Below are 69,914 nucleotides of genomic sequence, written 5' to 3'. Positions count from 1 at the left end.
GGCGGACGCTGGGTTGGCTCTACTCTCCGGCCGTCGCGCACGATGCAGCTTTGCGAGCATCCGCACGCAAGGCCCTGTGTGGACACCTTCCGTTTCTCTCGGGCCGTGGGGGAGAGTCGCTGGGCCATAAGCGACTCTGTGGTCAGCCCTTTCAGGAGCAGCGAGCCTGTGCCCCAGAGCGGCGGCACCACCTTCCGCTCCCATCAACAACGCAGCGAGGCTCTGATTTCTATACACCCTCGCCCGTCTGTCTTGTGTAGCATTGCCGTCCCCGCGGTGGGTCCCGCTGCGGCTGTCACTCTTGCCTGGATGTGCAGGCTGCAACGCCCCACCTTGGGGAGCAGGAGCGGCCGTCCCCCTTCCTTCCAGGATCCCGAGCCATCCCCGAGGTCAGGCCTGAGTGCTCCCCTGCAGCCCCCACGCTGGGCTGGGGCCACCTGGCTGCCCGGCCGCCGGCCGCAGCCAGTGTCTCCCTCATTTCCACCGTGCGGGGGTCTTCAGGGCTGAGGCCCCCCTGGGGCAGGTCTCTGAAACCTCTACTTCCAAACAGGACTGAGAAACCTGGCACCCACCGCGCACCCAGCCACGTTCTAGAATCTGGAGATTCAAGGTGAACAGAGGGGCGAGGGCCCTGGCTTCTGGGGCTCCCTGTGGGGCAGGTGAATAAATACATGAGTTCACTTGAAGGCATCAGGGGGTGGCGTCTGGGGCTAGGAGGGCCCGTGGGCGGGTGTGGGGGCTGGGTCCGCCAGGCTGGGCTGGAAGGGCAAGCCTGGTGCCCCCGGAGAGGCTCCATGGCGTGGGTGGGGGCTACGGGCGTGGATTTGGCGGCAAACGCAGCCTGTCAGTGCCACCAGGCCTGTGACCCGCAGGCTGCGTGTTCCTGCACCCGGCGCTCCAAGCTGTGTGTCAGAGTGGGGCGGGGTGGCTGGTGGAGCCTTTAATCAGGCCGGAATAGCTGCGGCCGCTCCAGGGGCACCCGAGGAGCCACGAGGCTGGCACAGCCATTAATTCTGGTTCGAGCCAGTTTAATAAATAGCTAAATAAAGAAACTGAGAACAGCGTCACAATTAAGCCGGATTCCTCTCTAAGTGGTAGGTGGCTTCCCGTCTTCCTAAAATAAGTTCTTGCCGTTGCCTGGTGGCAGTGCCGCCGGAGCCCGCTGCAGGACGAGAGCCCCTCCTGGCCGCGGGGACGCAGTTGCGGTGGACGTAAAAGGTCCCTGCAGTTGGAGCGAAATAACTGAGCCGGGCTGGGAGCCCTTTGTAGTTACTGAGCAAACAGAACCAAACACACACAAAGGCCCCATCCTGGCATCTCCGGGCACACGGAGACCCGCGTGCACCTGGGCCTGGGCCTGGGCCTGGGACCAGCTTCCCCAGGAGCAGGGCGGGGCACGCTGACACCCCCACTGGTCCCCGCCTCAGAGTGGACCAGAAGGAGGGAGGGCTGGAACGGGGAGGGCTTATCTGGGGAGGGGGCTCAGCACCCCCACCTCCCTGTCTTGGGTGTTTCCCAGATGCCAATTAAGCCAGTTAATATTTAGTATCTCGCCTGCTTGGTGGCGTTCCGGGGTCTGCCTGTTGTCCTGGGCCCCCCGTACCCGCACAGGACCCCAGTGAGGCCTGAATGAGCGTCCGCCCATTCTACAGACGCAGGTGCAGGGCCAGAGGGCCACCTGGGCCCGGTGGCAGCTGGGCCCGCCTAGGGCCAGACCCAGGGCTCAGGCACATGGCTCTTTCTTCTCGGCAGCGGCCCCCGTCCCCCACCCCACCCCACCCCGGGATGACGCCTTACAGGACCCCCGCAACCCCCCACCCCTACATTCACATCTCAGCTGCTCCCTGCCATCTTCACGGAGGGGCCAGGGCTGGGGGGGTGGGCTATTTTAGGAATTCGTTGATGTTACGGCCAAGTTGTTTGCCCCGAAAGATCACACGTTAGAGCTCTAACCACTAGTGCCTCCGGATGGGACTGTATTTGGAGATGGGCTTGGAAAAAGGTCACCAAGCGAAAACGAGGCCGGCAGTGCGGCCCTGATCCACGGGACCTGTCCTTATAGGAGAGGAGAGGAGGACACAGACACGCCCAGAGGGACGGCCATGGGGGACACCGGGAGGAGACAGCCGCCTACAAGCCAAGGAGAGAGGCCTCGGCGGGATGCGACCTGAGACACCTTCGTCTCAGACTTCCAGGCTCCGGGACTGCGAAGGAACAGATGCCTGCGTCTCAGCCGCGGGCTGGGTGCTTCGTTACGGCAGCCGAGCTGACTCACAGCCGGAACACCTCGGCCTCTTCCCATCTCGCTGAGGAGGCTCCGCTCCTTCCCCCAGCCAGGCAGGCACACGTGATGGCCGCACTCTCTCCTCTTTTACCCTGTCACCCAGGGACTACGTTAAGTCCAACTTTCAAAATCAGGCCTGAGCACAGAGAGGCTGAGTAGCTGGCCCGGCCTCACCCAGCGTCTGAGCTGTGCTTTTAACCTCTTGCCTCCCATCTCGGGGGTGGGCGCTGGATAGCGGGGCAGTGTGCGATGAAGGCCTGGAGCAGCTGGCCATTGTGGGACCGGAAGGTTCTGGAAGGTTCTGGAAGCTCACTCCAGCCACAGCTGCATTATCAGAAGCCCAAGTTGTTTGTCGGTAAGCTACTTGTGAATGGGGAGGGGCTGTGATAATCAATGCTGTGAAGTGGTAAGTGTAGAGGCGTGCAGGGAAGCTGAAAGTGAACTTGGCTGAGGATCAGAAAACCGGCAGCTGCAGATGGTCACCCTGACCGCCCACGGCCTCCAGGTCAGGCTGGGGCTGCTTCCAGGCTTGGCCTCTTTGCACTGCCTCTTTTTGGTTGGTTGGTTGGTTGGTTTTTAAATAATTAATAGGCTATTTTCAGCACAGTTCTAGATGTGTTATTGTATTATCATAGTAATATTTAGCAATATGAACATCTGATACTGGGATGGTATATCAACATTATTATTAACTGAAGCCCACGATTTGCACAGGGCTCATAGGCTTTGCCAAATGCACGATTTCAAATCCAGTGTCACACAGAACAGTTTCATTGCCCTACCCCCCCCCCCACCTTGCACCAGGCTCTGGTTGACAGCTGGGCCAGGTGGGCACACTTGAACACGTGTCCCTAACGGGCCTGACCATTCGGGGTCCAGGTAGATGTGCAGGGTCCAGGTAGGTGGGAATGGCATATAGTCTTCTATCCTTGTATGTTTAACCTCTCTGTCCTCGTATTTGAAATGAGTTAGCTGTAGACAGCATATGGTTGGGTCTTACGTTTTCATCCAGTCTGACTATTTCTGCCTATTATTTGGGATGTTTAAGCCACATCCATGTGATGACTACCGCGGTCGGGCCACATCCCCCCATCCCCCATCTCGCTGTTTGTTTCTAACTCTCTCCCTGCATTCCTGGGGATTAATCGGACATTTAGGATTCCATGTCATCTTCTCCCTTGGCTTATTAGCTTTGCCTCCTTCTTTTCTTTCTTTTGTTTGTTTGCTTAGCACTTGCTTCGAAGTCCATATGTCACAATTTCCCATTCGTTTGTCACAACTTTCCTCGGAAAGTTATACAACTGTGCACACGGTGGAGGGGTCCTCTCAGCTTCTGCGCTGTGGCAGCCACACATTTTCCTTCTACGTATTTTATGAACCCCAGAACATTCTGTTCTGACCTTTGCTTTAAACAGCCAATCGTATGTTAAGGACATGTTAAACATCATAGGAAAGTGTTGTCTAATTTATTTCGCTGCCTCTAATTAGCATGAGAGGGCCTGTTCCCTGATTCCTGCTAATCCTGGGCATCATGATTTTTCATAAAATATCTGATATTTGGGTAGGCAAAAAAAAATGTAGCCATTTCTTTGCGTCCTTTCACGATGTTTTGATACATGTACACGTCGTGAAATGACTGCCGCAGTCAGGCTGATTAACCTGCCCATCACTTTGCTGGCTATCGCTGGGGTGAGCATGGGGGAACATTGAGGATCTACTCGCTTAGCAATGGTCAACCCTACAGCACGCTGTGTTTCCCTCCAGGCACCGTGCCGTGCTGCGGCGCTCCAGAACTTACACACGTACTTGTCCCGTCTACGACTTCGTGCCCTTTGAAACAGTTGTGGTTTTAACAGGCATTCCTTTGATGACAGAGCACTCAATGTTTTTATATTTTATACAGTAATAATATTTTATTTTATTTTATTTATTTTGAGACAGAGTCTCATTCTCTTGCCCTGGCTAGAGTGCCGTGGCGTCAGCCTAGCTCACAGCAACCTCCAACTCCTGGGCTCAAGCAATCCTCCTGCCTCAGCCTCCCGAGTAGCTGGGACTACAGGCATGTGCCACCATGCCCGGCTAATTTTTTTCTATATATTTTTAGTTGTCCCCCTAATTTCTTTCTATTTTTAGTAGAGATGGGGGTCTCGCTCTTGCTCGGGCTGGTCTCCAACTCCTGAGCTCAATTGATCCTCCCTCCTCGGCCTCCCAGAGTGCCAGGATGACAGGCGTGAGCCACCACACCCAGCCAGACAACTCGTTTAAACATAGCCAAAGGACTTGAATAGCTATTTCTCCAAAGAAGAGATACGAATGGCCCATATGTACGTGAAAAGACGCTCGGCGCCCTTGTCATTAGGGAAATGCAAGCGAGAGCCACACAGAGATGCCACGTCACACCCGCTGGGGTGGCTGTCCTAGTAACAATAACAACGGATGGAAAATGGTCCGTGCGGGCGAGGACACGGAACGGGTGCCTTGCTGCGCTGCTGGCGGGCATGGCAAACGGTGGCCGCTGTGAGAAGCAGCGCGGGGTTCCTCAGCAAGCCAGCCGCAGAGTTGCCGTAGGACCCGGTGATCCCGCTCCTTGTCATGCCTGCCGGATCACTGAAAGCGGGCACTCAGGTGTAGGGGCTCGCACCCGATACCTGCGTTCACAGCAGCGCGAGTCACCGCAACCAACGGCGGGAACAGCCCCTCCGTCCGTCGGCGGGCGCCGGAGAAACCGTGGTCTCACGCGAGGTGCAATGTCGTTCGGCTGTCAAACGGCGCGAAGCAGTTACGTGCTAAGACGTGACGACTCTTGAGACATGATGCTCAGTGAAAGACCACGGAAGGCCACTTAGGGTTGTGCGATGTGTCATCCTGCAGGGCGGCTGGACCGTCGGGATCAGGGACGGGTGACTTTGGGGCCAGGCGCCGTGCACCTGGGGTGAAGCTACACCAAGTCCGGTGACAAAAGGAGCAACTTTTCTCTGGTTGGTTGTGAATTTCTAAACATCCAAAGGGCTGAGCGTCCAGGTGCCTTGGAAGAGCCGGATGGGGGTTGGGGATGTCCTGGGCTGCATGCCGGCAGCGGCTCCGGCTTTCCTCGTCCCCGCCGCCTTGGGCCAGGCCCTCCGCCTCTTTAAGCCTCGGTCACTTTGTCTGTAAAATGGGCGCAGCATCTGTGCTCCTCCTGTTCTGCCAGGCGGGGAGATGCCGGCGGGGGCATCTGGGGAGCAGGGGGTCTTCCTTTTCTCCAAACAAGCACAGGGTGAAATTGGGCAGATCTCATTTGGAGAAGAGAAAGTTGCTCTCCACCCCCCACCCCTGCCCCCGGGGAGAAAGGTCCAGGCTGGGCAGCGGTCAGCGCCTGGGGCGGGGCTGGAGGGCTGGAGGGCTGGAGGGCTGAGAGGTGGGTCCTCGGCCCACACCGAGCAGCAAGCGGAGGGCGCCGCACGCCCGGCACGGCTCTGCCGGAGCTGGCCCACTCCCCAGCCCAGCACCTGTGCCAGGGCCCGAGAGCGCCTCTGTGCTTGCCACGTCCCCTGGACTGGGGGGACCCGAGGCAGGAGGGGAACAAGAGAGTGAGGAGGAGGACGGGGGCCGGTGGGGTGGGCGCTGGCCCCCCTCGCCCCCGCCCGCCGCACACCGCCAGTTTTCTCTGCTTTATCCGTGGTTTCTCCATTTCATTAGCTCCGGATAAACACTTTGAAACAGCCACCTGCACCCCAGCCCCTATTTCAAAGAAGAAAAGAGCGAGGCTCGCGGGGCAGGGCGGGGCTGGTGCTGGTCTCATTAAGGTCTCCGGTGTGCCGAGGACTTGCTGCATGTGCAGGACAGCGCTGACACACTAGGGAGTGAGCCCACCTCGTCCAGGGCTCCCCGCTGCCCACTCAATCAGGCGAGGCCAGCGACAGGATGAATTAGCCTCTGCACTGACCGAAGCGCTGGCACAGAAAATGCTGCTCCTGCTGCGCTCAGCTCACGGCTCTCTCCCTGCTCCCTCCGGCTCCAGCGATGGGCATCATGCTGCTGCCACAGGACCTTTGCACATGCTGGGAGTGCTCAGTGGTGTGTCCCCAGTATTGATAAAGGGGCCAGACTTGCTGGGTGCCTATCACAGGTATGTAATAGGACACCAGGGGGGCTGGCCGAAGATGTCCAGTCTCCCCCCCACCAGTCAGGGACAGCAAAGAGCCCAAAGGGCTGAGGGCTTTGACAATTTGGGTGCACATGGGGACCAGGTCAGTGCAGCGCTGTGATGGCCTCTTTGAAGGTGCAAAGCTCACAGCATCTTTAAACCCAGCTGGTGTGGGGGTTGGGCGGGAGCTGGCACCCTGTCCCGAGGTGTGGCCCAGGGGAGAGGACCTCCCACCACTGCTCGGGGCTTTGTGCAGGCTGGGCTGTGTGGTGGCTCAGGAGGCCAGAGACAATGGGGGGCTGCGGCCAGGGCTGGCATAGAGGGCTGGCAGCGAAGCAGAACAAATCTGCAGAAACCTTCCTGCGCTGCCGCCTACACTGGTAACCCAGTCGGGGAGCCGGGCTGGGGCCCGAGCCCAGGCTTCGGGCTGCAGAGTGTGTTCACGGTCATTTGAGGGCTTCTACTGGGGGTTCTTGATCATTTGATGTAGCAATTAGCCAGCGGACTTTTGTCATCCGGAGAGACACAGCCGCCTACTTCAATCACCCTGTTTATGCCCCAGCAGAGGCCAGACGGCCCCAGCGGCAGATAACGGGTGGACTTCAAACGGCCCAGGTCGGTCACCCCTGGAACCGCCAGGCACCCTGCCCCCCCTTCATGCAGCTGGGACGTTACTTTTCCCACGAGAAGTTCCGGCCTTAGTGGCGTTGAGGACAAAGGCGGGCACTCGCCCACCCCGAGTCCTTTTCATGTGGGTACCTGGGTCTCGCGGTGGGCGGGGGAGCAGGCAAGTCATTTCCCACTGATGGAAAGGGCGGGGCGGGCCGGGGCCCCCTGGCTGCCCTCGAGGGGTCTCTGTCCCCGTGCACGAGGCCGCAGCTCAGGACCTGGGCTCTGCTCTACTGTGCGCCCGGAAGGAGCCCCTGCTTCTGAGGGGCGGGTTCCGCTTTGGGTCAGATGCACATTCCCTGGTGGACGGTGGTGGTGACGACGACGTTTGTGGGGACACCTGCCGGTGCCAGGCCCCGGGCCCAGCACATCCAATAAGCCTCTGCCCGGAGAGAGCCCCCAACCCTCCCCCCCCCCGCCCCGACACTCGCCTGTTTACAGGCCAGGCTGGGGACGGCTTCAGGACTTGCTCGAGGTCACACGTGCGGCCACGGGTGTGGCTGGGCCCGGGAGAGGAAGCCGGGGGGTCAGCTGGACCCCACGCCCTCCCTGGCCCGAGCGAGCTTAGCAAACGCTGAGGAAACGTCCCCTCCCGGCCTGGGTTCCCTCGCCTGAGATGGGGGTGGACATCAGGAGGGACAGCAGGTGCCCTGTGCCCCACACCTGCCCAGGGCTCAACCTGTGCTGCTCTGTTCTTCGCTCCCTGGGCCACACTCTAACATGCCCGGGACCTTGCAGGGCCACACCTGATGGTCTGACACCTGAGACCCTGAGTCCTCGTGGGCGGTGGCAGCAGGAACCAGCAGAGGGAAGAAAACATCTGTGCAGCACCACACCTGTCCCTTCCCAGCCAGGTGCTACCCGAGCGCTCACGAAATAGACGCACGCACGTGCTCATTGGAGGAATAAACCCTTCCATCGACGGACACGTTGAAAGTCCCCGTGTGGCACACGCGGTGGACAGGCTGGTGACAGGACAGTTCCATCCTGGTGGAACTTGCACTTGGTGCAATGGTGACACAGACATCAGGATCATCTCAGATTGTTGTGGGCGCCCCAAAGACGGTGAAGCCAGGCGACGGTGGGAGGGAAAGCAGAGGGGAGTGAGGGGGTCCACAGGGGCGTGAGCTGCGAGGGGCAGGGACACCTGGGGGGACCTCCGGGAGGATGGAGTTTATTGGCTCGGGAACAGAGAAAGCCCCAGTGTGGCTGGAGCAGGGAGGGGTCAGGAGGGGCCGGCACAGGTGCCGGGGGCCTGGTTGGGGCCGGCCCTGCATGCCAGCAAAAGGAGCTTGGTTTTAGCCTAATGCACAGGGGTAGCTAAGACGTTGCTCCGGTCTTGCAACGCCCCTACTCTAAAGCCCTCAGTGGCTCCCTATTGCCTCCCGAAGGACCTCTTTCTTGCACTGACATTCAAGGCCCTGCACACTTTGGACCTAGCAGCCTCATGATCAAGACTCCAGACACTCCCATATGCTGTGGCCCAGCTAGAGCCTCCTGGTGCCTAAGCGTCTTCCATGGTCCTGCATCTGCACTTTTGCTGCACCCCTGTCCGGAATGTCGTGGAGACCTAATGTCCTTCCACTAGAGAGAAACTGGACCATTCATCGAGACCCGGTGAAAATGTCGCCTTCCCCGGGCGGTGTCCCCTGCACCTTGCCTGGAGCCGTCTGACACCGTCCAGACTCAACTGGCCGCGTGGGTCTGCAGCAGCAGGTTGGCTGCGTCCGGCTGGGCGTTCTGGAAGGAGGCACAGCCAGAGCTTGTGTCTTGCAGACGTGCGGGACCCAGCTCCCGCTGGGCCGCTCTCAGAACGGGGTCCCTGGAGTCTTCCCTTCCACATTCGCACCCTTGCCGGGCAGCCTGATTCCTCCTCCACAGGGCCTGCTCTGCACCGAGCCCTCGAGGCTGCATCATGGTCTCAACCGGGTAGAGACGGAGGTGAGAACCCAGCTCTGGGACGGGACTCACTCGCTGTGTGACCTTGGGCAAGAAGCCGCCCTTCTCTGGGCTGGCAACATCTGAAGCCGAGAGCACAGACTGTGCCCGCCCTCCTTGTCAGAGTGAGGAGAGGGGGTGCTCGCCTGGGGCTCCCGGGCCTTCCCACCCCCGTGTGCCCGGCACCCACTCACGCCCACGCCCAGCAGCCTTGTCACATGTATCCCAGACGCCCTCCTGCCCCTGGCTGTCCCCGTCTGTGCCCTCTCTGGGGTGGGCCTGGCGGGGGCAGGCAGGAAGCCTCGGGGGCCCCTTGTGGGACTCGGAGCTGCGGGAGCTGCTCACGCACACGGGCCTCAAGCTGGAGCACTGCCTGGCTGGCGTGGCCCAGGGGTGAAGGGCTCCTGCCAAGGAAGGTCACGCAGCAGCGGGAATGGGTGACGCCTGGCTCCGCGTGGCAGCGTGGGCAGACCCCACCGAATGCCGAGGGTGGGGAGGGGCCACGAAGGACCCCATGCCGTGGGGTGCCACGTACGGAGGGCTGAAAACAACCAAACAAACCTGCTCAGGGGTGCTCACGGGTACTCATGCTACACAGAGAAGCCGGGGAGCGAGTCCCCAAGAGTCAGGGTTGAGCCACCTCTAGGGGAGGGAGTGGGCAGCAGAATGCTGGTCCCTTCTTGACCTGGGTAGTGGTTAGTTACGTGGGTGTCGTCTGAGAGAGAGGGTGCAGCTGCCTGGCTCTGGGGGTGTCTGACTCTCCCAGTTGTTTGGTGATGGGGTAGCTCACTCTACCTCACCCCTTCTTATCTGTGAAATGGGGAGACAGGACTACTCAGCTCATGGGTGGTCACAAGGACTCAACAAGACCAGGTGAGGAAGGCTCTGTCATGAGAGGATGAAGCTGCAGCCCACCTCATGACCACCCTCATCATCACCATCCTCCTCTTCATCACCATCATCACCACCATCACCATCATCACCATCACCATCATCATCACCACCACCACTATCATCACCACCACCATCACCATCACCATCATCACCATCATCACCACCACCACCACCATCATCATCATCACCACCACCACCATCACCACCATCACCACTACCACCATCACATCATCACCACCATCACCATCACCATCATCACCATCACCACCATCACCATCATCACCACCATCACCACCATCACCATCACCATCATCACCACCACCACCAGCCATCATCACCACCATCACCACCATCATCATCACATCATCACCATCACCATCATCATCATCACCATCATCACCACCATCATCACCATCACCAGCAGCAGCAGCAGCACCAACACCATCAGCATCATAATCAACACCATCATCACCATCATCATCACCATCATCATCACCATCATCATCACCATCATCATCACCATCATCACTATCACCATCACCATCATCACTATCACATCATCACCATCACCATCATCACCACCACCACCATCACCACCATCATCATCACCATCATCATCACCACCACCACCATCATCACCACCATCATCATCACCATCACCACCATCATCACCATCACATCATCACCATCACCATCATCACCACCACCACCATCACCACCATCATCACCACCATCATCATCACCATCACCACCATCACCATCATCACCATCACATCATCACCATCACCATCATCACCACCACCACCATCACCACCATCATCATCACCATCATCATCACCACCACCACCATCACCACCATCATCATCACCATCACCATCATCACTATCATCACCATCACATCATCACCACCACCACCATCACCACCATCATCACCATCATCATCACCATCACCATCATCATCATCACCATCACCATCACCATCATCACCTACATCATCGTCATCGATGTCAGATCAAAGGTCAGGAAAGGGCTTGGCTGTTGCTCTGCCAAGTTACGGAACTTGGGGGGGAAGAGGAGGCCGTCTCAGCTGCGCATGTGCCAGGCCAGGAGAAGGCAGCCAGGTGGTGCCCAGCAGAGCCGCCCAGCCAGCTGCATCTGCCAGGGCCAGCTCTGAAGTCAACAGGGATGCAGGGCTGTGGGCATCACCGAGAGTGGGGGGCAGACACGCCCCCCCTGCTACAATGAGGCGGTAAGAGGGGAAGGGCGGCCTGACCCCCAGGAAACCAGGGAGTTGCTGGTGGTTGCAGCAACTTCTTTAGTGATCAATAAAACCTTCTGCATTCTGCCCCAACAGAAAGGCTCCTGGGGGAGCCGTCCCCTGGGGCAGGCCTTTGACACCTTCATAGACAGGGCTGGAGTGGTTGGCTTTTGAGTGTCTCTCCAGGACAGCAATTTGCCACCTCATTACGAGCTTGATGGATGAGGCCCCGAGAAGGCAGCTGACGTGCATGACACAATGTTTTCTCACTGCCCGGTGCGGTGACAGGCCCCTCAAAGGAAATGCAGTCGCTGCAGAAGCGATTCATGCTCCTGTCTTTGTGGTGCCGAGAAGAAAGGGCCACCGGCTCCTCGTTTCTCTGGGAATGCCGTCCCTGTGGGCCACCAGCCCCCTGGCCAGCACACACGAGGCCACTTTTCGTTTTGATGAGGTTTCAAAAGCTGGGGCTGCAGCCGGGGCCACTGCTGTGCCCGGCCCCAGCATCTGGACCGGGGTCGAGGGCCACCGCGTGCCAGCTTGGGAGCCACCTCTGCTGGCTGCACGTGCTTCCAGAGGAGAAGAGGGGCTCCTGCCATTGCAGCTGGAGCCTGCCACAGCACCAGGTCCCCAGCGCCCTGACTCTACCATGTGACCATGGCATAAGGATTGCATCGCTGGCTGACTGGCGTCTTGCTCCCTGCCAACATGTGCCCTGCACGGGGGCCCTGCTTACATTGTCAGTACTCCCAGACCATCCACTCCACAGGGCTCTGTTTGGCCACCGCCGTGCCCCAGGCCTCGAAGGCCGCTGTGAGTGGGACAGACGGGACGCAGGGGGCTGTGTGTCCTGGACGGGACAGCTGGGGTAAAGTGTCCAGTGTGATTAGCACTGGGGAGCCAGCAGTGGCGGGGCTTGCTGCTCTTGCCAGGACGGTCAAGGAAGCTTCTCCGAGAGGGTGATCACACGGAGGAACAGTCTACTAAAGAGCTGACCAGGCCGGGCGCGGTGGCTCACGCCTGTAATCCTGGCACTCTGGGAGGCCGAGGCGGGTGGATTGCTCGAGGTCAGGAGTTCAAAACCAGCCTGAGCAAGAGCGAGACCCTGTCTCTACTATAAATAGAAAGAAATTAATTGGCCAACTAATATATATAGAAAAAATTAAGCCAGCCATGGTGGCTCATGCCTGTAGTCCCAGCTACTCGGGAGGCTGAGGCAGCAGGATTGCTTGAGCCCAGGAGTTTGAGGTTGCTGTGAGCTAGGCTGACGCCACGGCACTCACTCTAGCCCGGGCAACAAAGTGAGACTCTGTCTCAAAAAAAAAAAAAAAAAAAGGCTGAGGAGCTGTCACAGACTGAGGAGACTAGGGAGATATGACAAGTGAGTGCAAGTGGTACCCTGGATTGGAGCTTGAGACAGAAAAAGGACATTAGGGAAAAAAACTTACGAACTCTGAATACTGTCTGTAGTTTTGTTAATGGCGTCATACTATTAATATTATATAATATTAAGATAATATATAGTTGTTATATAATTAATATTATGGCTTTATATAATACATAATTAATACATAATATTAATGTCTTAGTTTTGAAAATTGCACTATGGTTACATAAGACACTATTATTAGAGGAAGCTGGGTGAGGAACTTTTGATACTATTTTTTGCAAATTTTCTTTAATTTGCAAATTATTTCAAAATAGAAGCCTAAAAAAAACTGTAAAGGAATTTTGGTTCCAACTAAGCTGTGACAAGGAGTATTAAAATCAGCCTTCCACTGTCAACAGGTGTACAACTCGACACAATGCTTAGAACAGCTCTTTAAGGCATTGGGTGGTAGACAGTACAGGGACATTGCCCTTGAGAGAAGGAAGATACACGAGAGAAGCTCCACATTCATCCTGGCTTTCTATTCAAGGGAAATTTCTAATGGGAGGCACAGGGAAGTGGATCCCAACAGAAAGCAACAATCTCACTACTGCGGCCCTAGAGTAAGGGCTATGCTAGAGCCCCCATTAACAAAGCACAGAAATAATCTATAATAGGATCAAACGGCTTCACTGATAAGTTAACTGCCTGTCAAAGGGAGGGGGTAGGAAAATCCTCAACATTCTTTGAAGGAAGACAACAAAGTCCAGACTAGAACAACATAACATTCGTAATGCCCAACATACAATAGAAAAATTACTAGACATGTAAAGAAATGGAAACACTTGACCCATAATCAGATGAGGAAAAATAATTAATAGAAACAGACCCAGAAGTGACACACATGATGGAATTAGCAGACAGGGACTTTAAAGCAACTATAGCTAAACCTTGAACAACATGGGAGTCAGAGACACTGCGTGGTGGAAAAATCCACATATAACTTTAGATCCTGTGAAACTTCACTAATGGCCCACTATGAGCTGGAAGCCTTACTGATAACATAAACAGTTGGCTAACACACATTTTATATGCTATATGTATTATGTACTGTATTCTTACAATAAAGTGAGCTAGAGAAAGAAAATGTGATTAAGAAAACCATAAGGAAGAGAGAATATATTTAGGATGCATCAAGTGGAAGTGGATCATCATAAAGTTCTTCATTCTCATCATCTTCACATTGAGTGGTAGGAGGAAATAGAGAAAGGGTTGGTCTTGGTGTCTCAGGGGTAGCAGAGGTGGAGGAGGTAGAAAGGGAGGCAGGAGAGGCAGGCATACTTGGTGTAACTTTTACTGGGAAAAATCCACATTTAAGTGGACCCGTGCTCAAGGGTCAACTATATTATAACTACACTCAAGGATTTAAAGTAAAAATGGACATAATGAATAGAGAGATGAGGAATCACAGCAGATAAATAAAACTAAAAAAAAAAAAATAAGTAAATGGAAATTCTAGATCTGAAAAAGAGGAGGAGAAACAATTTCCAAATCATTTTATGTGGCAAGCATAACTCTGATACCAAAGCCAGGAAAGGACTTTATAAGAAATGGAAATTCCAAACCACTATCCCTCATGAACACAAATGCAATAATCCTGAAGAAAATAACAAAGCAAGCTGAGCAGGATATAAAATGGATAATACATCATGATCTGGTGAAGGAATGAAAAGTTGGTGTAATATTTGAAAATTAATGTAATTTACTCTATTAATACAAAATAAATGAGAAAAATTATGTGATTATCTCATTAGATACAGTACCAGAATTTAACACAATTCGATAATAGCATACTTAATAGTGGAAAACCAAACACATTTCCTTTAAGAACAGGAACAGAACAAGGATGTCTTCTCTCACTGCTTCTATTCAAATCATACTGAAGATCTTAGCCTTTGCAATAAGGCAAGAAAAGGAAAGACATACAAAACTTAAGTGGGATGTTCAAAACCCTGCATGTTCCAAAGACCAGCACTTGGCTAGGTAGAACTCTAAGCCCTTGGAATATCCTTCCTGGTAACAATGTCTGTGCATGTCCGAGACCTTTGACCTTGCTGCATGAGTGTAACTGATCTTGGCTGGAGAATGAGAATGAGTGGCTAAGGTCAATCACATGAACTCTCCGTGTCTATAAATAAAAGCCCTGCACTCCAAGGCTCTGGAGAACCTTCTTGGTTGACAGCATTCCATCTGTGTTGTCAAACATCTTTTCCAGGAGAATTAAGTGCTGTCCATGCAACTGCACTGGGAACGAACAACTGGGATTGACGCCTGGCCTCTCCTGGCCTCTGCTCTGGGCTCCTCTTATTTTCGTTGATTTTAATGTGTACCCTTTTGCTATAGTGAGCTGCGACCATGAGTGTAACCATTTTTTTGAGTTCCTTGAGGCCTTCTAGTGAATCACTGAAACTAAGGGTGGTCTTGGGGACGCCCCCTCCCCCCACCCTTCACAGAGGAAGAGGCAAGGGAGCCAGACCTTGAAGGATGAGTCCTCCAGGCAAAAGGGAATTCTGGCGCCCCAGGTAGAGGGGCCGGTTGGCCAAAAGCATGGAGGCAGCAAGTGGCATAAAGCCTCAGCCTCGTTGCCTCTTTTACTGGAAGAGAAGACAAAAAGGTAAGTTTTGGCTTTAGAGAGTGTGCATTTTTAATGTGCATAATTCTAGTAAAAGAAGTTCTCCTTTTAGCAGACAACAGGCGCTGGTGCCACGTCTCTTAGAGGTGCCCGGCTGGACAAGCAGCCAGGCACAGAGCTGTCGCAGAGACCTGATGCCCGCCTGGGCCCCCGGAGGAGTCTGCAGGGTGCAGAGGAGTGGAAAGCCTCAGTTCTTGGTCTCCGGCTCCCCCCAGGCACCCTTGTGACCTGCTGGGGAGGGCACTTCTATTTTCTAGAACCATCCACTGTCATTAGAACTGTCTGTTTTCTGACCAAGGGGGTTGTTGCCTGCTCAGACCCACACAGAGGCTAAGGCCTTCGGGAGGGAGGACAGGCCGGTGAGGAAGCTGCCCACAGTCCCTCAGAGAACCTGCCGTAAGTCAGCCTCGAGTGACGTGTAGGCCCACTGCGCTAAGGACCCAGTGAAAGTGTGCCCTGAGGACTGATCCCCTTTGAACTTCTGTTCTCTAAAGCAAAGACTTTAGAGAATGCAGCCCCCAAGGAGCTTGCAAAATGGGGGCACAGGGTTAAAAATGCTTGAAAACCAGAACAGGCTGTGATTAACCACTGACTGGCTTCATCCTAAATCCGCCTACTCTGTTCCCTCTTCACTCCCTGATGGAAGCTGGGGCCTCTGCCTCCTCGCCGAGCAAGCCTGCCCTGCCTCCCTCCCGGTCCCCACCCTTGGCTGATCACCTTGCTCCTCCTTCACTGAGAATCACAAACGCCACCGGCCACCGGAGAGAATGGCCTCAAGCCACTGCCTCCCCTCTGGCCCTCCCCAACCTGTCCCCACATGTCAGACCCCGGCCTGCCTCCTGTTTAGGATCCTGGCTTCAGGAGTGCTCCCCTCCCTCTAAAAGCCTCTATTTGTCCTTCTTTACTGGATCTTTCTCTTCAGCATATAAATGCAGTATCATTTCCCCCATTTGAAAGAAACCTGAAAGCCAGTCCCCCCCACCAAAAAAAAAAAACACCCCAAGGAAGCCCACAACCCGCCACCAAATACTGTAGAAGTCTGCTTATGTGAGGTTCCTAGGACAGTCAAATTTATGGGGACAGAAAGTGGGATGGTGATTGCCAGGGGCTGGGGGAGGGGTTATGGGGGGATGGGGAGTTAGTGTTTAATGGACACAGAGTTTCGGTTTGGGAAGATGAGAAAGTTCTAGAGACGGATGGTGGTGAGGGTTGCACGACAATGTTAGTATACTTAATACCACTGAGCTATACACTCAAAAATGGTGAAGATGATAAATTTTTATGTTATATGTATTTTACCACAATTATTTTTTAAAAATTGTCAGAATCCCTCTTTCTTCTCTAGCTACTGACCCATTTAATCTCATTCAGCTCCTTCCCATGAAAGGATGATCTAAACTCCCTCTCTCTACCTCCCTCCTAGTCTCTCTTTTTTTTTAATCCTCAACTTTCTATTTTGAAAAATTTCAAGCACATAAACCAGTTGACAGAATAGAACTGTGAGAAACAAATGTGACAAAGATAGTGCATAATGCTACACATTGTATTTAATTATCTTGTATATCAGTTTCTTGTTGCCACTGTAACAAATCACCACAAATTTGGTGGCTTCGAACGCACAAATGTATTGTCTTCAAGTTCTGGAGGCCAGAAGTCCAAAGTCCATTTCACTGGGCTAAAGTCAGTGTGTCGGCAGGGCTGGTTCCTTCCGCTGGCTGCAGGGAGAGTCTGTTTCCTAACCTTTTCCAGCTTCTAGGGGCTGCCCACATTCCTTGGCTTGTGACCTCTTCCTTGCATCACTCCAACTTCCTACTTCCACCATCATATCTTTACCTCCTGTTCTGCAGTCAAATCTCCCTCTGCCCCTCCCTTATAAGGACACCTGTGGTTATATTTAGAGCCCACCAGATAATCCAGGAAAATCTCCCTATCTCAATGTTTTTAATTTAATTGCATCTGCAAAGTCCCCTTTTCCATATAAGATCACATTCACAGGTTCCATAGAATAGGACCTGGATATCTTTGGGGGCCATGATTCAGCCTACCACATCTTGGTTATTGTTCCCTCACACAGCCCCAACCACCCCCCACCAGAATGCAACCTCCATGAAGAAAGGAATTTTAAAAATTTTTTTGAAATACAACATATATACAGTAAATGCACAAATCACGAGGGCAGAGTTTGATAAATTTCAAACTGAAAACACTTGGGTTCAAGAACCAGAACGTTAAGCAAGGTGTGGTGGTGCACACCTGTAGTCCCAGCCACTTGGAAAGCTGAAATGGGAGGCTCACTTGAGCTCAAGAGTTGGAAGCCAGCTTGGACATCATACCAAGACCCCCATCTCACAAATTTAAAAAAAAATAAATCAGAATGTATCCCCATCTCACAAATTAAAAAAAAAAAAATAAATCAGAATGTTTCCAGCATCCAGAAGCCTCCTTCAAGAGGCAGGGGTTTATGTCTTTTCTGTTCACTATAATGTCCACTGTGCTTAGAACAGGGCTTCACAGCATTTGATAAATACTTGGAGGCCGGGCACGGTGGCTCACGCCTGTAATCCTAGCACTCTGGGAGGCCAAGGTGGGAGGATTGCTCAAGGTCCGGAGTTCAAAACCAGCTTGAGCAAGAGCGAGACCCTGTCTCTACTAAAAAAAAATAGAAAGAAATTAATTGGCCAACTAAAAATATATAAATAAATAAATACTTGGAGAATAAATGGATGAATTTCAAGACTGCATGAGGCAGTGTGGCAAATGAACAGACTTTTTAAGTCTGGGTAAGTTTTCACTTCTCTAAGCCTCAGTTTCCTCATCTGCAAAAGGAAGATCTCATAGTTCTTGTTTGACAAAGATGTGGTGAGAATTAAGGAATATAAAATATGTAAAGCCACTGGTGCAGAATCTAGCACATATTAGGTATTCAGCATGTGTCCTAGCTCTTTCCTCTGCTTTCTGAGAGCTGAAAGAGCACAAGAAGAGGGAATTCATGAATCATGGAGATGGTGGTTTTCAATGTGTAAGGATTGGAACAGCTTGGAATGCTTTGGTGCCCTTAAAAGCTCCTCCCCAGCTATAGAGCGTACAGCATCATGTTTCTAAGGTGCATGGGCTGAATCTTGTACTGAAATTAGATCTCCTGCTCTAGAACTAGTTTCCAAGTTTCTGTCATGCTTCTCTTTTATGAGGCCCCTTGCTCTGCCCAACCCCTTAGGTAGATGTCCCAGCTGCTTTTCCTGCCTTGATGGGTTTTGGTTTTACTCCTCCTCTTGGGTGGCCCAAGGGAAAGTCTTCTTTTACTCAAAGCCCAAGGTCCCTGGATACTGTACCACCTTGAGTATCTGCTTACCTGGATCCAGAATTGGACAGGTAAAAAGCAGAGAAGGGGCAATGTGGTATGTGCAAATGTACAGAGGGAGAAGGGGCAGGGACTTTGAGAAAAATGATCTCTCTTCCAAACTAGTTTTAATTGTGGCAGATTGGCTTACCCAGCTGCAAAGGCCTTTGGTACCAAATGATGGACAAGAGTATTTACCTTTTGGGCTTTTGTGTCTTAACAGCTGGTCATTGTACCTGTGAAGCTCACTTTGGTGATCATACCTTGTGAATTCCCTAGGATTTAAGCTGCAGGATCAGCTGAGCCATATTCTTTTGTCATCATGATAGAGGGATGTGGGTTGAAGTTCTCCAGGCCTCCCTCTTCCTTCCTTCTCCTCTGCCTCAGCTTACTAGGGCTTGCTGACCTGTCTGCAAATTGGCATAAAAACAACTGGGGGGTTCCACTTTGTCATTCAAAGGATCACTGACTAAACAGGAAATGAATTTTTAAAAAGATGAACACATCACACCCAGTTTTCTAAATATTTGCACACAACTGTGTCACTGCTCCATAGGCCACATGGCCTCTTGTTTCCCTCTGAAATCACACCTGGTCTGATCAGAGGGACCCAGCCATGCCCTTCTCTCTTCCCCAGAGCACTTGTAGCACTGAATGCAACTGGCCAATTGTGTGTGTTTGTGGGGGGGGGGGGAGGGCGGGGGTTGGCCCCTGAACGAAGCTCCTTGAGGCATCACCTCTTGCACCTGTATGACCACAGCCATCTCCTAGCCAGTTTCCTCCTCTTCTTCTAGAAACCCAACAGCCAGACTGAACCTTCAATACGTACGTCAGATGCTACCATGATCTGCTCTTGATCCTGCCATGAATTCTCCTTGTACCCAGAAGAAGGTCCGGAGTCCTCAAGGTGCTTCATGAGGCCCTGCGTGACGGGGCTCACCCCAGTCTCTGACCTCAGTGCCCGCCATTTGGCCCTGTATTAGCTTCCTGGGTCTGCTGTGACAATCTCAGACTGGTGGCTTAAAACAACAGGAGTTTATTCTCTCACAGTTCTGGAGACCAGAAACCTGAAATCAAGGTGTCAGCAGGGCCATGCTCCCTCGGAAGGCGCTGGGAGAGAATCCTTCCTGGCCCCTGCCAGCTCCCGGTAGCTGTGATTGCATCACTCCAGCCTCTGCCTCCGTCTTTTTTTTTTTTTTTTTTTTGAGACAGAGTCTCACCCTGTTGCCTGAGCAGAGTGCCGTGGCATCAGCCTAGCTCACAGCAACCTCAAACTCCTGGGCTCAAGCGATCCCCCTGCCTCAGCCTCCCGAGTAGCTGGGGCTACAGGCATGCGCCACCATGCCCGGCTAATTTTTTCTATATATATTAGTTGGCTAATTTCTTTCTATTTATAGTAGAGACAGGGTCTCGCTCTTGCTCAGGCTAGTCTCGAACTCCTGACCTCGAGCAATCTGCCCGCCTCAGCCTCCCAGAGTGCTAGGATTACAGGCGTGAGCCACCGCGCCCGGCCTCTGCCTCCACCTTCATGTGGCCTCTCTGTGTCTCCCCCTCTGTGTCGCCCTTGTAAGGCCGCATGTGAATTCTGTCAGGGCTCACCTGGGTAATTCAGGATACACTTTCTCTCTCAAGGTTCTTAACTTGGTCATGTCTTTTGCGAATAAGATGGTATTTACTCTTTTGCCATAAGAGGTAACACTCACAGGTTTCAGGAATTGGAAAATGAACAGATATTTTGGGGAGCCACTATCCAGCCTGCTACACACGCCCATGCTCACAAGACCCCCGCTCCCTCACTCCTGGCTGTTCCTCCAACACATTTCTAAGGCCCTTCTTCCCTGGGCATGCACTGCCTCCCCTGCCCCTCCCATCTAAAGCAGCATTATCCGGTCATTCTTAGTCCTTTTACTTGGCTTCATCGCCACCTGACCTGTGTATGTTTGTGTGTTTATGGTTTTATTTCCTGCTTCCCTCCACCAGCACACGTGCTCCACCCGGGCAGCGGCTCTGTTTCTGCAGCACAGGTGAGCATTCTGCCACCGGCGTCATGTTCTCTGGTCATCAGAGCCCTTGGCCCTTTCTATCTGTCTGCTCCCAAGGAAGCATGTGACCTCCTTGCTCATTGCTGCATGGCCCAAGATGGCTGCTCCAGATCCAGCCATCCTGCCCACATTCCAAGCAGCTGGAAGGAAGCTGGAGGAAAGGGCAAAAATGGTTCTCGTAAAAACCCCATCCAATAACTTCTGCTCACCTCTCATTGGCCAGACCTCAGTCACGTGGCCACAGCAAACGTCCTTCTGTTACTAAGGAAGGAAGGGGAGAGAGATGTGGGGGAGGCAACTAGTGGACCCCACAAGTCTGGGACCTAAGCCCAAGCCATCTAATCCTGGGCACCCACAAATCACAGGAGTCCACTTAGGGTTGGACCATTGGATCAATTGAAGGAGGTATCAAGGGGTGCGCTGGCAGAGGAGAGAGCACTGGAATGGGAGTCAGCAGCCTGGGCCAGGCCTGGCTCCACCACTGATTGCTTTGTGACTTTGGGCTGTTCCCTCCCTTTTCTGTAAAGAGAGAATTAGAATCGGTCTTCAGCAGCAGCATCTCGATCCTCACCGTCTTCCTCATCCTCTTCCTGTCATCCGTCTCTGTCACCGTCATCTTCCCCACATCACAGGACAGCACAGATCTTCTCTGCCTTCCTGACATCGTTCCCGCCATCCTCACATCCTCCTCACCGTCACCTTCCTCTTCGCCACTTTCACTGACATGGTTATCATTGGCACCGTGGTCTTCGTCGTGCCCTTCACCACCACCACCGTCTCCTTCACCACCTTCACCAGCGCTGTCTTCATCCTCATCATCCTCATCATCATCTTCACCACCTTCACCATCGCTGTCTTCTTCATCATCATCATCATCCTCATCATCCTCATCATCTTCTTCACCACCTTCACCAGCACTGTCTTCATCCTCATCATCCTCGTCCTCTCACCACCACCACCGTCTCCTTCACCACCTTCACCATCGCTGTCTTCTTCATCATCATCATCATCCTCATCATCTTCTTCACCACCTTCACCAGCACTGTCTTCATCCTCATCATCCTCGTCCTCTCACCACCACCACCGTCTCCTTCACCACCTTCACCAGTACTGTCTTCTTCATCATCATCCTCATCCTCATCATCCTCATCATCTTCTTCATCACCTTCACCAGCATTGTCTTCATCATCATCCTCCTCATCATCTTCTTCATCACCTTCACCAGCGTTGCCTTCATCATCATCATCCTCATCATCTCACCACCACCACCATCTCCTTCACCACCTTCACCAGTGCTGTCTTCATCATCATCCTCATCATCATCTTCACCACCTTCACCATCGATGTCTTCATCATCATCATCCTCACCATCTCAGCACCATCGTCATCGTGTGTGCCCGGCACCGTGCTGACCTGCCGTGGGCATCATCCCATTTAATCCTCACTACAAAAGCGTCAGTAGGGCCATTTTCCACCACCACCCTCATTTTTAAAGGAGGAAACTGAGGCTCATGAAGGACCAGTGACCTGCCACAGGCACATGGCAGGGAAGCGCGGAAGCTGAAGTGCAAGCCAGATCTCCATAGGCCGGTTCCCGTGGGGTTCCATCCTCGGCCACCACCCCCTCCACCACCCACAGGACCCCGGAGCCCAGCCTCACCCGGGCGCTGATGGAGCAGCTGTGCGGACAGCTTCTCAGACGGTGGCCCCCGCCCCTGCCCGCTCCGCCAGCCCGGGCTGGACACAAGAGCCCCTGCCTCTCCTGCCCTGGGAGCAGAGGCCTCCTCTTCAAAGCCGGGCTCCCTGGGCAGGGCCTGCCCATTGATGAGGCTAAATTATCAAAGGGCCACATCAAAGCCTACCAGGGTGGCTTTCAGAAAGGCAATTTACAAAATAAAAAAAAAAGGATGCCTGGGCTGCAGGGAGCGGTGGGGGCCAGGCTGGTGAGGCTGCCTCGAAAGTGCTGGCTGAAAGGTCATTTTTTGCTGCTAAATGTGAGAGGCCACAGAGCGGCCCCACCCCAGCATAGCCGGCACATGCGGACAGGGGGACGTGGGCTCCAGGTGGCACCTGCCCGAGCAGGGCCTGAGCACGCGGCTGGAGGCACCTGGCCCAGCAGCAGGTGAGCTGAGGAAGGTGTCAAGCTGCCACCTCCTCAGAGCCCAGGAAGGGTGGCCTGCAGGTCCCTCAGCTGGCCCAGCTGCAAGTGCCTGGGAGGCAACGGCCTGGGGTCCCTACGCAGGCCCTGAGGCTGTGGCCCTTCGTGGCTGTCACCTGTCCTGTTGAGCCTCAGATCACCCTTAACTATGAATACCTCCACTTTGCAGATTTGGGAACTGAGGCATCGAAGTTTCATTTCTTGCCCATTTCTTGTCCCCTCGGGTGCTACGTGGCAGAGCTGGGATGTGGATGCAGGCAGCCCGGCCCTGGCCCTGGGCTCTGGACTGAAGTCTCAGGCCAGCTCCAGCCCTCAGATGGGTCTCATTTGGGCTGCATTGGGTTTTCAGGGTTTTTAAATTAGCAGCCAGCAGCTCAACCATTCCAAAGGGCAGGATTTTGAAGCTTCCTTCTTCACAGGAGGTGGCGTCCGAGCCCCTCTGAAAGTCCACGGCCTGGGCCGGGCAGCTATTTCCTGGTGGCCTTGGGGGAGCAGGGCTGGACGCCCATGGGACGGAGGCTTGGGCTTCGCCCTGCCAGAAGGCACGGCCCTCTTGGGGTGACACTGCCAATGGTGCCGCGTCTCTCACGTGCCGGACCCTCCAGACCCACCGCGAGAAGGGCCACCTGCTGGACTCCCGCAGGTCCCAGCGTCCCCCCCTGTACCGTGGGAGCCATCACAGCGGCACCACGGTCTGAAGGACACCACCCAAGTCAGGTGTTTGAAACAGAGCCTGGCACAAGGCAGGTGCTGCCTCGATGTCGGTGGCTCTGTGGCCACACTCACCTGAGCACTCTGTACAGACGAGTCACTTAATCTCGATAGCAGCCCTGCACGGCTGGCAAGGCCGGTGCCATGATGCCCAGCCCTGGTCTGCAGAGGAGCCTGGGCCTCTGCTGCTGCTGCCAGTGGGTGGGTGGGGGCGCAGGCTGCCGTGGGTGCCGCCCGTGCTGTGTGCAGGGCCCTGCCAGGAGGCTCCGTGTGCGACCCCACCCGCCCTTCCCTTCCTCCCATGGCAGGGCTCCTGGAAAAGCCCAGGGCTGCCAGGGAAGCGGTGGGGGAGGGGCTGCCCCTGCCAGCCGGGCCGGGGGCTGGCCTGGCACGCAGAGCTGCCCAAGGTGCGCCAGACTGCAGCTGGCCCGGCCGCCTGGCCTTTTCTTCTCCCTGCTTTTTGTTCAGGCCCTTTTGATTTGGGAACAAGGCCCCTTTATGTGGTGCCGGGCCTCGCCGGGCCTCCCCGTCCCACCCATGGCTGGGGATTTCCTTTTCATCTGGCGCTAGGAGCCCCGGGCCGGAGCGAGACAGCGGGAGGGACTTGGTGGTGTCACAAAACCTGGGTGACTCAGCTTTCAGTGGGGCTTTGTGGCCCTGAGGCTTTGATATCTTAAGTGGGAGTCACAACAAAGGGCGGCCGGGCGGTGCAAGGTGGCGCTGCCCTGACGGCGCGGCGGGAGCCCCCGCTCCCAGGAGGACTATTCCGTTTCGAGGGAGGACTGCCCTGTGACCCCAGGCTCTCAAGGACGGCATTGAGCAGGGCTGCCGGCTCGGGGTTCGGGCTCAGACCCGCTCCTCACCTGCCCAGGCACCTGGGCTTCCCACGGGGCTGCAGCCGCCGCTGCTCTGGCCGCAAGATTTTAGGCAGAGAGACGCCGGTGGGCCTCACGCCGGGGGCCAGGTGAGCCGGCTCGGCGGGGCCTGAGCGCTTGGACTGGCCAGGAGGCAGGAACCTGGAGGGGCCGGAGTCCCCAGTGGAGCAGGACAGCTGGGAGACGGCCCCGCCCCCCTGCCGTCGCACCTGCCTCTAACAGGGGCAGGGCCCACGTGGAAATAGATAGAAACGGGCTCCCTGGGCCTGAAGCCAACTACTTAAAGCATTCTCTGGGCCTCGGTTTCCTCCTCTGTAGAAGGAAGCACCTGTCTCCACCCAGCACTGCGAGAAAAGCACCCACGCAGCGCAAGTCATTTTATGACGGTTCCCCGTGTTCTGAAGTCATCTCCTCACGCCTGCTGCACGCCGGTGCACGCTGGTCCGAGACACCCCAGGGTGAACTGGACCCAGGCTCGGGCAGTCCCAGACGGAGCCCTCCCTGGGAATCTCGCCCACGTGGACGAGGTGACCAGTCCAGCCCCACTGGGTAATTCCGGGATCCAGTGAGATATTCCACAGAGAGGGCCTGGCGCTGCCTGGGCCACGCAAGGCTCTCGTCCCGCACGCCCCGTTTCGGTGACAATGACTTATTTCAGTGCGTGACCACAGGGCTGTGGGCTGACTTCAGTTTGCTGGAAGCAGGGGAGCCTGGTGGGCGTGAGAGCTGGCTTTGGTGTCACACAGCTGGTTCAGGTCCTGGGCTTCCTGTTAGCGGCCCAGTGACCTTGGCCCTGCCGTGGGGTGAGGCCGCTGTGGAGGGTCCGGCCCCAGTGGAACCGCCGGGTGACCGCAGCCTCAGGAGTGGGCCCAGGGACACCAGCAGGAGGGTCACCCCAACTTCCAGCCTGCAGAATTGTGACAAACACAGCCAGCCCCAGGTAGCCGCAGTGGATGGTTCCAGACCCCTCCTCGGGTACCAAAATCCCCTCCCCAGACGCCTGACCGGAGCGGAGCAAGCCTGCTGCACCCTGAGCCTCAGCTGTCATGTGGCTGGCTGGCGGGGAAACACTCCAGGCAGGGTCTAAAGCCCCCATTCAAATCCCAGGGTCACTACCACTGGCTGTGTGGCCTCAGGCAACTTGCTTAGCCTCTCTGTGCCTCAGTCTCCGTCAAACAGGGACAACTGTAACGCCTGCTTTGTAGCGTTGCTGTGAGGCGTACAGCCAAGGCACCCCGCTGGCAACTGAGAGCTGGGGGTGAGCATTTCGTCCAGGGATGCACACTCCAGAAGTTTCCAGAAAGGAGAGAGCCATCTTCTCTTCTGCTGCCGCAGAGTGGACAGCAGCAAGCAGGACACAGCCGCTGGCAGCGGTGGGGAGAGGCGGGCAGTTCCTGGGGCACACCGGGGGGCGCGCGGTCCCAGGAGGCTCGCCTGGGGAGGGGACACAGGGCTGTGTTTTGAGGGCAGAACCGGCTCAGTCTCAGCGCCCTGCACCCTGGTCTGCCAGGGCAGCCCTGCTCAGGGTGTGTGGTCCCGGCGCCCCTCCCCAGTCCTGGTTTGGGTGCTAAATCATCTGGCCGCCCCACCGACACGTGCCAGAGACAGAAGCACAGGCGTTCTGGGGCGCGGTGGGGACAGCAGCTCCAGCCCCTGCGGCAAAGCTCCCAGCCAGCCTGCTGCGCACGCCGGGCCCAGGTGGACACAAGGGGTCCCCGACTCCTGCGATGCCTGCCATGCAAGCCCCTGGGCTAGACCAGGGGTCCTTGGACTTTTTAAACAGGGGGCCAGTTCACTGTCCCTCAGACCGTTGGAGGGCCTGACAATAGTTTTTAAAAAGCTATGAACAAAAAGCTATGCACACTGCACATATCTTATTTTGAAGTAAAAAAGCAAATGGGCAAAACCATCCGCATGTGGCCCGTGGGCCGTAGTTTGAAGACGCCTGGTCTAGACCTTTATCATCAGAATGTAAAATCATCAGAATGGGAAAACGCCATGTTCCCATCTTCCAGCAACCACATTTAAAGAAATGAAAAGAAACAGGTGAAATCAATTTTAATAACATATTTTATTTAACCCAATACCTCCCAAACATGAACATCTCAATAGATTACCTGTATAAAAATACGAATGAGCCGTTACGTTCTTTGTTGCGTATGCACAAAGTCTTCAAAATCCGGTGCACATTTTATGCTTGCAAAATATTTCAATTCTGATGATGCATTTTCTTTGGTTATACCTGCTCTGTATTTGGGTCTCATAAAATCTGGGATTGAAAAAGTAGATTCAAAAACCCAAGTTGTTCCAAAGTTTTGTAAAACTTTTCCAACAACTAAGTAGATAGAGCGTTGGTTTTTAAATCTAAACTTTCATTCATTCAAATATAGCAAAATTAGCAGGGCATGGTGGCTCATGCCCGTAATCCCAGCACTTGAGGAGATGAAGGCGGGGGAGCCCTTGAGGCCAGGAGGAGCGCGGGTGCCCGGCTGCTCAGTGAAGGGGCTCCTGAGCCGGGCGTCGGGTGGCCTCCCCGATCTCTTCTCTTTCAGTTGTCCAGACCTCTGTCCTGTCCCGGGCGCCGGCCGCTCACCCCTTACTCAAACACAGGTGCCTGTGTCTGCGCCCGTTCTGTAGCTGGCTTCCAATAATACTGTTGGTGGAACCTTTACATTGTATAAAAGTTACCCTTTAATTACCGCAAGTGACGCTGGTCGCTATTCTTGATGAGGGAATGAATGGAGTTTCCTTTCAAATAAATTTGAGTAACGATAACAAAGAATCCATTTATTCTTTATGAGTCTTTTTTACTTGGCAAGGAGTTTGGTGGGACGTTTTAAGTTGCTGTGAGTTCCAACGGGGGCGGGGAGGGGGACCCGCCACATCCCGGGAACTGGGGAGCCAGCGATGATCACTGCTGTCGAGAGAGAGAGAGGCAGCCAGTGGCCCGAATGGATGTCCAGCCCCGGCCAACACCAGGCAGTCACGCGCCTTTCCTGCACTCTGGGCTCCCCACCCGCAAAGGAGGGCCGCGAGGGGCCACCCCGCTGGGGCGTTGCCAGGATTAAGGGCGTTTAGTCCTGCCTGCGTTATCTGAATGCTTGCAACCTGCCGGCGTGGTTCCAAAGCTTTTATCGTCACAAAAACCCTATGAAGTAAGTGTGATTATGTCTCCATTGTACAGATGAGGAAACTGAGGCACGGAGAGGTCACAGAACTTCCTCAGTGTCACTGTGTCGAGGACCGTGTGGGTACCCATTCGTGGCAGCAAGGTCGCTTCCCAGGTTCCATCCCGCACTGGCACCTGCAGCCTGGGGACAGGAGTGTCCCCAAACTCTTTAACCCTGTGTGAACTGCACCGGTGGCTGCAGCGCCCCCCATGGAGCGGGTCTCTGGGACATCTGGCCGGCTTCCAAGCTGTGGGGACTGTCTCCTTACCCTCCTCCACCTCCCAGAGGAGCCGGTCCTCGGGGAAACGTTTCGGCTTAGCCTGGCGGGGTTTGGAGTCGGGGACCAGGACCCGGGGGCCTCGGTCGCCAGGCTCCAGGAATTCCCGTGCAGAGTCACACGGGGCCGGGCTGGAGCTGCCCGAGCCGCAGAGCTCCGGCCTCCTCTGTCACCGCAAGGTCACAGAGTCTCTTTACTCGGGATCTGGTTACGCCGGACATTCCGGCCCGCCCAAGGAAACGCCACTTTGCTTTCAGGTGATGCATTCTGAGCGCCCAAGCCCAGAACGGGATCTCGTCCTCCCGTCCTGGGATAATGGCCCCGTGGCTCCACTGCAGGCACCTGGGCCAGCCGGGAGACTCCAGAGGAATTGTGAAGTGACACTTCAAGGAAACCCATTCAGGGGGAAATGAGTTATTTTTGTTGTAAGGACAATGGGGTGGTCCCTCCCAGCCCCATTCCTCCACGCTAATCACTCCTGTCTCCTGCGTTTTGTGCCTGCTTCCTGCCAGGACCCAGCCCCAGGTGACAGAGGGATATCATGCTTTTATATAAAAATATGTATATATTTTGTCTCCTACATGCAAAGAAAATGTATGCATGATGCTAAATGCAGCTGTTGTCACTTAATGTTTTCTGATGGCCTCTTTCCCACGCAGCACGTGTCTTCCTAGTTACCCATGAGGCTGTGTGGTGACAGCCCCGAGGGGCAGCTGCCAGGGGTGCGGGCAGGAACGCAGGAACGCAGGCACTCGGCTCCCTGCCCCTGGACCCTGGCTGTGCCTTCCAGCTGCTGAGCATCTGCAGGCAAGTAGCTTGACCTCTCTGTGTCTCCATTTTCTCATCCCTGAAATGGGGCTACTACTCATAGTCCTTACCCACGAGCGGTGCTGTGAGGATTAAATAGTCGATATCTGCAAAATGCTTAGAAAGGCATGCCGTGCACCGCAAACTCTACGCCAGTCTCCGACAAGTAGATTTTCACCGACCATTGCCACACTCTGGGCCTGCCCGCCTCCTTTGGGCAGACTTGGTTTTCTTCTGCTTGAAAGGGGGTGCGGTCTGTGTGTGTGGGGGTCCTCCACTCGCCACCGTGTGCTCCCCAGAACACCATGTGCTCCCCAGAACACCGCGTACTCCCCGTGCCTGCGTCCCCATCTGTGAAGCGGAGAAAGTGCGCGCTCTCTCTCTCTCCCTCTCTGTCTGTCTCTCTCTCTGTCTGTCTGTCTCTCTCTCTGTCTGTCTGTCTCTCTCTGTGTCTCTGTCTTGCACAGAGCTCAGGCCACGCAAAGGACAGCGTGGGCCCGGAGGGCAGGCCCTGGCCAGATGTGGGCGAGCTTGGGGACGACGGGTGGCAGGTCTGGGGTGCAGGAGGACCCGCGCTGCTCTGCAGCCCTTAGGGCAGGAGGGGCCGAGGCCAGCCAGTGCACGGGGAGGAGGGGCGCTGCGTCCTGCCCCGCCCAGGGGCCTGAACGCACACGGCTGTCACCTCTCACCCAGCTACTCACCGGTTGTGGGTGTTCGCTGGCCCCTCACCACCCTTCCCTGCCCCTAGGCTGAGAACTCCCTGAAGGGAAGGAGTGTGTCCAGTTCAACCCGTGTCCTCACCTCATGGCTGGGCACTGAGCAGGAACCCAAACTATTGTTGAACGAATGAATGAGTGAGTGAATGAATGAATGGGTGGCAAAATGTTAATGCAGGGGGTACCAAACTCAAGACAGCAATTTCCAGAGCCAGGTGGGCCTCAATTTGCCTGGGGATGCCACCCAGAGTGACCTCCAGGTGGGTCTCCAGGTGGGTCTCCAGGTGGGTCTCCAGGTGGGTGCAGGGGCCTGGAGGTCTGGGCTGTCGGCCTTCAGTCGCAGTGCGAGCCTCCCACCAGTGGTTGGAACACACAGTCGGGGGCCACCTGCTGGGGGGGGGGGAGGTGCCTGCAAGAGAGAGTTGCTAAGTGGCTCTCAACAAACTCTCTTTGGGAAAAGGAAAAAGATCCAGAAATTTGGGGGACATTTTTGCAAGAGATTTGTGGAGAGAAATCGAGTCCCTTCCCGGGGCATCTTTCCAGATAGACGTGCATCTCCTGGGCACATGGGGCTCAGGGGCAGGTCCCCAGGGACCTGAACCCGCACACACCAGTGCAGCCTCTGGCCTCTGTGACTTTCCTGTCCCCTCCCAGCCCAGGGGCCAGAGATGGGGTCACATCCCAGGATGAAGGTGCCTGCTCTAGTTTCAAGTTCTAGAGGTCGGCCTTTCCCTGGGGTGTCCTGGAGTGACATTCCCCTTGTCCCCTGCTGGGGCCTACCCTCCATCTCCCCAGGCTGGCGAGCTCCTGCAGAGCCCACTGCTTGGCTGTGAGGGCTGGAAACTGCTGCACGGCCCCACAGCCCCCAGCTCAGGCTCCTGGGCACAAAAGGAACCCAGGAGTGTGTGTATGGGGCTGGGAGAGAGAGGGAGGGAGCGGGAGGGAGAGGCAGGGAGGGAGGGAGGGAGAGAGGGAGGAAGGGAGGGAGAGGCAGGGAGGCAGGGAGGGAGGGAAGGAGGGAGAGAGAGAATGTATTGGAATGCATATGGGATCTGGCAGGGATATTTTCTGGAATGTCACAAACAGGAACGATGTCCAGTGCAGGGAAGGGTGTGGGGACGGGGCTCTCTCTCCCATTGCTGGGGGGAGTGTGGAATGCCAACGGCTCCTGCCTTCCTGGAGGGCGGTGGGCAGTACTTTTCCAACTCTAGGCACTTACCCCACCAAAATATCGTCCAAGTGCACAAACGTGTAAGACCAAGAATACTCAGTGCAGCCCTTGTCGGCCTTGCACTGCCGGGCACGACCTACACGGCGACCCCCAGAGGAGTGAGTGGATTAACTAGACGGCAGTGGCCCCGCCCAGCTGTTAAAGGGCGGGAGAGAGTGGCCTGGTGCTGCATGTGAAGGTGTCCGTGGCTTTCCACTAACGACAAAACAGCGTGCGTATCAGGTACAAGTCTGTGCGTGTCATACGTGGGCAAAGGTCTGGGGGGTCCGTGCTTCAAGTCCTTAGCACCTGCCGGCCTGTTACATACCGTACTTCTCTATTATGTTCCTTGTCCACCTCCCACGCTGGAATTTAGCCCCGTGAGGCAGGGAATTTCGCCTGGGCTCTTGGTCGATGTGGCCAAAGCACTTAGGACAGGTCCTGGCGCACAGCGAGTGCTCAATAAATAGCTACTGAATGAATGAACAGAAGATGTGCGCTTGTCAAAGTCTAGTTTCTGAATTGTTTGAATCCTACACGATGAACGTGGGTTACCTCTATCTTTCAAAAAAAGAAAAAGGAAACATGCCTTGAGAAATATAGAATTCCCATCTGTGCTTTGGAGCCGAGAAAGGTCTGTACGGGGAACGTCCCGGAGCGGGGGGGCTCGTGAGAGCTGGGTGCTGCCTGCCCTTTTCCTCCGGCCCTTTCTGGCCTCAGAAACTCAACGGATGCAGGTCCAGGGCCCTGCTGGGTCGTGGCCACGGGTTCCTGCTCTGAGATTCGTGTCCTGGACTTCTTGGGCCCATCGTAGCTGACTGCGCCGACCCTCGAGGCTCATGTCCACGGGGTCTTCTCCACCGGACAGAGCCCGGGTACCCACCCTGTGCCCGCCCTCCCCAGGTCCTGGGGGGCCTGGGGGAGCCGCAGAGACGGGCAGGCCCCGGCCGGCCCCAGGGCTCACGGTCCAGTGAAGGGGCCACTAAGATGCCGCTATCTGAAGATGGCAGCGGCTTTCCAAGGCGTGGGGCCAGGGGACTTGGTCCTCTGATGGTTTTGCTCCAGGGAAAGGCAGGCTTTGCAGGGTCTCAGCCTCGGCAAAAGAAGAGAGCTGGGCGGGGGCTGGGAGGCAGAGTGATGAGGAAGGCTCTCCCGGGGGAGAGGGGGGAGGCATCCCTGGTGGATCTGAGGCTGGGGGTGGATCTGAGACTGGAGGCTGGCACCCTCAAAGGCAAGGCTGCAGCAAAGAAGGGGGAGGCGGGGGAGGAGAGAAGAGAGGACACTGTGGTATGCCCAGCCTGTGCTGTGTTCGCATGCGAGCATCACGCTGCAGTCGTTGCGCCCATTTCTCAGATGTGGAAACTGGGGAAGGTTCCATCTCTTCCCGACTCCCCACATTTGGGCAGTGGAGGTGCCGGGGAATGGGGCAGGGGCTTAGAGGAAGAGGCTGCCCCAAGTCTGGGAGAACCGCCGCGGCTCCGGGCTTGTGCCACACACAGGACAGGTCCAAGCTCTTGGGAGAAGACAGGCGTGGGACCGAATGCTGCCCTGCGGGGTGTCAGTGGCGGGGGGAGGACATAGGCTCATCATGTGCACCAACCCCGAGCCAGCGCCACACACAGGGGCCGCTCTGTGTGTGAATTGTTAATACCAGCTTGTCATCTCCGGAGGGACTCGGCCAGGGCCAGCCTGGTGGGAAGGGGGCGGCCTCCCTAGAGCATCCCGAAGGGTCTCCGGTCTTTGGGTTTCAAAGTCCAGCTCAAAAGAAGTGGCCAGAACGCTGGCTGTCTGCACACCAGGCTGAGGCTGGGGCCGCCGGCCGGCAGTGAGTGGGTGGCCATCCGATGCCAAGCTGGGGGCGCTCCGGAGGGGAGGGTGCCCTTTCTTTGATTCAAAAACAGGTTTGGCCAGTCACAAAAGACCACCTAGCACACGGCCCATGTATATGAATCGCCCAGAATAGGCACATCGGCAGAGGCAGGAAGCAGACGGTGGATGCCAGGGGCCGGGGGTTGGAGGGAAGAGGGGAGTGACCCCTAACGGGTAGGGGGTTTGGGGTGATCAGGATGTTCTGGAGTGGAGAGTGGTGACGGTTGCACAGCTCTGGGCGACACTGAACCCCAGTGAGCCGTACCACGTACGTGGGTGGATTATATGGTGTGTGAGTTCTATTTCAGCTGAACTGCTACGCAAACAACCAGGCTTTCGCGTTGGTCTTGAGGAAAGGCCCAGGGATGGCCCGAGGGAGGTGCCCGCGCCTGCCCCACAAGGCCAGGCCAGGTGGGCAGCTGGACCAGGCCCGCCACTCCGGGAGCGGGGCGGGGCTCTGGATCGGGGCACCCCGGGTCTGCCTTTGCTGGGGGCCATGCTGTCCAAGTTTGGCTGAGAAATGGCAGTTTCACAAATGAGCCCCGAGCACCCGCGGAAGGAACACAGAGCCACTGGGCGGGCGCCTCGCCGTGGGGCAAGGTCTGGGCCCAGCTGGCCTGGGGCTCTCTCTTCTGCTTTCACTGGGAGCTCCATTTGGGGGGACCCCTGCTCCCCAAGCTCTCCTGTGAGCCCCACACTCACAGTGGGGCTCTCTGCAGAACCCTTTTCTGGTGGGGCCGGTGCCGGCCCTGCAGGGCGGGCAGGAAAGGGTTAAGGGGGCCCGTGGGGGCTGGGCAGGCCCTTTCCTGACTGGCAGGTGAGATCAAAAGCTGGGACAAAAGGGGACATTGCTCTGGGACAACACACAGCCCAGCCTGCCTCAGACTGTACCCCAAAGGGACCCCTGCCCTGAGCACAAGGACCTCGTAGGGGTCAAAGGTCAGGTGACTGCTTTTTTTTTTACCCAGAGCAAGAACACCTAAGGGCAGGATAAGAACCTTCCAGATTGGAGCTGCAGGGGATAGCTCCTTTGTGAGCTGGCGGAGCACCTGCCCACAATGCAGTTGTCACTGGGGCTTGGAGGCGTGCTTTGTACTTGTGCACAGGTCCCCAGCACACGGCACCTCGAAATAACCCAGCAAGGAGACTCGCCCAGGAACAGCAAGCCAGCCTAATGACGGCTCCAGCGAGGTCAGCCCTTGTCGCATAATCTGTTGCTAAAAGGATTTAAAATTCAAGAGAGAAAAATGTTGGGGCCAATTAGCTACATTGTGTGGGCCTCCGGCAGACAGGCAGCGGCCGTCCACAGCCCCTAGTTCCCTCTTCAAGTCAAGTGGGGCTTTGCTTAAGCCCGTCCTTCCGTCTTTCCATCCTTCCATCCTTCTTCCCCAAGTCGGGTCCAAATGGGTGTTGCAGGGTCAGGTTTTGTTGTGTAAATGGGAGCGGGTCTGGGGGCTCTCTGGGGACCACCCCCAGCTCCAAGCACGCATTGGTCTCTCATCACGCTGGGGTGGGCAGGGAAGGCTCTAGTTTGTCCTGGGGTGTCTGTCCATTTAGAATAAATCTCCAAGGCGGCACGGCTGTGTTGATAAAGCAGCAGGCTGTGGAGTCGAACTCCTCCGGTTCTGGACCCAGTCCCATGGTCTACACCCCACGTGCCCCTGCTGGGGCTTCAGTCCCAGTGCCCATGCCCGGGCAGGGCTGATGCCAGAGGCTGAGCCGTAGACCTCGGTCCTGGTCCTGTGCCGTGCGCCTGGGCCCCACAGATCACGCCTTGCGTCTGCCTCGTGCTGATCACCAGAGCAGCACCCACTCACGGTCCAAAGCCAACCGACAGCAGAACCGGCACCAAGCGGTGAAAGCGAACACCCCCTCACCTCTCACTCGCATCCTCATCCTCGGAGCTCCCGGCGTTTCTTGCGGAGCTGACTCCGGGCGGAGCAGAGGGAAGCAGACTGGCACGGGACGGCCTGGAGGTCACAGTGGCGGGCGAGATGGGCACGGCCACCCCCAGACGATGCGGGTGCCCCATACAGCACAGGGGGCCCCGGGGACCCCCCTCCCCCCAGGAGGGAGTCTGTCAGCTGGACCTGGAAGAATGAGAAGAGTCAAGACAGACAAGAGGAGCGAGGGCAGGTGCTGTAGGCGGTGGGAGCGGCCAGTGCAGAGACCCCAAAGTGGGCAAAGCCAGGGCTCACCGGGGGGCTCCCAGTGACCGGGGCAAGGCGAAGGGTGGGCAGGGGGAGTGGGATGGACAGGGCCAGACCATGCCCAAGGAGTGTGGACCTCACCCTAAAGATGAGAGGCTGCAGCCCAGGCTCAGGGAACGGAAGGACTCAGCGGCTGCAGGCAACTCGCCCGGTGAGCTGGCGGCCGGGGAGCCTCTCTGGAGCCGGCCCTGGCGGGGTCGGTGGGCTCAGGCAGGGTCTCGCCGTGAGGCCCCGGGGGCCGCACTCGGACCCATCAGCGAGAGGCGAGTCTGTCTTGCCAGCCTGGGGGGGTCAGGAGATGGAAACGTTCGCCTTCAAGGAGAGTAAGCGTGTGGACCCGGGGCCCTGGACTGGGGCTTCTGCCTGCAGGCCCGTCACGCCTCCACGAGCCCGGGTGGCTGCACAACTTCCCTCTGCGACAGGGAATCAGGGAGGCCTCGGGAAACCACATCTTAGGACCTCGACTTTGATTTGTTGGGAGGGTGGGGCCAGGGAAGGGCAAGGCCACTGGGTCTGAGTCAGAACGAGGAGACGGGAGCTGGCCCCCAGAATCGCCCGTTGCCTCGGCAGCCCCACCCCTCCACTAGCCGGCCCCCCAACGCCCCATCCCTGCCTCCTGCGTCTGGCCACACCTCACCCTGGACAGTTCTACGGGGAGAGCGACAGGCCTGCCCACCCTCCAGAGTGCCCGGCACGGTGGGTGGCACAGGGGAGCCTCCGGGAGCCATGAGCCGGGTCCGCAGGAATGGCAGGAGCTCCTGGGTGGAAAGGGTGAAGGGCCCCAGGTGGAGGTACGGCATGTGCAAAGGCCAGGTGGGGGGGACAGGTGACCGTGCAGGTGTGGGTCTGCCTCCCTTCCCTCCGCCCCACCCCTCCACAGGGCTGGGGGACACACATCACCATTAGCACTTGTCTGGGCTGAATCATGTCCCCCCAACATTCACATGGTGAAGCCCTCACCCCCAGGACCTCAGAGTGTGACTGCAGTTGGCGACGGGCCCTTCCAAGAGGTGACTGAAGTAAAGCAAGGTCTCGAGGGTGGGCCTGATCCAGTGAGACTAGTGTCCTTGGCAGAGGAGGGACACAGACGTGCAGAGAGAGATGACGGCGCGAGGGCGCGGGGAGGGGACGGCATGTACAGGCCACGCCAGCGGCTCTTCAAGCGGCTCCGTGCCAGGCACCGACGGTGGGGGGGCAGAGGCTGGCGGCTGCCCTCGTCCTTGTGGGGAGCAAAGGGGCAGCTCGAGTGTCCGGCCCTGGGCACAGAGGGCCCCTCCGGTTTCTGCTCCTTCCGCCCAGAGAGGTCCCTGCTGTGAGTCTCAGCCTGGGGCTTCCTGACAGCCGAATAGCCAGGAAACCACCCCAACGCCCAAGGGTGGGTGAGCTGGGTGGGTGAGCGGTACCCGGAACGCGGTCTGTGCACACAGCCGTGAGGAGGAATGAAGGCCTGACTCTCGCTCAGCGTGGGGAACCTCAGCGAGACAGGCCAGACGGGAGGACGCGCCACAGGCTCCGGCCCGGCCCGTGTGAAATGCCCAGAACCGGAGACTGGCCACAGAGGCAGATTAACGTTGCCAGGGGTGAGGGATGGGGGGCAGGGGAGGGAGTGGGGAGTGGTCCCTAAAGGGCGAGGAGGTTTCCTTACCGGGTGGTGAAAGGTTCTAACATTCCTTGCGTGATAGTTGCACAACTCCGTGAACACACTGAAAACTACTGAGCCGCACACCGTGCTGGGTGCCTTGTGTGGCATGTGAATTACATCTCCATAAAGCTCTTTAAAATAAAAAAAATAAAATTTAAAGAAAAAAGACTCAGTTTGGGCAGCCACACCCCCGGGCCCCGGGCCATGAGCCACCCCTCTGGGTCTCTCACTGCCTGCCGTCCCCCTGGGGGCCACTGTGCCCTCGTGGCTCTCCCGGCCTCGGCCCCATTCTGGAGCCCAGCCCAGCCCCAGGTCCTGGGCTGGGACAGGCCCCGGGGGACAGCAGCCCCTCCCCTGGGACCCCTGGGACATTTGGCGCTAAGAAGGACCCCAGCAGGGAGCCAGCTAGGGCCCCTCCCCCGCCCCAGCTGGTGGGCTCTGGCCGAGCTGGGCCAGGCTCTGCCTCCCAGGCACGGTGGCCCTGGCCCGTCCTGGGGCCCTTGTGCAGCACGGTTTCCACTGCAGGCCGTGGAGGTGGCACTCGAGCGGGAAGAGAAAACGGAACATAGTGGGTTATGTCCGGAGGAGGGTTGCTGAGAAAAACGGTCAAACAAGCCCAACCCGCAGCCCCGGCCGGCTGAAGAGGCCTTCCCGACTCTGTGCGGCCCGGGCAGGGCCCCTCCTCGGGCTGTGGCCTGCGCTGGCCCACCTGCTCCCGGGCGGGGGTTCGGCTGGTCTAGCGGGAGGCAGCACCCAGCAGGCAGGGCGCCGGCCGGCTGGTGTGAACATTCCAGGACGTTCCGGAAGCTCAGGCGGGGACTGAGAGGGCACGACTTCCCCAGACCCCACAGCCTGTGAGGGACAAAGAGCCAAGTGCCCCCAGCTGAGGTGGACAGGGGGTTTCCGTGACCTCACCTCATCGCCCAGCTGTGTGACCCTGGGCAAGTCGCTTCACCTCTCTGAGCCTCCCTTTCCCATCTGTGAGGTGGGGCTAAGCAGGGGCGCTCCCGGGTTTCAGGGGCCCACCCGCAGCACACAGCTGCTCTCGGGGGGCACAGTGAGAGTGAGTTTGGGGCCAGGAGTGAGCACCAACTTTCATAGTCACTGCCAGCCACTGGCACCCCTCCCACAGGACACTGTCCCCTGCCCTCCATCCTCCCTCAGCTCTCTGTCCAGGGGAAGAGGCTGGAGGTGGGGGCCTGGACTCCTCTGTCCAGGGATAGGGGCTGGAGGTGGGGGCCTGGGTACCAGGAGGGCCGAGAGGGGCTCTGGCGGGGGTGGGGGGTACCGGGCAGCCGTTCTGGGGCTGGTGGGAGGAGGGCCTGGGCCAGGCCTGGGGGTGTCCGGCAGGGGTCGGGAAGAGACCAATTAGTCAAGTGGCTGCAGCTGACCATTTGGAAGCAATTAACAGGGTCGCTATTACCACATTCTGCACCCCCCACCCGGGTCTGCACCAGACGGGGAGGGGCAGAGGTCGCTGTTGCGTGGGTGCCTTGGCTCAGCGCAGGCCGGCAGGCTCGGCGGACGGACGAGACCCCTGCCCCTCCCTCGGCGGGGCCCAAGCGCCTGAGGGCCTGGCAGTGGGCACAGGCCAGGAGGGGTCAGGGGCTTCCTGGGCCAGAAAGGCGGGGAGGTTTAGATGAGGAGGAAGAACTCACCGGGCGGGCGAGCAGAGGCCCAGAGGCCCAGCCGGGACGATGTGGGTAGTGGACTGGGGCGTGGGCAGGTGGCCAGGGTCCCGAGGGGCCCCAAAGTCCCGCTAACACTGAGTCCACTGGCAGCGGGAGAAGGCGGCTTTGGGTTTCAGGCAACTCCTTCTGACTTGGGGGCTGGGGATGGATGGAAGGGTCGCCAGGGCCCATAGGGGAGTAGAAAGCATGGCCAGAGAGCACAGCTGCTGCAGGGAATTGCACTCACGAGAATGCCCCACCGTAAGCCAGGCCTGCCAGGAGGGACCTCGAGCTAGGGGTGGGGGCACCTGCTGTCCCAGCACAGCTGCGCATTGTGCCCCCTCACTCCCACGGACACCGAGGTTTGCGTGATAAACGGTGGGCGCCCTCCATGGGGCACGCTCTGTGCCGATGCGCTGGCGGGGGACTTGGCAGGGTGACTCCACTGAGTTCCTGGCACTGAATTTGGGGCATCGTGTTCACTAGAAACGAATCTCAGAGGGGCGCTGCTATGTGCCATCGCCACGCGGCAAGAAGTGGCTGAGCCATTTGCTCGCTCATCTAGGAGTGTGCGCCGGCGGCTGCGGGCCAGAGGCTGAGGGCCCGGCATGGACCAGCCTAGCAGAGCCTCTTGCCCTCTGCAGCTTCCCTCCGGTGGAAGGGGGTCCCCCTCGGACCCCTGCTGGGGGGCGGCAGCCCCGGCCCTCCCCCCAGGTTCTAGGGCACAGGCAGCCCGGAGGTGGGCAGAGGCTCACTACAAACAGGGTGGGGGGCTGGAGACCGGAGCAGGGGTCTCCCTGGGAACTGCTGGGGGCCCAGCATGGAGCAGGAGGGGGGCTGCAAACCCAGATGGCTCCAGTCGGATCTTTCTGGATCCTCCCAGTTTTCCAGAGGGGCAGAGGGGGACCCACAGAGGGGATGGAGGCCTACGTAGGAAAGGGGCGTCCAAAGTCCTGTCCTCCCCCAGCCCCCGCGGACTGCTTCTGCTCTCTCGATCTTAGGGTTTCATTCTGTCTCTTCTCTGCTTCTTTCTGTCTCTAGCTCTGAATGTCTTGCACACTTCTCTCTGTGCGTGGCTCTGTGCTGAACGCCGCATTTCTTCTCGTCTAATCTCGACCACAGCGCTGGGAGGCAGCTGACGAGCATAAGCGAGTTGGAGCGTGTAGGGCACGGGGGCGTCCCTCATGTGCTGCTACTGTGCTCTCTTCCGAAGGTCACGATCGATAAGTCCCCGCCCCGGTCCGCACATGGAGCCCCACTGGGTGTGTTCTTCTCTTGGTTCTGTCCTTGGGGCATCCCTGGGCCTTCCTCTGTCCCCTGTAAAGCATCACTAAGAGCCCCCGTCTCTAGCAATTCGGTGGCCTGGCCTCTGGACAGTTCGATGGCTCTCGCCAGCCAGCCCTGGGGCAGTGACCAGACACCCTGACCAGGACTGAGGTGCTGGGGGACTGCTTGGGGTACCCAGTGTGCTCACATGCTACCCTGTTTGTTCTAGGCCTTGGCTAGAAATGTCCCAATGGCGTGCGCTAGTGCTTAGCTCACAGGAGTCCCCTGGTGCCCTGCACACTTGCCGGGACCCCAAATCCTGATGCAGACATGAGGTATGGGGATGCCAGCCACCTGGCTCATCCCAGAGCCCCGCGTCAACTTGGAGCCAAGGCTGTGGCCTCGGCCACTGGACCCCACGGAGCCCCACCCTGGGAGACAAAGCCCCTTTGCCAAAGCCTGCTGGCCGGGGGCCAATGGGGCAGAGGCTGGGGAGCAAGAGAAGAATCGAGAATGTGGCTCTCCCAACACTGTCCGAGGCCCCTCTTCACTGGGGGCCCCAACAGACAGGGCCCCCTGGGATGCACCCTGACCCCCACGCAGTCCAGGGTGCCATTATGGCATCTACGCTGCTGAGGGACCAGCAGGCTGGGACACTCCTCCGCCTTTGTGCTTCTGGCTGTGGCCACCAGACTTCCCTGTTCTCCCTCTGGGCATCCTCCTGCTCGCTGGTCTCTAGCTCTTTCTCCCTCTCCTCTCTCCTCCTTCTCATTCCCCTTGTCCCCGCTGTTCTCTCTCTGTCTCAACCTGCGCCTCTCCCCTCTAGGACTCGGGCTCTGTCTCCCGTCCCTGCCGCCACCTCCCCAGCCCCTTCTCTGGGCAGGAACCTCCCGACGCGCGATGTGCACAAACGTGCCCATCCGGTCAGTCGCCACCGGCTGCCCTTCGGGACAGGATAAAGCGCCTCCCGGCCGGCCGGCGCGCCCACGCCGCTCCTGCAGGAGCGCCGGCGCAGACGCAAGCCCGGAGTCCCCCACGCGCGCCCGCGCCCCAGACCCTCCCCTCCGCTGCCCTCCGCGCCCCTTCATTATGCGCCGCCTTTAATGGGCGTTTGTCAGCTCGACTTCCCCGCAAGTTGTTTTCACGGACATCAGTCATCGGCGGCGCTCCCATTGTGCAGGGGATTGATGGGGGCGGGAGGGGGTGACAGGGCCTGGGGCGGCCGCCTCAAGGCCTCGGTCTATAATTTTCGGAGGCATAATTGGTCTGGGGGAGGGGCGGGGGAGGGGCGGGGAAGGGACCTTTCAGAGCCGGGAGGGCGTGCTGGGGCGCGGGGCGCGCTGCCGAGCAGAGCCGCGGCCCGACGGCGGTGCGCGGGAGCGAGGTGCGCGGGCGGCGCCCGGCCCGAACCCGTGCCCCGCGGGCTCCCCGCCCCGCCCGCGCCTCCCCCGGGGACCACGTCGGCCTTTTGTTGCCGAACCGTCCTTCCTTCCAGCGCTTGGCGCAGCAACGGAAACTTCACCGCTCCCCGGTGAACATTAAAGGATCTCTCTCTCTCCCTCTCTCCCCTGCTTTCTCGCCCCCTCTCTTTCCTCCTCCCCCTCCCCCCTCTCCCCCTGCCCCCTCTCCCCTCCCCCCTTTCCCGCAGAGCCGCGTCCGCACCGCCACGCGCGGGAGCCGGCTCGAGCGCCCTGCGCGGCCCCGCTGCCGCCCGTTCCATGGGCGCCGCGCTCGCCTGCAGCCGCCGCCGCCGCGGGGCGGGCGCGATGCCGCGATGGGCCTGATCTGGCTGCTGCTGCTCAGCCTGCTGGAGCCCGGCTGGCCCTCGGCGGGCCCCGGGGCGCGGCTGCGGCGCGATGCGGGCGGCCGCGGCGGCGTCTACGAACACCTCGGCGGGGCGCCCCGGCGCCGCAGGCTCTACTGCGCCACCAAGTTCCACCTCCAGCTGCACCCGGGCGGCCGCGTCAACGGCAGCCTGGAGAACAGCGCCTACAGTGAGTGCCGGCCGCGGGCGAGGGGGGCGGCGCCCCGAGGGGCCGGGACCCAGGGGAAGGGGCGGCCAGTGCCCGCCGAGGGTGTCCGGAGGACTGGCCGCCTCCCGCTGCCGCGGGGCGAACGCCAGCGTCCGCTCCTCTCTCTCCGCGTCCGTCCCGGGAGAAGAATGCGCGCTGGGGTCCGCCGGGAGCTGGCGGGAGGGGACTCGCGTCCGGGGAGGGCACCCGTGGCCGCTGCCCGCGGTCGGCGCGAGCTGTCAGAGTCCGCTGCCCGCCCGGACCGCTGGTGCAAGAGGGCGCGAGGCAGGCGGGCTCGGGGCTCCGGCTTGGCCGCATTTGGCTGCGCTGACAAGTTTAAGCCCTTTGAATTTGTCGGAGAAAAGGATCTGGACAAGGCATTTATCGTCCTCTTTATTATTTTGACGACTTCCCCTCCTCCTGCCGACCCCTGGACGCCCCGCCATCCCTTCCGCCCTCCACGCTTGCTCGCGGCCGCCCAGGTGGCCGCCCCGTGCGACCGACCGCCTCTGCGCGAGGACGCTTGCCTGGCGCAGCTGGGTGCCTGGGCTGCCGCCACCCACGGACACTCCTTTCCTGGCGCTGGAATCTGCACCCCTCCCGCCCCGCCCTGGACCGCAGAGCTTCAGGAAGGGTTGGGGGCCCCGCCGCTGGGTGCGGGCCCGCAGGATGCGGGTCAGGAGCGCAGGGCGGCGTCCGCCTGGGTCTGTGGTGCCGATGCACAGCCTGCCCTGCATCCAGGGCCCGCAGCCAGGACTGCGCTCACCGCGGGAGCCCAGGAGGCTCCATGGTCTAGGGACCTGGGGCCCGAGCTGAGCCCTCAGTGGGGAGCAAGAGAGCGGAGCTCAGGGCCCATAAGGACCGCAGTCCGGAGCGTGCGAGTGTGGCCAGGGCCGCGGAGGTCCTCCGCTGCGGCTTGCCGCGCTTTGCTCCGGCCGGGGCGCAGGAAGCTTGCGGGCGATTCAGGCGGCGGCGGGAAACCTCGGCTTCCTGGAGGAAAGCCGCAGCCCTGCGAAGGCGTCTGGGGGCGGGGGCGGTTTGCCGCCGGAGCCGCATGCTGGGGACTAGCTGTCGCCAGGGTCCTGGTGCGCAGGACTCATCTCGAAGAGGCACCTGGGCTCTGTCCAAATCCAGGCTCCCCCTCGCAGGGCATTCGAACTTCCAGGTGCAACCAGGGCGCGCTGCCGGGAGGTGGAGGCGGGTGCATGCCAGCAGCCAAGCTGCCCTGCCTCCAGACTGGCGCTTCGCTGGTCCCCAGGCCAGAACCTCGGAGTCCCCCCGGCCTGCGCCCCGGACGCCAGAGGCCAGCGGCCTGCATCCCCTGCAGGCTTGAGCAGAATCTCTAGCAGACCCGTGTTTGATCCAGTGATCTGGTGATTGGTGATCCGGTGATGGCAGCCAGGCTGGATGTCAACCAAAAACACGCTCTGTCCAAAGGCACCCCTGGAGGGGATACAAGCAGTCGCCCCCACCCCTTCGGCCACTGTCACGGGCTATGGCCCCATCTGGGCCTTTGTCGCAGCCCCTCCTCCACCCCAACAGCCCTCCGTGTCCAGAAGGAAAGGAGTTAGGGGAGACCTAAACTTTCTTACACTAGCAGCGGGTGACACCCGCCAGCGTCCCTCTGTGAGCTCCAGGGCTTTCTGCCGCACATCTGGTACCTCCAGGCCCCCTGCCCTGTGCTGTTATCTGCTCCCGCTCCACTGGGGCACTCTCTCTGCGCTGGGAGGATTAGATTATCAACTGACGTCATCAGGGGCGGCTCTCCCTCCCCAGGGGGACTGGGCACTGCGGTCCCCAGAGTGTAACTGGAGAGCTCGGGCTCCCCTGTCTGCAGCCCAGGTTTGAATCCCCACTCGGCTCCTGGGCTGGTCGCTTAACCTTAGTAGACGCAGCGTGCTCCTGCTCGGCTGGCGGACGATGGCACTAGCTCGCAAGGTTGTGGGGAGACCACATGTCGTGCGGGACTATGATGCCTGGCACAGAGCGTGAATGTCAATTGTATTGCTTCCCTCCCAGGTTGGAACTGCTCATTTTGGAGAAGGCATCCCCGACGTCTCCCCTTCTCCACCCCTATCCGTTGGGGGGATGGTCCTTGCCGCCCCTGAGCCGCAGGGCCCTGGGCAGGGCCAGCTGGTGCTCAGCGGGCACCTCTGTGGCTGAGTCGGGGACGGCGGCAGTGACGAGCCTTCCCGACTCTCCCCAGGCATCCTGGAGATCACGGCGGTGGAGGTGGGCATCGTGGCCATCAGGGGGCTCTTCTCCGGGCGGTACCTGGCCATGAACAAGAGGGGCCGGCTCTACGCTTCGGTGAGTCCAGTCTCTCGCGCGGGCAGGCACTGATGGGGCAGCCGTGTCACTGGGATGTGACATCAGGGCACAGAGGGAATGTGGGCAGTAGAATCCTTTGCCCAGAGCTGGGACCAGAGCCCCGGCCTGTGACTCCACTCCCAGTGCTCTTCTGGCTGCTTCTGCTACAGGCTGTGCCGGCTTGAGTGACTAGGAGCACAGCCCTGGGGAGGAAGGAGCTTGCCGGGGTCGGATGTGCCCTGTGTCCTCCAGCGGGGCCGGGTTAGAAAACCTTCCCTCAAACCTTGTTGTCATCACTGTTATCCTTCCCTGAGGGTAGCGGAGAGCCCCAAAGAGACTGTCCCTCAAATTTCCAGTGAAATAAATGAATGCAAGCCAGCCTGGGGTGGTGGGGGCACGAGGTGTCGGTTGGCTCCGCCAGAGAGCCCCGGGGAGCGAGGGCAGCAGGGAGCTGGGCCCGTTCAGCCAGTCCCCCCCAGGGTGGAAAGGCAAGAGCCGGCCGTTCTTAGGAAGGAACTGAGGGGAAGGGAAGTGGGACCCATGGCCCCGCACACAGGGGCCTCAAACCTGGGTCTGGAACCTGGTCTATCTACTGCCTGGGGCTCCATGTTACCAAAAAGGGTCCCGAGACTCTGGCATTGGCAGTGTCCTCCCCACAAGGGGCAGGGACGAGGAAGACATGGAGTGAAACACGTGTGACCAGGAAATGTGCTGCCTCCAGCTAGTTATTGCGTGCAGTCGCCCGATGCCTCCCTGGGCAAGGAGAGGTTTCCATCCACGCAGCAACCTTGAGGACGCGGCCTCGGACGTCTTCCCGCGGTCACTTCTCTCTTCAGTTGTGCCTGCAAGGGACACACGCCAACACCCTCCTGCCCACGCTGAGGTGGGGCAGCCCCTCCTGTGAGCCAATCATTTCATCCCAAAATTTTCAGCTGTTTCGCTAAAGGAAGCGCAAAAGCTGGGATGCACCGTTTGTTTCCTCTGGCCGGGGGCATTCGCTAGAAGCTGCCTCTGGCGCAGGACCCTTGGGTGCCAGCTGCCCCGTGCCTTCTTGCAGAGTCTCACGCGCCAGTCCTGGTGTAGAAGAAGGGGCCCTTTGCCCAGGGTGGGGTCTGAGTCTTCCTTGAGGTGGGCTGGGGCTTTCTAGACTCCAGGGACCCCGTGCCCTGGCTGCGTGTGAGGGGGCCTGACTTTATATCCCTGAAATAGACCCCCCCGCAACCACCGCTCTCCTTGGGGGGAGGGGCACTGCAGGGAGGGGGCCTTGTTGGCCTTCAGTGACGGTACGTCTTACTGACCACAGAGGAGGACTTCCGCCCCCACTGGGGACTTCACTTCCTGGCTCAGGAGGGGAAGACAAACGCCTCTACCATCTCTTCCCACGGGGGCCCAGGATTTTGGGGGACAGAAGAAAGCACGGCCTGAGGGGTCCCATGGTTCGGAGCCCACGTGTGGCTTCCGCCCCTGGGCACTGATGGTCCTGGCTTTGAGGGAAAACAGAGAGAGGCTCCCAGCCCCCAGGGGCAGGGGGGTGAGTGCGGGGGTAGCCAGGCAGTCTAGCTGGATGGTGTGGAACATTCCAGAGTGCCCAGCAGAGAAGGTCTCCCCGCCCTGCAGTTGACCTGGGAGGCAGGGTAGCCCGGGGGCAGATCCTGTCACCTGCCACCAGGTGCCCTCCTTCTGAGTGCTGCCAGCTCACTGGGAGTGCTGTCCCCCGCCCTGCCTGTGTCACCTGAGTCCCGGGGCTCTGCCCTCCGCCCACGTCCCACCTCGCGCAGGCCAGCCCATCTGCTGTGTGGGCAGCGACCGTTGCACCCCGACACCCCCGTACCAGCCCCAACCTCCCTTCACTGATTGGAGTCACTCCCCTGAAAGTCCCGGTGGCTCGGAGACGCCAGGTGGAGGGCGGCACACCCCACGTGCCCCCCAGCTCCCTGCCTTAGCCATCGCCCACCAGGCACTCCCTGTAGCCCAAGGTGAGCCTGGTGGGGGGAGGTCACAGCAGACCCCACCTGCTCTCTCGGCCCCAACTTTGACCCATCTCAAGTCCTCAGACTGCACCTCCTGGATCTCTTTGGTCCACACCCCCCCCCGCCTTGTTCTCAAGGCCAGCGACAGACAGTGCAGGCTCTTGTCACTGCCCACCTGCGACACTGCAGCAGCCTTGGACTCGGCCACTGGCCTGCAGCCTCTCCCGCATCCATTCCCCCATCTGCCCTTCCATCCACCTGTCCTTCCTTCCTTCCTTCCTTCCTTCCTTCCTTCCTTCCTTCCTTCCTTCCATGTATCCATCCTTCCACCCCCCAACCTTCCTTGCTTCCTTTCTTCTTTCCATCTATTGACCCATCCATCCGTCCACCTATCCTTCCTTCCATCCATCTTGCCTTCATTCCTTCATCCACCAATCAGCGTCCTGGCCACTTGCCTTGTGTCCACTCTGCTACACAGGTGTCTAAGGGCCTTCCTAAATAGCAAATCTGCTCGTGTCATGGCCTCTGGGAACTCCTGGCCACCCAGGAATGATTGCCCAGGTGCCTTGGCTCCGCCCACCATTCTGCAGCCCACGCCCCTCCTATCTCTGAGCCCCTTTTGGTCTCCAAACAACCTGCGCAGCTGCTCACCCCTCCACCTGTGCTGCCGATGGCTGGAGCGAGCGCTTCTCTCCCCAGAAACGCCCCTGGAAAGTGCCCCCCGCCCTGTTCCCTATCCCCCGCCAGGACTCTTCAAAAGTCACCATGTCAACCAGGCATCTCTGAGTCACTTCCTCCTTGTGCCCCATGGGTGGAAGTGGCCCTGGGGAAGGGACTTGTGAAACAAAGGGTCTGGGTGGGACAGTAGGGTCAGGATGGCTATTGGGAACTGTTGCCACCGGCAGTCCTGGACCTGTGACTCTGGCCCCCAGGTGCCCCGATAAGGTGCAGCAAGTGATCTGAACCCAGGAGGGCTAGGTCCCTGGCCCCTGAGGCTCACAGACCCATGTCCTCCAACCCCCCACCCCTCCGTGTGTCTCTGCAAAGAGGAAGCCACCGTCTGGCTTCCCCAGCCCTGGGAGGATGCAGCTCCCGCAGGGTCGAGGGACTGGGAGGAGTGTCAGTGCTGCCCTGAGTTTCCTAGAGTCCAGTGTGGGAGCAGACCCAGACATAGCATGTCCCGTGCGAGGGGCTGGGGCAAGTCTGCCCTGAGCCCACCCGACATTCCTAGACAGCCCCTGAGCCCGTGCTATGTAGGGGTCACATGTAGGTAGGAACAGTGTCTGATCCCTCTGTGATTTGGGGCCTGACACCTCCCCTGGCCTCAGTTTCCCCAATTGTAAGCTGTAGAGGATGATCTTGGGCAGTGGCAAACGTACGGGGACCCGGGGTGCCCTGGGCATCACCCAGGAGTAGGCGAGCTGGGAGGGGTGGGGCTGTGGGGCGGGGCGGTTTCCGTCCTTACCTGCTGTGGCCTCCATGTCCTGGGAAAGGGTTTGGTGCTTAACACATCTTGCTTCCGTGGCCCTGCCTGACCAGATGCCGCTCGGGCCATGGCTGGGCCTGGCCAGCCTGTGACCCCCTTTGGGCCACTGAGTAGCTGCTCCTTGTCCTCACCCCTCGGGGACACCACACCCAGGTGGAGACAGACTGCGAGGGTCTCCTGCTCTTGCCCCTCGGCCAGTGCCCAGAAGGGAGGGGATCCTTCCGCCTGCCCTGCACCCCACCACGCCCCACACAGTTTGGGGAGGGGTCGGCCCTTTCTGGCTGGGATGACGAAGCTCCTGAGGGTGGTCCCCTTGGGGAGGTGGCCCTCAACATTCCCACCTGCCTGTAGCCAGGACCGAAACCTCAGCTGGGTCTGCTTAAGGCACACCCACCCACAGACCGGGGAGACCCCACAAGGCAGCCCCGGAAAGGGCCTCCCCCAGCCAGGCCTTGGGGATGTTGGTGACAGCTTCTCCAGTTCCGAGTTTCACTGAGCGCTCGGGAGGGCAGGGGCCCACCTATCACCCATACCAGGCCTGACAAGGGTCCCCACTGATCTGGATGACAAGGTAACTTTCCTGCACATCCGCTGATGTGGGAAGCCCTGGGCCGGCTTGTCCCCAAGGCTGTGTCAGTATGTTTGTGGCCTCGTACTTCACACTGGGATCCCGGCTTTTGTGTTTGTGGCCTCATTCCACCTGTGGGGCAGGGACCCTCAGGCCGCAGGCAGACGGCCCGGGCACTGGGGCTGGCAGGCCCCGTCTCTGCTGCACAGACCACCCCACGCGTCCCTGCCAGGTGATGCCACCGGTGGCTTCGGGGCGGGGTATGGGGGCTGTTGGAGCCCAGAGAGGAGGAGCAGGGAGGGGCCGGCTCCTCGGAGGTTGCTCAGGAAACCTTAGAGAGAGGGAGAGGCTCGAGCTGCAGGCCAAGTTCACCAGGCACTCGGGCGGAGGGCACAGGCCGAGCAGAGGCGTGGAGGGCCAGGAGTGCCCGGGGGTGGCAGGTGCAGCCGAGGGGAGGGAGGTGTCAGGGTGTCAGGAAGGAGGCGTCCCTGCCCCCCGCCCCCACCGCCTGCGCTGTCTCCGCGGCCACTGACCGTGCGTGCTGTCCCGCAGGAGCACTACAGCGCCGAGTGCGAGTTCGTGGAGCGGATCCACGAGCTGGGCTACAACACGTACGCCTCGCGGCTGTACCGGACGGCGCCCGGCGGGGCGGGGGCGCGGCGGCAGCCCGGCGCCGAGAGACTGTGGTACGTGTCTGTGAACGGCAAGGGCCGGCCCCGCAGGGGCTTCAAGACGCGCCGCACGCAGAAGTCCAGCCTGTTCCTGCCGCGCGTGCTGGACCACAAGGACCACGAGATGGTGCGGCTGCTCCAGGGCGGCCCGGCCAGGGCCCCGGGCAGGGGCGCTCCGCCCGGGAGGCCCCGGGGGCCCGCGAAGCCCTCCCGTGCCCCGGCCCCACAGCCCGGCTCCAGGCTCATGGCTGGGGTGGCCTAGCCAGGCCCCGAGTGTCCCCTGAGCTCTGGTTTCGTCATTGACTCTCTGCCCGGCTCTGGCCCGTCCTGCTCCTGAGTTGGCTGCTGTTTCCGGGGTCACCACGCACCCCTCCTGGTGCTCTCGAACGAGGGTCCACCGGGACCTGCGGAGCCCGCGGCGGGGCTCGGAGGGGGCTGTGGCGAACGCAAGACGCTCTGGGTGCATGTGGGCAAGGAGCCCCCACCACCGCAGGGAAGACCCCCCAGCACGGGGCCCCCAGCAGCCTGAGAGTCCCCCGCAGCAGGGGACAGCGCGGGGGGGGGGGGTGTACTTGAAACATTAAAGTATTTTATCTACTTTGTTATTTAACGGGTTGTGATGCAGGCTGAGGAGACACTTGCCGCTTTCCCCAGAACCTGCCTGCTCGGATGATGGCAAAGTCCGTGCCAGACCGTGCCAGATCGCTGGCATCACGTGCGTCTTCAGGTGGAAGATTGTCTTCTGAGAAATTGGGCTAAAGATGCATTTCAATCCCCTGGTTTTTTGAAAGTTAATATTTTTTAGACCAATAGGTGATTTGTGTGGATGGAAACGACAGGCTGATGCACGCATGTGCACGCGTGTGGACCCTTGTGTCTGCGTGCGCCCGAGTGCGTGCGTGGGAAGAAGGGTCTGTGCCCTCCTGAGAGAGTGCATGTGCACGTGGGCACATGTGTGTTCCTCTGTTGGCATGTGCACCTGCACACGCATGAGTGCATGTTCATGTGTCTGTGTGTGCCTGTGTGTACATATATGCCTATATGAGTGTATCTTATTCCTGGGTGTATCTGAATATGCGTGTGTGTGTGTGTGTGCGTGTGTGTGTGCGTGTGTGTGTGTGTGTAGAGGTCTACTTTGTTCTAGAACACCCAAAAGCTCCTCCCTCCGGAAGCTGCATGCTCCTGTGGGGACGGTTGTGAGCACCGGCATCAGCTCAGGCCCTGCAGTCTCCTACTTCTTTTGTCCTTGCACCCTGGCTCTGGGCCCCGAGCCCCTGTCTTTGCCTAAGCAAGCGAGGCTCAGACTGATCTGCCTGGACCTGGCGCCTCCCCACACCTGCTCCCCAACAATGGCTGCCGGGCAGGGTCGCCGGGCCGGCCCAGGTGAGAGCCAGAGGCCACCGGCAATGCATTCACCTCTTGCAGCACCTGGCAGGGCGGGCGGGGACCAGGTGAGGGCCTGGCCTGGGCCCCAGCGGACCATGGCTGTCTGTTCGCCTGCCCCAGCCTGGGTCAGAGAGCCCAAGGTCCGCCCCAACTGGCCAGCCCCGCAAGGAGGCCGGGCTCCACACCCACACGTGTGCAACATACGTGAAAATCTTGGCAACGACTGCACAAGGCTCCCCAGCCCCCGGCAGGTCAGGTTCCCAGGAATTGTCCCCCTGCAGGAGCAGCGGCACTCATGTGGGCACTGTTGTGCTTCTCTCATTTGTCCAGCATGAGATAGGACAGGTGCTCCCGTTACTCCCATTTCACAGGTGCAGAAACTGAGGCTTGGTGGGCAAACTTGCCCGGGGCATGCAGTTTCAAGGGGGAGCGGCACAGGATCGATAGGCGGTTCTCTAGACTCGTGACCTAGAGTGACATGGGGTCCTCAGTCAACCCCAGTGCAGGGGTCACCACCTCCACTAGTGCCCTGGGAAGCTGGTGCCAGGATGGATGGGGACCACGGGCGAGGTGGCAGCTGGCCAGGGCGGCTGGCTTCCAAGCTTGCCCCCCATGCCCTGCGGCCTCGCGGACCCCTCGCCAGGGCAAGGCTGCCGGGGTGGAGTGGGGTGAACCTCCCCGGCTCTCTGGGGAGGAGGGGGCCATCCCAGAGTCCCCACCCCTCCCCAGTGGGGCGGGGGGATGCTGGCTGGACACGTGAAGGAAGAGGTATCACCGGAGAGACCTGCCCCTCCCCCCCATTTGATTCTTAGGACTAAGTTCCTTTTTCTTCATGTTTCTCTCTGACTTCTTCCCTCCACGAACTCGCACTGTGCAAGAACAAGTCTATTCGGAAGTTCTTCTCATCTCAGCAGGGCAGACTAAGGGTCTGATCATGCAGCACGCCTCGTGTTTTTTTTTTTTCAAAAGAGTCACCTCTTTGCATTACCCGGGGCCACCCAGTTGTGGAAAGAACCCAAATGCCCATCAGCTGACGAATGGGTAAACGTGCTATAGGCGTGCAAAGAAATATCACTCAGTGATACAGAGAGCAAAGTGCTGACACGCGTGACAACATGGGTGACCCTGAGCACAGGACGCTAAGTTAAGGAGACAGACACGGGGGGCCATGAGCTTGTGATCCCGTTTATACGGAATGTCCAGATTGGCAAATCCCCAGAGACTGCAAGTAGATTAGTACTTTCCAGGGGCTGGGGAGAGTTGGGGAAAATGGGGAGAGAATGCCAACGGGCACGGGGTTCCTCTGGGATGATGCGAATGTTCCGGAATAGATGGTGGTGGTGGTCGCACAACACTGAATACAAATCCATTGAATTGTATACCTTAAACAGGTGAATTGCAGGGTGTGTGAATTGTATCTCGATGAATTTGATGGCACAGCCACACTGTCTGCAAGTCTTTCTGTGAGAGCTGGACTGGCCAGGCCCTCCCCACCTTTGGGGACAATTTTGGGAGTAGGAGGCGGGGGCCGGGCTGTCCAGGTGGTCGGGGAGGGCACCCCTGCATGCAGTACTGACACCTACCAGCAGATGGCGGTGGTCTCAGGGACGAGCAGCAGGTGGACGAACCTTGAGCTTCAGGTGGAGTTGGCTCGGGCCCATCCTGGGTCTGTCCCCACTTGATGGGCAATGGTGCCCTGGGCTGGTGACGTGCCTGCAGCGGCCTCTGAGTCACCCTGGATCAGCTGTCGAGGAGGAGGCAGCACCGGCCGGAGCCCGGAAGGCAGAGGGCCCCTTCCCGGGCACGGGGGCCAGGCCCTGGCAAGGCAGTGGGTCCCGGGTGGGGTATGCAGCAGGCGCCTACTCTTGCCACTGGGTGCGGGGTGCACAGCAGGGCTGCTCCGTCTGCTGAGCAAGCAGGGAATGTGCTCCCCTGCACAGAATGATGATGGTGGCCATGGTGATGACAGTGAGGAAGGGGGGAGGGGAAGAGGAGGAAGAGGAGGAAGAGGAGGAAGAGGGACATTGCCGGGCGCTTTTCCACTGGGCGCCACGTCGCTCTGGCGCATCTCCACGTCCACTCTCTGAGCCGGGTTCTAGCTCTCCCACGCGCCAGGCCAGGGGCCGAAGCTCAGAGAAAGAGACCGCTTGGCCCTGCCCAAGGTCACACGGCTTCCCAGACTGAAGCCAGATTCAAACCCAGACACCTGGCTCTCGAGCACGCCTGGTCTTGGGCGCGGTGGCCTCACGGGGAGCTTGATTCCACGTCTTTTGTCTTAGGGGCCTTAGTTTAAACCAGTGGGTCTCAAAAGATGGTCGCCTGACCTGGGACTTGCATTCCAGCCCCCGCCCCCGAGACCTGCTGAATGGGAATTGGGGGCAGCCCCGGCAATCTGGGTTACCCAGCCCTCCCTGCGATGTGGAGGAACTTAGGATCACTGATTTAAAGGGACAGCCCACGGTCGCCCCTGGGGGCTTTTCACCTCTCATCCACGGAATTCTCCTGGTGTCCCTGCAAGGCTACCTGTGTGGTCCCCATGGGACATGTGGGGAGACTGAGGCTCAGGGGTAAAGTCTCAAGTCCCTAGGTGTAGGGGATAAGCTTAGACCAGGAGCTGGATCACAGTGGACAGAGAATGGCCCTGGGGACCGTGGCTGCCCCGTCCAACACGCACACACTCTCCATGGGCCACAGGGCCCGGGGGGGAAGCAAGCAAGGATGGGCTCCTTGCACCCAGCTGCGAGGGTCTCAGGACGGGGGGTGCAAGATGGGCATCGTTGTCTGGGGCACCTCAGGCTCCCTGCCGGAGAGGGACAGGCCAGAGCAGGCGTGTAGGTCACGGTCCCCTTGAAGCTCACCGAGGCCTCATCTGAGACACCCCTGGACCCCTCAGCGGCAGGCTGAGTCTTCCAGTGCTCACCCCACCTGCACCCCCACCTTGAGGTGCACGGGAAAGGCTTGCTTCAGGAACCCGCTGGATTTAGAGTCACAGCTCATCTTGGCCCCAGCTGAACCTCCCAGAGTATTTGTTTTCCATCTATGAGTTAGGGTTCAGCTTTATTTTTTTTATTTTTTATTTTTATTTTTTTGAGACAGAGTCTCACTCTGTTGCCTGGGCTAGAGTGCCGTGGCGTCAGCCTAGCTCACAGCAACCTCCAACTCCTGGGCTCAAGCCATCCTCCTGCCTCAGCCTCCCGAGTAGCTGGGACTACAGGCATGCGCCACCATGCCCGGCTAATTTTTTCTATGTATATTAGTTGGCCAATTAATTTCTTTCTATTTATAGTAGAGACAGGGTCTCGCTCTTGCTCAGGCTGGCTTTGAACTCCTGACTTGATTGATCCTCCCGCCTCAGTCTCCAGGAGTGCTAGGATTACAGACGTGAGCAACCTTGCCTGGCCTAGGGTTCAGCTTTAGGCAAGGTAAAAAACATATAGTGCTCACATAAAGGAGGTCCAGGGTGATGAGGCTGTTCCACACTCATCAGGGATCCAGGTTCCTCTATCTTACTCCTCCATACTTGTCATAGAAATTTGCCCTCATGGTACAAAACAGCTGCGTAGGCTCCGGCCATCCTATCCACATTTCATCCAGCAGCATACGGACATGCTCATCCCCATCCTCAAAGGTCATCTCCTAGAAGCCACACCCACTGCAGTTGCTTACCTCCCACTGGTCACACTTCAGCCTCATGGCTACTCCGAAGCCGCAAGGGAAGCTGGGAAATGTAGTTTCTATGCCACGCAGCCAAGCGCCAGGCAAAACTGAGGATTTCAGTTACCAAGGAGAAAAGAGAGAAAGGATCTTGGGGGTCTCTGCCACAGTTCCTCGCCCCCTCGTGCGCGTCCCGGGGCCATTAAGTTCTTTTTTCCCTGGCGTCTTCTTGAAAGGCTGAGGCGCAGGAGGAGGGTGCTCGGCGCGCCGGCCGTCCGCTCTGCGGGAAGAGCAGTGCCGAGGCCGTTGCCCGCTCTGCCAGAGGCCGCCTGCTGGGGGCCCTGGTCCCCGCTGGTCCCACCCTGAGCCCCAGAGCTTCCCTAGCCAGAGCCCAACGGGCTCCACCGAGGCTGTCGTCAGAGCCCCTCCTGGGCAGAGGCAGCGTCTCCAGGCTGGTGCCCTCACCCGTCGTTCCCGCCCCACCCAGGCCACTTAAAGGGTGTCAGCCAGGCCAGCACCTTCCTCGGAGCCCCGCGGGAGTGGGGAGTCTTGGGAGCCAGCGGGCCCAGGGTGCTGGCACAGCAGGCACAGGACTCGGGCCACACGTTCTGCGAGCTGACCCCGCGCTGAGCACTGGACGTGGAGCTCTTCACCCTGCTCCTACAGCGTGGCAAGTGCTGGGCTCGGTCCTCCTGCCGGACACTCCCTCGGTGACACGGGCACAGACAGCACAGGGGATGGTGGCGTCTGCGCCGTCCTGGGGGCCTGATGTCCACACAGCCCTCCCTGCGGAGGCTGCAGGAGGAGGCTGGCCGGGGCCAGCACTGAGCGCAGCAGGGCCTGCGTCCGAGCCAGGCCCCCGTGGACTGTGGCTCCAGCCAAGGGGCCTCTCCCCGGCAGAGGGGGCCAGGCAGCCCTCCGTCCCCGAGCATGGCCTCCCACTCTCAGTCGAGCCCGGGCTTGAGTCCCCGACCCTGCTGGCCGGCGCCACCTGTGCCTGGAGACCCCACGGGGTGGTGGTCAGGTTTGGGGGGCCCTGAGCTGAGGTTCTGGACTCTAGCTGGCCAAAGGAAGACGGGGACCGGCTCTCGGAAGTCAGCTTCCCGCCCCGCTCTCTGCAGGGCTGCAGCTAACGGCCCGCACGGGCTTGCCTCCCGGAGCCCTGGCCGTGCTCTCGCTCGAGCCTCACGACCATCCTAGGAGGTGTGTGTGTTAGGGACCGACCTTCCACAGCCCCACCGGACAGAAAAGCAGAGACATCGAGGATGCAATCACACAAGAGGAGGTTTATTTTCTGGCTAGCCAGGGTCCAAGCCCCAGAGCACCAACACAGTGGCCACTCTCGCAGGCAAGGACCCCGACCGGAACAAGGGCATGCCTTTTATCCCCACGGTGCACAAGCTGTGCACAAGCCGACTACGCATGGATCATTGACCTTTAAAATGATTGGTTGCCCACTGTTGCCTTTTGAAATAATTGGCGGGTTGGTTGCCCTCTATTGCCTGATGGGCCAGTCGCCCGTGCTTCAATGACCTCATCCCATAATTCCCGTTACAGCGGTGTAGCGAGCAAGCAATGACCAGAAGCAAAGGTTTGTGGTTAGCTCAAACCTTACTTAGGTGGGGTTACTTGCCCCACCCAAGTAAATTCCTCTGTCCTACAAATTTCTCTGCCCTACAGTGTGCCGTTACCATCACCCACATGTTGCCAACGAGGGAACAGCTCAGAGAGGTGAAGCCATCTGCCCGAGATCACACAGCGCCGGGTCTCAATGGTTAGAGCCAAGGCCGAGCAGTCAGACATAGCCCAGCTCAAACCTGGCTCTGTCTCTTGCCTCTATGCAAATTGCGGGGTCCCTTTGCCCCTTGGGTCCCCCGTTTCTTCTGTAAAGCGGGGCTGTCCATCCCTGCCCATTCCCCCACCCCCAGGGAGCCAGGCAGGATGCAGACCGGGAGAGAAGGGCGTAGGATCTCTGGGCAGGAGGCCATCGGCTGCAGCCCGGATCGGATGCCTGCTAGAGGGGCCGGGCGGGTCCCCGGCAGAGCTGGAGCCGGAGGCCTGGGGACGCTGCTGAGTGGCGTGGAGCTGGGACTGGACTCCTGAGCAAGGGGAGGTGGACCCTTCGTCACGCGGAAACTCCTCGTGGCCCTGTTCCAGGCCACTCCTGCTGTGCCCCTGCCGACCCCACCCAGTGTCCCCTGCCCACGAGGACGTACGGTGGCCAGCTGCTTCCAGCAGCAGGTGGTGCTGTCTCCCTGACAGTGGGGAAGACCTGCACGGTGCCATCCACACCCCCTGCCCGTGTCCTTCTCCGCTCACTGCCCTCCTCTTGGGGCCAGCCCCGGCCCCGGCCGGGAGAGGAGAGCGGGACAGGCCTGGCCCCGATCTGTGCAGCCAGCAGCAGCGAGGCACTGGGCGGTGCAGGAAACTGACAGCCCCTTCTGAGCGAGCCTCGGGGTGGGCTAGGGCATGAGGCGGCAGGGGCGATGGGGGAAGCCTTGGGCAGGAAGGCCTGCCTGGGGGCGGCGTCCAAGCCGAGATCTGAGTGACAAGGGGGAGCCACCCTGCTAGGAGGGTGCCCGGCAGTGGCAGCAGCCCCTGGGGTGGGGACCATCCTAGCACCGGCCCTGGCAGCCAGGTTGGTGGTGAGGCTGCCTGGAGCAGGGCAGAGGGGTGCCCTGCTGGGGAGGCAGGCTGGGCCTGCGCTTGCATTGCCGCCCTTGCATTGCGGGGCTTGCATTGCCACCCTTGCATTGCGGGGCTTGCATTGCCTCCCTTGCGTTGCCGCCCTTGCGTTGCCGCCCTTGCGTTGCCGCCCTTGCGTTGAGGGGCTTGCATTGCCGCCCTTGCGTTGCCGCCCTTGCGTTGCCGCCCCTGCGTTGCCGCCCTTGCATTGCGGGGCTTGCATTGCCGCCCTTGCCTTGCCGCCCCTGTGTTGCCGCCCCTGCGTTGCCGCCCTTGCGTTGCCGCCCTTGCGTTGCCGCCCTTGCCTTGCCGCCCCTGCGTTGCCGCCCTTGCCTTGCCGCCCCTGCCTTGCCGCCCCTGCCTTGCCGCCCCTGCCTTGCCGCCCCTGCATTGCCGCCCCTGCCTTGCCGCCCCTGCCTTGCCGCCCTTGCCTTGCCGCCCCTGCCTTGCCGCCCTTGCATTGCCGCCCCTGCCTTGCCGCCCTTGCATTGCCGCCCCTGCATTGCCGCGCCAGGGACTCCGCGTTTTGTCCCACGTGCAGCTGGGGGCTGAGCCTGTGGCTGCGGCTTGCAGGAACTTGCACTATCTACAACTGTTTTAAAATAAAAATGTGTTCGGATCTATTAAAAAACAAAAGTCAAAAATCAAACAACCCATCAAGAGATGGGCAATGGAAATGAACAGAAACTTTTCTAATGAAGGCAGAATAATGGCCAGCAAACATATTAAAAAATACTCAACATCATTAATCATTAGAGAAATGCAAATCACAGCCACAATGAGATACCATCTGACCCCGGTGAGATTGGCCTGTATCAAGAAATCCCCAAACAACAAACGCTGGTGAGGATGTGGATGTGGAGAGACAGGAACACTCTTACACTGCTGGTGGGGCTGCAGATTAGCGCCACCTTTGTGGAAAAGAATTCGGAGATACCTCAAAGAGCTAAAAATAGAAACACCATTCGACCCAGCAATAGCACTATTAGGCATCTACCCAAAAGAGCATAAGACATTCTATTGTAAAGACATCTGCACCGGGATGTTTATGGCAGCACAATTCACTGTTGCAAGGACGTACAAACAACCCAAGTGCCCACCAATCCATGAGTGGATTTTTAATATTTGGTGTATGTTTACAATGGAATATTACTCAATTCTAAGAAATGACAGTGAGCTAGCACCGCTTATATTATCCTGGATAGAGCTTGAGCCCATTATCCAAAGTGAGGTGACACAAGATCAGAAGAATGGGCTCCACATGTACTCACCATCAAATTGGTGCCGACTGATTAACACATTGGTGCTCACATGGTGGTGGTGTTCACCAGGGATTCGGGGGTTGGGGGGTAGACCCACATCTGAGGGATGTGGAGAGCATTGTGGAGGGGAAGGGCATGCCACGGAGAGGCAAAGATATAAAATGTAACCAAAATGTTAAAAAAAAAAACAACAAAACATTTATCAGGTGTCGGGCAGGTGGGAGGGGGAGGAGGGGATGGGTATTTACATACATAGTGCGATGCGCACCGTCTGGGGGAGGGACACGATTGAAGCTCTGACTCGAGAGGGGAGACAAGGGCAATGTATGTAACCTTAACGTTTGTACCCCCATAATACGCTGAAATAAAAATAAATAAATAAATAAATAAAAGTCAAGCATCATTGCTTGCCTGTCAAATGAAAAAAGACTAGCAGGAAAAAAAACGAAAGCAAGCACACAGCTCACCGATGCTGATGAGGACGTGGTTAAATGGGCAGCCGCCTCCCTACTGCCGTGGGCACACACCGGTGTTTGTGTCGACACATGACCTTGACGTAGTGCAGGGCGGTGTGGTGTTGTGCTGCACACACAGAACGTGCAATGAGTCCTTAACTGTATAAACTCATGCTGTTGCGGACCATAAATTTATAGCCTGAAATTCCTCGCCCGGATCCAGAGATTCTGCTTCTGAAGACCACACCCCGGAAAAGCTTCCATGCACGGAGATGTTCCGCACAGCGTTGTTTAGAGCAGGGCTAGGCTTGGAGGCCCGGCCTAGCGTGAGAAACGGGCGGGCGCTGAACCGAGCCGGGGCGTGTCCTGCCCGGCCTCTCGCAGAAGTGGGGGCGTTCGCAGGGACCGCGTGCTGCCGTGGGAAAACGGCAGAGCGCACTCCCTGCGCGGGGACGAGTTGTCTCCCCATTGGGCCGATAAATATTTACCGCGGCCTTGGTAGTGCCCGGCGGCCCGACCCTGGGTGTCGTGGAGACCGAGAAGCCAGGGAGGCTTCTGGAGCCTCTCGCAGGGGCCGCCCGGAGGGTGTGGCCTGTGCGCTGTCCCCTCGCCTGCCCTGTGGGGGGACACTCTCCGTGACCCCCGTCCTTTGTGCGGTGGCCGAGGCGGGGCCCACAGGAAGCAGCTCCTCCCCCAGGACCTCCGGGGCCTAGCCCCGTGTCCCAGGGGCCTCTCTGCGGCCGCATTCCTGGCCCCAGGGATCAAGATGGACGGAGGCTGGGCCCCTCCGAGTACCACGGCCGCCACTGCCTCTGGCCTGTCCACGTCCCCTGAGCCCAGCAGCGCGTCCCCTGGGACCGCAGTGGCTCCTGAGAAACCAAACATCCTCCGGCCCTGGCGGCACCCTAGGCAGCAGCGCTGACTTGGCGGCAGTCCCCGGCCCTCCCCCTCGGCGCGAGCCCCGAGTTCTGGGAAACAGGGTCACCGGTGAGGGGCCGGGCTGTGACAAGGGTGCCAGAGCCTGCTCTGCCCCGGCCCCGAGCACACGGTCCCTGCTGAAGAGGAAGCCCCCTGGGCCCCGCGGCCCTCTGCCGTGACCAGTGCGGGGCTGCCACCGCAGACGCCCACCTGCTGCTAAAGGTGCGGGGCCAACAGAGGTCAGAGCACCCAGCCAGCGCAGGCACAGGACTCTCTGCCTTCCTCTTGCATGCTCTTAATAAAGCCTCGCCACAATGGTCGGTGGGACTAAGGATCAGAGAAGGAGAGTGACTCGCCCATGGTCACACAGCAAGCGAAGAACAAAGCAGAGCCCCCCCAGCCCCAGGAGACCACGTGGCCGCTTCTAAAATCGTGGCAAAAGCAGTTCTCGATGTGCGTATGGCACCCGGACAGCCTCAGCCAGTCACCCCCGCCTCGGGACGCACCAGGCCGGGGACCCGCTCTCAGAGATTAGCCAGGCCATGCCCTTGGCCACTGCACACGGAGACATCCCCGGGCCAGCGACAGTCGGCCAGGTTTGTTCCCAAGCCAGCTTGGGTTCGTTGGACTTGTAAGATGGCTAGAAAAGTAAATGAATGATGACACACACCAGCGAGATATGGTGCAAAGAGAGGCTGGTGCTCCCGCGGAAACTGCTTTGGGAAGACTCTGAGGAGTCACCGGAGGGTACTGCCGGCCGCTGGGCTGGACAGGCCGCAGGGCAAGGTGAGAGGGACAGGGTCACGGGCGCCCGAGTCCTGCTCCCAGGCAGTTTGGCCGGGACGACGATGGCTCCCGTGTGCGGGGCTCGTGTCCCTGCGTCGCCTCTGTCCTCTCTGATGACCTGCGCGATACGGTTCTCTACGTCTCCACGCCAGGGCCGGGTTTCAAGGAGGATTTGTGCCAGCAGCTCGCACCTTTGCCCCACCTGGCAAGCGCTCGCAGAGACCAGAAAGCTTTGCGTTCAACACAAAGCTGATGGAGCCCCAGCCGGCCTGTCCGGAGCCCTGCCACCCCTGCCACCCCTGCCACAGCCTCTTGGCCTCTGGGCTGGGCCCCTGGGCAGCCGGCTCTTCCCAGGCAAGGCGGCCCGTGTGCCCCCTCCAGGCCCTCGCACCTGCTGTGCTCTCTGCCTACCTCACCCTCCCCGCCCAGCCCCAGCTCCAGGTCGACCAGATGCCACTTCCTGGGGGACACCTCCCTAGCCCCCAGACTGGGCCGGGGCCCCTGGACTCCTTCAGACACACCAGTTTCAGCCTCACCCCACAGATCACCCCTCGCTCCTCCCTTTGGAAGGTCAGCCCCACCAAGGTGGGAACGGTGGCATTTCTGCCACGGCCCCCAGCGTCTGGAACGGAGCCTGCAGAAGGGCAGCTCGAGTTTGTTGAATGCCTTACTGGGCTTCGAGGTGGGCGGCACGCTCCCTAGATGGCGGGCGTGCCACCCTCGCAAGGCCATTAGGGAGGGAGGCCATTCCTGAGCCCACGGCCGCCGGTCTAGGCTGGCTCCGGCCTCCCGAGGCTGCTGAGTGTCCCTCCCGTTGCTCGGGGGCTGGCGAGGCCCCCAGCTCTCACTGCTGCCACTGACCTGTTGCCTTGGGGCCGGGGCCCCCTTGACACCACGGTGCAGCCTTGTCCTCACGGCAGAACGTGGAGGGGCCACCGCGGACAGCAAAACATTCAGTGGGACCACCTGCGCCGCAGGGAGGGCCTTCGGTTTCTGGGCTGGCGGGCGGTCAGGACACACACCTGGGCCACTCTGCTGGGTGATGCCATTGGAATGCGGCGCCCTCTCTTTGGCCAAATCTGGGGTTATATCGCTTTGTTGGGAGCTCTTTCTGGTTTTTTTTTAAGTTTCCCCATTCGTTATGTGTCTGTTCTATTAAAGGGTCCCCCCCATTTCGGGTGAGCGAACGGTTTGTCTGGCCATGCAAAGCAGGAGGAAGTGGACTCGTTCGTTAGAAAGCTGCCTCTTGGGGACTCGGCCGCAGCGAGGGGCTCCCGGGCCACAGGGCGATTGTCTCACGCAGGTTTCCGAGCAGGGGACTTCTCCGCGCAGACGGGCGTTCGTCTGTGGGGGGCCGGGCCGGCGCCCTCCTGTTCCCTCGGCCGCTGCGGACGCCTCCCCAGCCGGCCTCGCGCCTTCCCGAGGAAAGTGCCAGCGAGCGGGGCTGCGAAACCGAGGGGCGAAGGCACCTCGCAGGGCCCGCCAGGTTTTATTTTGGTTTCCGCCACACGTTGGCCTGTCGGAATTTCAGCTGGGCCCTGGAGGAAGCGGCAGATGCCGGGCCGGATTTAGCTTGAATGGGCCGCGGGAGAAGGCCGGCCCGGGCTGACCTGGGTCTCGGGGAATGACCCCTGGGCTCGCAGCGTCTATTTTAAAGGAGGCCGCCATTTGGTCTTTGCCAAAATAGCTGAAAGGAGGCCCCAGAATAGCAGGCCGGGTCTGCCCCAGCTTAGAAGCCGCATCTCGGGCTTAGAGGCAGGCGCGTGGGATGTCAGGGAGCAGGCGGCAGAGGCAGAAAAACGCCTCCCGTCACCCAGGCCAGAGGCCCAGGAATGGCCCTCGGGCCGGCTTGGAGGACCTGCGGCCCCGGACTGGCAGGGGTGGGGCCCCACAGGGCGATGTCCGAGCGGCAGGACGGGCTCAGGAGAGCCAACGGGCGTGGGGTGCCGCTCCCTCGGGGTGAGCCCTTAATGTCACCCCCCACCCTGCTCCTCTGAGAGGTGCGAATGTCACCCATGTCACAGATGGGAAGACTGAGGGCACTAATGCCGCATCTCACAGCCAGAGTGGGGCGGAGCCGGGCAGGCCAGACAGGTCCCTAGGGCTCAGTGATGGTGGTGATGGCGAGTGGGGGTTGGGATTCTCCACTGCTGGTCCCACCTGCTGAGCCCTGAGCCCTGGGGAGGCAGGAAGGGGCAGGGAGCTCTTACTCCCCTCAGGAGACCAGCCTTCAGCACAGAGAGCTTTTCATCCAGCAGGGTCCCTAAAGGCAAGCTGCCTGCTACATCGGACTCGGCCAAAGAGGCCAACACTGGAGGAGACACTGCCTCTGAGGATCCTTCCGGAAGGATCTTTTCAGGACACATTTGACTCAAGGACTCCATGAGGTCTTGCTGTGCCCATGCTGACTTTAGAACTTCCCCATTAAGATGCCACTTGGTACGTGCCACATGTACCTGGGGAAGTCACCTCCCCTCTGGGCCTCTGGGCCCTCGCTGGTGAATTGGGATGGATAATCCCCAATTGTTGGGGAGTGAGAAAACGGGGTTCCCATCACAGGCCAACAGGGAGCAGCGTGCCCCCCCTCCCCAGGACCCCTGGGCCCCTGCCCAGCATCCCTGGTCCTGCTGGAGCTGCCCTGTCTGCGGGTCACTCAGGGACCCAGCAGCCTGGGCACCAGACCTCAGCCTGCACGCACAGGGCTGGCCGCCGGGCGTGGGGAAGTCCCTGGTGATGCAGGTGCCAGGGCGCAGGTGAGTGCCCTGAGCCCTCCTGGCACGGAGCAGGTGAGGTGACCTCCAGTCCCGCCTGCACAGCATTGTCCTGGCAGATGCCTCTTGTCCCAGGGCAATAATGACAGGCACCTCCTTTCTCTCTGACAAGGCTAGGTTTGGACTTTGCTAAGCTGGCTTTGTGATGAGGGACTGGACTGGAGAGGTCAGACTGAGCTTCCTGGAAAGGTCAAAGTCTGAAAATTCCCTGCTCCATCCCTGAGGCCGCACCCGCAGGCCAAGCCCCCACCTCCTCCAGCCCAGGAATGGCGGGAACAGAGCGCCTGCGCCTGCGGTTCCCCTTTCCCACCTTCCCGTGCAGGGCACTCCTCTCCCACTTTACAAAAGAAAGGCCAGCACTCAGCGGTGCTGGAGCCTCGGGGCACCAAACAAAGGCACAAGGTGAAAGCGGCTTGCGGACTCTCCTTCCACCTCTCCCAGGCTGGCCCGAACTGGGGAGCCCTGATGCACGCACTGGGGAGCCCTGATGCACGCACTGGGGAGCCCTGATGCACGCACTGGGGAGCCCTGATGCACGCACTGGGGAGCCCTGATGCACACCCTGGGGAGCCCTGATGCACACACTGGGGAGCCCTGATGCACGCACTGGGGAGCCCTGATGAACACACTGGGGAGCCCAGATGCACGCACTGGGGAGCCCTGATGCACGCACTGGGGAGCCCTGATGCACGCACTGGGGAGCCCTGATGAACACACTGGGGAGCCCTGATGCACACCCTGGGGAGCCCTGATGCACGCACTGGGGAGCCCTGATGAACACACTGGGGAGCCCTGATGCACACCCTGGGGAGCCCTGATGCACGCACTGGGGAGCCCTGATGCACACACTGGGGAGCCCTGATGCACGCACTGGGGAGCCCTGATGCACACCCTGGGGAGCCCTGATGCACACACTGGGGAGCCCTGATGCACGCACTGGGGAGCCCAGATGCACACAGCTGGCGCGGCGGAGAGCCAGAGGCCAGAGCCATGACAGTTTCTCCCAATGACGTTGTGCCTCCCACACTTGGTCGACAAAGACGCATCAGTCCTGAGAGAGGCCCGAGGGTTGCGCTGGAGTCACGCTTTAACGCGCTTGTTTGAATTAGAGAAAAATGAAGTCGGGGTCTTCCAGCTGAGCCTGACGAGGCTCTCGCTGGGAAGACGGACTTTCCTGTAGGGCAGAAGTTTCCATGAGTTGGATCTGCTGCGTGCGTCTGCACCCAGAGTTTGGAAAGAAATATATCTAAGAGGCTAGAGGCTTTTGACCACCTGGCTAAGCCGGGTTGAAATTAGCAATAGTTCCCCCCCCCCCATGGGCCCCTCTTCAAGGCTCCTCCCATGCACAGAAAGAATAACTGGTTCAGTATCTGCATTCATTCACAGGGCTTGGTAAAAAGACTCCTGCATAATAAAATTCCCGGAAGCTGAAAAAGTGCAGCTCCAACGACAGGTGACAAACCCTTTGCCCACTCGGGGCTCCAAGTCTTTTTTTTGTTTTTATTTTTTGAGACAGAGTCTCACTCTGTTGCCAGTGCCGTGGCATCAGCCTAGCTCACAGCAACCTCAAACTCCTGGGCTCAAGCGATCCTCCTGCCTCAGCCTCCCGAGTAGCTGGGACTACAGGCATGCGCCACCATGCCCGGCTAATTATATATATGTACTTTTTTTTAGTTGTCCAGCTAATTTCTTTCTATTTTGGGTCTCATTCTTGCTCAGGCTGGTCTCGAACTCCTGAGTTCAGAAGATCCGCCCGCCTCAGCCTCCCAGAGTGCTGGGATTACAGGTGTGAGCCACCGCGCCCGGCCTAGGGCTCCAAGTCTTTGCTGTCAACAATTTAATGAGGAGTTGATGAAGGTGCCAGCAGCTAGAGCAGGAAAAGGCATTTTTGATGATAAGTCATCTGTGGTTTTGGACATATGCTTTGCAGGAGATGCAAACCCTTGAGTGACATGCCCGGAACAAAAATCTCTACTTCACGTACGTCTGTGGACAAGGCTTCTCGGCTTTAACATCTACAGAAATGGAAGAAGGGAAGGAAATTGAGGCCAAACACCATATTATTCCAGCAATAAGTAATGAACATGTGAAATAATTGGTGGGAAAACGCTGTTCTCCATCAAATTAAAAGATTAATTTCCAACAGAATTTTATTTTCCCTCTTTACTTATCAATTATTTGATATTATATTCATGGTAGTTTGATCAACTATGTATTAACAATAATTGTGATTTTAAAAATCCAGAAGGCTGGGCATAGTGGCTCACGCCTGTAATCCCAGCACTTTGGGAGACCAAGGCGGGGGGATTGTTTGAGGCCAGGAGTTCTAGACCAGCCTGGGCAACATAGCAAGATCCCATGTCTAAAAAAAAAATAAAATAAAATTTAAAATTAGCCATGTGTGGTGGGGCACTCCCATAGTCCCAGCTACTCAGGAGGCTGAGGCAGGAGGATTGCTGGAACCCAGGCGTTCAAGGCTGCAGTGAGCTCTCACTGGGCCAATGCACTCCAGCCTGGGCCACAGAGAGTGACCCTGTCTCAAAAAAAAAAAAATTCCAGAAGAAAACATTTAATGCTAATATTCACAGGAAATTAGTTTTTTAAATATTTTGGCTGCAGAGCATTATGATAGAGTGACAATAAAAGACTTTTAAGGTTAAAATTACATCAAATTTGGATAAAATTGGTGTGGGAAATAGAAGGAACTAGAAATACAAAGATAAACACCAGAGGGTTCACAAGTTTTGGCTATTAGAGTAAAGCAATGCATTTTTTAAAAATAAAAGATGCGGATATCAAATCCTTATGGTTTTTAGACACCATTGGACACATTTAAAAGAGTAACGGAAGAATTTATTTTAACATGTCAATATGGAAAATATGCCAAAGATTGCCAGCATCGCCCTGGGCCTTGTCCCTGCCCAGGTGAAGTCCTCTCACCTGGCCTCCTGTCCCCGCGGACAGAGGAATGCAGGCCTCCCAAGAAAAACATAATATTGTTCGGGCCAAGGCCAATCTAAACCCTAAGTGGGGGTGTGGGTTTATCTGGGCTTCGCATTATTAATACCCAGACAGATGTGACCTATGGGAATCACAACCCCAAGCCCAGAAGTACCCAAGAGCAAAGGAGACTGTACTTTTGCATGGACAAGGGGCTCCTCCCTGATCAGGGAGGATGCACCCCAGAGCTGAATTTGAGTCTTTGTCCTCAGATCACTCCCACCCCCTTTGGCAAGGTTCCAGCCCTAGGCAGAACTCTGCTGTCCGGGTGCCACGGCACTCACCTCTCCCAGGTCCCCGGGCAGCACCTCCACTGGGGGGTAGAAGAACCAGGAGCAGGAAGAGAAGGCCCAGCCTCCACCACCAGCCTCCTGCCAGCTGGCCTCCGCAGACCCCATGAGCTGTGGGGACAATGAAGAGCCTCCGAGGACGGTCGAGGTGACCAAGAGCGCTGAGAATGCCCGGTCAGGGCTCGCCTTATTTCAGAAAAGCTGAGGTCTGCCTGCGGACACCTACCTCCTCCTAAAACCCTTCTCCCGGCATTCCTGTTGGGTCTCCCACTTGGCAAGAAGTGTCCCCTTCACGGGACCCTCCCGGAAACCCTACCAGAGGAGTCATTTTAGGCCCAACATTGCAGAGAAATTGACGAAGGCTCAGAGACTGTGGGACTTGCCCAAGGATGCACAGCCTGGGGGAGGGGCAGGCACCCGGTCGCCACTGTGTGTGCCAAGTCCCCTGCATGTTGGGAAGTCATTTCCACTTGACTTGGGGACTGAGATTGGCCCCCTGAAATGTAGGTGAGTTGGGCCAGGTGCTGCTTTTGGATTGTACCTGGCTTTGCTGTCTGGAGGGGGAGAGGAAGAAAGAGAAGTGACCCATCCAGGGCATGGATGCTACACACAGCCAGAGCACGGTGTCTAGAACTTTCCCTAGGCCTACAGAGTCCATCCCCATCACTGGGGGTGGGGGTGGGGGTGGGGTGGAGTGTGGAGGCTGACTTTTGTTTTGAGATAGGGTGTCACTCTGTCACCCAGGCTGGAGTGCAAGTAGCTTCATCACAGCTCACTGCAGCCTCCAACTGCTGTGCTCAAGTGATCCCCCTGCCTCAGCCTTCAGAGTAGCTGGGACTATCGGCACACGCCAGCACATCCGGCTAATGTTTCTATTTTTTTGTAGAGGTGAGGTCTCACTATGTTGCCCAGGCTGGTATTGAGCTCCTGGCCTCAAGCGATCCTCCTGCCTCAGCCTCCCAAAGTGCTGGGATTACAGGCGAGAGCCACCTCACCCACCCAGAGGCTGACTTTTAAAAGGACTTTTCTTCCACCTGGGCCCCACCCACCTAGCATGGTTCCTCTGAGGGCTGTGGGCTGGGCTTGAGGGAGGGGGCCCCCTCCCTCCCCTCAGGTGTTTCCCATCTTCTCTTACTGAAACTGGCTGAAGCCCAAGCCCACCGGCCTCAGTAGCCCTGGGAGGAGTCAGGGAGGAGAGCTGGCCTCAGTGCCAGTGTTGCCGGGAGACCTTAGGCAAGAGGGCGGGGGGTGGGGGGGGTGCAGGGGAGCCACCCCCACCCCCAGCCTTCCTGGTGGCCAGCCCACCAGGCCCATGGAGGTGCCCCTTCTTCTGCAGGGGAGGGCAATGACGAGGACATGGGGCCTGGAGGGGTTCTCTGGCAAGCCTCTTGGGGCGAACAAAGACCAGTGGCAGCCTGGCTTGGACACCCCCTGGAAGAGAGTCCACACCCCCTCCTAGGGCCACGGGCCTGCCTGCGTCCCCGATCCTGGGCATGCACCCAGCTTTCCTGCACGGGCTTCCTCCCGCTTCTCTGCACGCTTGCTCCGGCCTCCGTGGCTGGCTCCTTCTCATCCTTCCTTTAGGTCTTAGCCAAAGTGCCCCTTCCCCAGGACCCCAGGACTCTCCAGGGTGGGCGCTCTGTAAAGCCTTGCTCAGCTGATGGGCGGATGGACCCCCGAGTGGGAGGGTTGGGGCCCTGGGTGACGCCCTCTCCTTCCTCCTCTGGCCTCCTGCTGTCCTCTGTGAAGCTGGACGGTCACATTCGGCAGCCGCTGGGTGGGTCCCTTCTGGCTCTGACCATTCTTGGTTTGAAATATTAAGGAGACTACAGGGAGTTGGGGGTGTGTTTTACGATCTTCCAAATGAACTGGGGCCATCCAAACAGCTCATGGAACTTAATCCACGACAGGTTTCCACCTGCACAATTCCGTGTGGCAGACAAGGTCCGGACCGCAAGCTCCATTTTGCAGGAGAGGAAACTGAGGCAGAGCAGAGTGGTTGGGAGCCCTACCATTTGCTAGGTCCATCACCTTGAGTGAGCTGCTGGCAGGCTTTGAGCTCTGGTTAATTCTTCCCCTAAAGTGGTGACAACCAACGCCCTGCCTTGCCGGGCTGGGTGAGAAGAGGAGAGCTCAGCCGTGCAAGGTGGCCCTGCCCGGCACAGAGCTGGGCAGTCCGTGTCTGGCCAGGCACTGGCCATCATCACCCCTCGAGGCCCAGAGACAGGGCCCCCAGCACTTTACTTCTAATTCCCTCAGCAGCCAGAGGAGGCAGATTCCGCACCGAGAGGCAAACTGCCCACGGCCTCGTGGCGAATGGGGGCAGGAGAGGGCCCGGCCCCCAGCGGGGCAGCTGCACGGCCTGCCTGTTCTTCTAAGGGCTGACCACGTACAGTCTCAGTCAATTCTGCCAGAAGCCCCCTGAGGACCTGTGATTTCTTCGTTTTACAGATCGGGAAACTGAGGCATGGTTTCTCCCCAGTTCTCCCAGGGTCGAGTGTTTAATATGTGCAGAGCTCTGCAGCCCTGGGCATCTCGACGGCGGACTGTTTCATTGGCGCGCAGTCACCGAGACTGCCCCAAAGCCTGCCAGCCAGCCCGGCGGGGTCAGCTTCAGGGCACAAGAGACACAAGGCAGATGAGCGACAAGAGAGGGCACAGTCTTCGGGGCACGGAGCCGCCTCCTGGCGCGTGTCTGCCTCCCCGAGACCCTTCTCTGCACCCAGAAGTGACGTGCTGCCCTGTCTCCTTGGTGCCCCAAGGCCAAGGTGCCCTGCAAAGACAGACTGTGGAAAACAGTAGGGCAGTTGCTCAAGACATTAACATGGAATTATCGTATACTCCAGCGATTCCACTTCTGGGTTTATATGCCCACGGAACGAAAGGGACCCGAACAGGTGTTTGCACACCCACGTTCCCAGGAGCACTGTTGACAGTAGCCAGAAGGTGGGAGCAATGCAGTGTCCACCGACAGACAAATGGGTAGACACAGTGTGGTCCATCCCCACAACGGAACGTTACTCAGCCTCGCAAGGGAATCGGATTCTGACACATGCTACAACATGGATGAACGTTGGAGATGTTGTGCTCACTGAGATAAGCCAGACATAAAAGGAGAAAATCCTGTGCCATTCCACTCGTACGAGCTCCCTAGAGTACTCGAATTCACAGAGACAAAAGCAGAGTGGTGAGTGGCAGGGCCGGGCAGAAGGGGTGGGGAGGAGTGTCTACTGGGGACCGTTTCAGGTGGGGAAGAGGAGAAGGTTCTGCTGATGGATGGTGGTGTTGGTCCTACGACCTGTGAATGTGTTTAATGCCACTGAACTGTGCACGCAGCAATAGTTAACCTGAGAGAGGCCGTGTGGGGGGGGAACAGGGGGCATACGGGAACTCCTGGTACCTTCCTCCCAATTTTGCTGTGAAACTTAAAATTACTCATAAAAAAGTCTTTAAAAATGGTTAAAATGGTCAATTTTTAATTTTTTTTAATTTTTTAATTTTTTTTTGAGACAGAGTCTTGCTCTGTGCCAGGGCTAGAGTGCCGTAGCGTCAGCCTAGCTCACAGCAACCTCAAACTCCTGGGCTCAAGTGATCCTCCTGCCTCAGCCTCCCGAGTAGCCAGGACTACTGCTGCTGGCCACCACACCCTACTAATTTATTTTTTTTTCTTCTATTTTCAGTTGCCCGGCTAATTTTTAGTAGAGACAGGATCTCGCTCTGGCTCAGGCTGGTCTCAAACTCCTGACCTCAAGTGATCCTCCCACCTCGGCCTCCCAGAGTGCTAGGATTACAGGTGTGAGCCACCACGCCCGGCCAAAATGGTCAATTTTATGTTATGTATATTTTACCACCATTAAAAAAGAAAACACACTAAAAAAATTAGCTGAATCTCCCCTTACTTTGAAGGTCCTAAAGAAAAAAGTGTCATTTTTTTTCTTGGGACACAGTGGCTCAGTGTAGACGAGTCTCCACCATGGGAGAGTTTGCAGAGGGGTGTCACAGTGAGGCTGTTCTGGCTGAGGCCAAGAAGGGGAAGTTGAACTGGGAAAATAGTTGAGCTATTTACAAAGTTTACACAATCGCCCCAGGCTGAGCCCTGTCATTTGGTCCTGAGGACTAGAAGTGAATTTTTATGTAGCACTTACTACTTTATTATTACTTAACGGCTGAGCTAATTGGCCTGTGAATTTCCCTCACTTCTTCATGAGAGAGGGAACCAACCATTCAGGTGAAGATTCGACATTGAGATTTTTTTTTGTAGGTCAGGAAAGGTCACTGGTAGGAGGCGTTCTGGCCCTCGGGTTTCAGTTCGGAGCCTCTGTCCCTCTTCCCCTCATTTCACCGCTCCACCCGAGGGTGCACGGTGGAGCCTCCCACAGGAGGCTCTGTTTATTTCCCAAATTCTGAGCACTGAGCATTTACTGTTAGCCAGGCCCAGTCCTGGCTGCAGGGGGGCTTGCAGTCCAAAGAGCTGCCCTTGTTCAGCCTCTTCCTACCCACTGT

General features: G+C 58.5%; 1 protein-coding gene across 1 annotated transcript; it reads left to right on the top strand.

Moving 5' to 3' along the window:
* The first annotated feature begins 40,961 nt into the window (after positions 1 to 40,961).
* On the top strand, positions 40,962 to 48,950 carry FGF3 (fibroblast growth factor 3). The gene is made up of 4 exons (XM_020286820.2): positions 40,962 to 41,181; positions 43,406 to 43,509; positions 48,086 to 48,416; positions 48,859 to 48,950. Exons 1-4 carry the CDS (start codon positions 40,962 to 40,964, stop codon positions 48,948 to 48,950), a joined length of 747 nt encoding a protein of 248 aa, XP_020142409.2.
* Positions 48,951 to 69,914: the final 20,964 nt, after the last annotated feature.

Source organism: Microcebus murinus, chromosome 4 (assembly GCF_040939455.1).
Source record: "Microcebus murinus isolate Inina chromosome 4, M.murinus_Inina_mat1.0, whole genome shotgun sequence".
Taxonomy (NCBI): domain Eukaryota; kingdom Metazoa; phylum Chordata; class Mammalia; order Primates; family Cheirogaleidae; genus Microcebus; species Microcebus murinus.
This window is presented reverse-complemented; position numbering and strand designations above follow the sequence as displayed.

Excerpts from the sequence above, each read along its gene's own strand:
- FGF3 (XM_020286820.2), top strand. The coding sequence starts at position 40,962 with ATGGGCCTGATCTGGCTGCTGCTGCTCAGCCTGCTGGAGCCCGGCTGG. Across the intron at positions 41,182-43,405 it reads CCTGGAGAACAGCGCCTACA|GCATCCTGGAGATCACGGCG; the intron begins GTGAGTGCCGGC and ends GACTCTCCCCAG. Across the intron at positions 48,417-48,858 it reads GGGGCCCGCGAAGCCCTCCC|AACCTGCCTGCTCGGATGAT; the intron begins GTGCCCCGGCCC and ends CGCTTTCCCCAG.